The sequence below is a fragment of the Gopherus flavomarginatus genome, chromosome 3 (assembly GCF_025201925.1).
Source record: "Gopherus flavomarginatus isolate rGopFla2 chromosome 3, rGopFla2.mat.asm, whole genome shotgun sequence".
Taxonomy (NCBI): Eukaryota; Metazoa; Chordata; order Testudines; family Testudinidae; genus Gopherus; species Gopherus flavomarginatus.
Window position 1 is genome coordinate 101,997,934 of NC_066619.1, and position 72,089 is coordinate 102,070,022.

The window sequence follows — 72,089 nt, forward strand, 5'->3', positions numbered from 1 at the left end:
GTTAAAGTTATTTGTCTAAAATCATACAGTGAGTCAGTAGAAGAACTGGGAATATAATCCAGGTCTCTCAGATGCTGGGAATCTGCTCTCATCTTTATATTATGCTGCATCCTAGAGCAATGGGTTATCTCTGGTGCTGGTCATTACAACTTAATGCATATAAAGGTGCCATTAAAGTTAATACCTGTAAACTACACTGCTTTGTTCCTTTCTCACATCCTGGTAAATGCAAGAATAGATTTCTTCTGTAAAATTAGAAACCCATGCATTTTTTGTGTCTGGCCACAGATGAGCACTCTCACCATAAGTTTTGGGGTGCCCATGGAAGCAGATCCTCTGCGTGAGCCAAAAGGGAGTTGAGCTAAGGTCATGACAGGTAGCAGCTGTTTTTTGCATATCTAGAAAAAATATCTCTGTAACTAGAATTCACAGACCTGGATGTTAAGTATTTGATACAGAATGGCTGAGTGACCTTAAACAAGCCACTTCCTCCATCTGCCAAAATCTACCCTTGTGTAAAATGGCGATAATATTTTAGAGTGCTTGTCCAATTCCATGTAATCTGATGTTTTATAATAACAACATTTATTATGCCTTGTACGGAATGTTGCTTCCTAACTCGCTGAAGCCTGTATTGGGTCCTTAATCCTGTTTTTAGTGGCTGAAATATCCTTCCTCATCCACCCAAAAGCACCATTCAGTATAAGGCGAATGTGTCAGGCAAGATCTAACTTCAGAGTTTACATTTTCAGGAGTTAATTTCAAAAATATAGTAATATGGAAGCTTCTACAGGCTCCAGTCAAGATCAGGCCCTTATTGTGCTCAGCACTGTACATCGCAGATAAAGACACTGTCCTTGCCCCCAAAGAGTTTCCAGTATAAATAGACAAGACAGGGAAATGAATTTTATTAACAGGGAACTAAGGTAGAGAGATTAAGTGACTTGTGCAAGGTCACACAGAAAGCCACTGGCAAAGACAGGAACTGAATCCAGATCTTCTGCAGTCTATGCTCATAATAAGACCATCCTGCATCTCTACTGTTAATGCTAATTTGATTCCTTATGGCTATGTCTACACTTATAGTGGCATATAGAGTACTGGCACACACGTTGCTTCACACTGCAGTGAAAGTCAGGCTGTGTCACTGTGGTGAATAGCTACATGCCTCAGTGAATGGCTTCAGCAGTGAGGAGGCAGCAGGGAAAGCCTCTGGCAGTTGGGGGCAACAGGGAAAGGGTCTGGCAGCAGGGAGGCAGTGGGACACTACACTTCAAATAACAGCCGCATAGACATGGGAAGCACTGGTTGGGCATGGAGAGAGCCACGTTGGGTATATCCACTGGGGGTTTATGCATGTGGGGCACTCTACTAGCTTAAGCCATCTCCCTCTTTTACTCTGCTACTTATACCCATGTTAGCTGGGTGTTCAGTGTTGGTTCTCTACATACCATCAGAAGCATAGACAAAGCCCAGGGGTTTGTCTGCACAGCAATGAAGGTCCAGGGTTAGTAGAACTCAAGGTTTGTTGACCTAGGGCTTGAACATCTACACTTTGTAACCCCGGGATAGGAACTGTTGAACCCTGGGTCCCAATTTAGGGCTCCAGCATCTACATTGTATTATGCAGGCCTGAGTCCAACCACCCTTCTGAAGTGGTGCACCTTCCCTGTAAACATTATTTTACATGCTGAGCCACCAGTGGTGCATAGTGACCTGGTCAGCTAGGATGGTGACCTGCTGGCTCAGGAGGCCAGCAGGGAATCAGTTGGAACCAGCAGCAGGTGCTGAATGAGGAAAATGAAGTAACTCTGCTGATGAAACTGATCCTAAAGGAGGCGTTGCTGCAGAAGCAGCTGTAGCACATCCTGGGGCTGTACTTCAAGCCTCTTTTTGATGCCCAGTCCCCTTCCCAGAGGCGGCAGCGGCAGCAGAAATGGAAGAGGGAGAAACTTCCCTCAAGCCTAGAAAGTTCCTGGATCCATTTCTGTATTTATTAATATAGGATTGGGAGGAATTTCTGCTCTGTGAACCACTGTAAAAGATATTACAAGCCCCGGGTAGCCATCCATATCCAGATTGCATGCCACCTCTTTGGAATCCCACTCTCCCCCTACCCATGTGGAATTCAAAATGGAGAGAGAGGCAAACAGTAACAATAGCAAGAATATTTACTGGGAAGGTGCACATTTTTGCTAGCACATTCCATTTTTAAAATAAGAACTTTACATTACCTTCCCTGTATATACGCTGCTTGGTACCAGCCCAGCTGTGAAACAACCCCCCTAAAAAGACTAAGCTGTACCAAGATGTGGGGGAAGAGGTTCAAATGTAGTCCAGTTTCAAATGTTGTCCATTTCTGTTAAATGTAGGTAGCGTGACCAGATGTTCAATTTTATAGGGACAGTCTCGATTTTTGGGTCTTTCTCTTATATAGGCTCCTATTACCCCCCACCCCCGTTCCAATTTTTCATATTTGCTGTCTGGTCACCCTAAATGTAGGCTACCCATTCCATGGGTGACAAAAATCACCAGTCTGTGCTTGTGGCCCTGCTCCAGAAGAGCACCAGTGTGTGCAAGGGTATGTCTATACTACGGGATTATTCCAATTTTACATAAACCGGTTTTGTAAAACAGATTGTATAAAGTCGAGTGCACACGGCCACACTAAGCACATTAATTCGGCGGTGTGCGTCCATGGTCCGAGGCTAGCGTCGATTTCTGGAGCGTTGCACTGTGGATAGCCATTCCGTAGCTATCCCATAGTTCCCGCAGTCTCTCCCGCTCCTTGGAATTCTGCGTTGAGATCCCAGTGCCTGATGGGGCAAAAATCATTGTCGCGGGTGGTTCTGGGTAAATGTCATCAGTCATTCCTTCCTCCATGAAAGCAACGGCAGACAATCATTTCATGCCTTTTTCCCTGGATTGCACTGGCAGACGCCATAGCACGGCAGCCATGGAGCCTGTACAGCTTTTTTTTTTTTACTGTCACCGTACGTGTACTGGATGCCACTGACAGAGACAATACTGCAGCGTTACACAGCAGCATTCATTTGCCTTTGCATGACAGCAGAGACAGTTATCAGTCATTCTGTACCGTCTGCTGCGCCATTTGAGATGACGGTTATCTGTCGTTCTGTACCGTCTGCTGCTGTCATGGGTGCTCCTGGCTGAGGTCGGCCGGGTGCGCAAAGACAAAAATGGGAATGATTCCCTGAGTCAATCCCTCCTTTATGATATCTAAAAATAGAGTCAGTCCTGCCTAGAATATGGGGCAAGTGTACTAGAGAACCGGTGTATCAGAGAACCAGAGAGCACAGCTGCTCTGTGTCAGATCCCGCAGAAATGATGAGCTACATGCCATTCACGGGGGGTGCCCCTGCAACAACCCCACCCATTGCTTCCCTCCTCCCCCAACCTTCCTGGGCTACTGTGGCAGTATCCCCTCCATTTGTATGATGAAGTAATAAAGAATGCAGGAATAAGAAACACTGACTTGTTAGTGAGATAAAATGAGGAGGAGGCAGCCTCCAACTACTATTAGTCCAGGCAGGACATTAAGCGGTGTGGGGGAGAGGAGCCCAGCATCCCACTGCTATGATAGTCCAGGCAGTACAGAATCTTTTCTTTACACATGAAAGGGAGGGGGCTGATGGAGCTCAGCCCCCAGTTGTTATGATGAAGATGGTTACCAGCCGTTCTGTATCATCTACTGGGAATGACCGGGAGTCATTCCTATTTTTACCCAGGCGCCCCTGGCTGGCCTCACCTGAGGCCAGCCAGGAGCACTCAGCAGATAGCAAGCATATTGTACCGTCTGCCACCGGGGAGGGAAGAGGAGCGGATACTGCTCTTTACTGCCGCAGCATCGCGTCTACCAGCAGCATTCAGTACACATAGGGTGACATTAAAAAAAGTCCAAGAAACAATTTTTTTCCCTTTTCTTTCACGTGGGGGGGAAGGGGGTACATTGATGAGCTGTACCCTGAACCATGCCGGACAATGTGTTTGACCCTACAGGCATTGGGAGCTCAGCCAAGAAGGCGAATGCTTTTCGGAGACTGCTTTTCGGAGACTGCTGGGGACAGTGGGATAGCTGGAGTCCTCAGTACCCCCTCCCTCCCTCCATGAGGGTCCATTTGATTCTTTGGCTTTCCGTTATGCCTGTCACGCAGCACTGTGCTGTGGACTCTGTATCATAGCCTGGAGATTTTTTTAAAATGCTTTGGCATTTCGTCTTCTGTAACGGAGCTCTGATAGAACAGATTTGTCTCCTCATACAGCGATCAGATCTAGTATCTCCCGCACGGTCCATGCTGGAGCTCTTTTTGGATTTGGGACTGCATCGCCACCCATGCTGATCAGAGCTCCACGCTGGGCAAACAGGAAACGAAATTCAAAAGTTCACTGGGCTTTTCCTATCTACCTGGCCAGTGCATCCGAGTTCAGATTGCTTTCCAGAGTGGTCACAGTGGTACACTCTCAGATACCGCCCAGAGGCCAATACCGTCGATTTGCGGCCACACTAACCCTAATCTGATATGGTAATACCGATTTCAGCGCTACTCCTCTTGTTGGGGAAGAGTACAGAAACTGATTTAAAGAGCCCTTTATATCGATATAAAGGGCCTCATTGTGTGGACAGGTACAGTATTAAATCGGTTTAACGCTGCTAAAATCGGTTAAATGTGTAGTGTAGACCAGGCCTAAGGAGCAGCTGTGGCTATATCAAGTGTACCGAGCAGCATCAGCCAGTTCGAGTCTGCCATGTCTGGGTCCTTCTCCTGCTTCATCATTCTCTCTGTTAGACACCTTTGGTGGGTCGAAAAATACTGCCAAACTGCCCACCAGCATCTCATGAAAGCTCAGCCTGCATCCAGAAACAGAAGTGAAAGCCTAAGTAAGAGAAGTTTTTGAAATGGCAATTCCTCCATGTTCCTGGCTCCAGTTGCTGGGAGAATGCAGACCAAAATGAATGCTTGGCAGGATGTGTTGGCAGGCAATTCAAACTTCCTGTAATATGTGTTGTGAATAGTCAAGTTTTCCCACAGTGCACCATGTACCAATGGCTAGAGTGGCCACAGTTTGGCAGGGTGTTAGAAATCTGGGATACAGACTCGCATTTGTGTACTGCAGTGTGGACACAGGAGCCCTGTGTTCTGGCCCAGGTTAAAAAATTCTTAAACAAGGGTTGGAAATCAGTGTAGATATTCAAACCCTGGGTTCTCAAACCCAGAGACCACTGAATCGAGTTCTACTAACCCTGGGCTAGGTGGGACATACTCTAAGTATATTTGACATTTGGATCAGCACTGAGATCTTTCTGGACTGAGTTGATAACTGCTTTACAGGGGTCATGTAGGACTGATGTATAATTTTATATTATATCAAAATATATTTAACTTTTGGATTTCTTCTTTATTAGTAAACTAGATGGTGACACTTGAAATTAAACTAATTTGCATAGTGATAGTTTGCCTATTATTAATTTATTTATTTAGTTTGTATCTTTATTTCACAAAATTCACAATGGTTGACTGCACACCACAGACAGTTTTACAATGAAAGGCGGTTGCTTGTCTATTTCTTGCATTCTGTTAAATATTTCTTATTCCTTCAGACTACACCACAAGGACCATTTGACTGTCCCCTCTGGCTTCTGCATCTTGCTTCCAGCGTGAACAGACAGGTAATAACCATTCAGCAGGGCCATTACCTCTTCTAAAGACTATTATCAAAATGGTCATTATACATAATGGAGATTATTACAGGCAGCTTGAGAGATTTTTTTTAGATACATCTCTACAGTAAGAGGTGGCCCTCTTTAGCCTTACACATCAGTGGGGATAATACCAGGGCACAAAATACATGGCAAATGTTGCTTTTTATCCAAACTTTCTCAGCTTTTAATGAATTTGAAGTATTGGTTTGTGAATTTAAATAATATTTATCCAACAACTGTGAATTTTAACTATTGATAAATATACTGTAAGCCAAGTGTAACATTTAAAAAATATAAAGTTAAAACTCAAGTATAACCCTATACAGTGTCCATGAATTCTCCATTAGGTTTTGTGTGTTATAATGAGCTGTGAGGGTGTGAGTTAAAAAACATTTCCAGTACAGCAGATTTCCAGGCAATTGTAAGCGTTATGTGAGAGTTCAAGATTAAGGGAATGATTTTTAAAGGGTCTCTTACTGACTTTCAATTTTGCAGGTGCAAATTTGCTGTAACTTGGTCTGCATTTGTCTTTTGTTATATGCCATTGCATTGTCTGGATAATATTGATATGGGAACATTCAGGTACAAGAATAATTTACATGGTCAAAAAGGGTATTATAAGTGGTGATGAATGAATAGGAACTTGACAAAGCACAATATAAGTGCATTTCTATTAGACTTTGTATCTGAACTTAACACCAGAAAGTTACACTTTAAAGCAATAGATGAAAAAGAACCTCCTTAAAAGAAAACAAATAGACCCTCCTGCACTCTTTCTAATACAGTTGGTGGGGGTGGGAGGCATCTTATACAATTGTCCATGGCTTAATCACAGTGTCAGGACATGGCAAAGGGGTATTTTCAAGGCTGAGGAACAATGGTTCAGTACCTAGCAGCTATAGTCCTTCTTACACATTCTTTCTTTCTTTGTATTATTGGCCAAGTTAGAGGGCAGATATAGGAGAGGTTGGGTTGGGGATATTATTATTCATATCGTCTCAACAAGGAGAGATCATCCATATTTGTACATTTTCCCTGAAATTTCCTGTGAGGGACTTCAAGAAAAGCTTGGATCCAATGTGGCAGAGCTTTTGTTGACTACATCCCTCCCGCTTGGAGGTTCTCTTGTCATATTACACTAACCTTGAGTTTGTATGCATTTCAAAATGAGTGTCCCCTAATCAGAGCTGTGAGGACATGGGATCATTATTATTATTACCCTGTTTTTGTCCATTCTTGATGCAGCTGGGTTACATTGCCATTCTGCTTGAAGGATGCTCGTCCCCCTCCCCTTGACAATGTTCATATTTTCATTGGGGTACATACACTCTCTAAAAAAACCTCTGCTTCTAATATCTTCACTCATCTTGCATAGGTAAGTAAAGACTTCATAGCTAAGTCTTTTATTTTCTCTCTCTGGCATGTATCTCATTAACCCCCCTGCTTCCATTTTGCAGCAGACATTTTTAACTGCTCATATACATTGTATTTCTCATCACTTGGCTCTTGCTAAAGTGATGCTTGTTTCTCCCAGTCACACAGTTCCTTTCCAACTATACCTAACGGGGAAAGCAGGGACCTCTGTAATGTGTGTAGAAAGAAGAATAAAATAAGGAACTTGAGCAACAACAGCCATAGCCCAAAAAGTGATCAGAAGAGAACTTATATCCTGAAATAGTATTTTACAGAAAATTACTTCACTGTTGAAGATTTGATTTGTTTTTGTTTTTTTAAATCCCATTATATCTCTCTAAACCCTGATCCTTTGGGGGCAATTTCCCCCAATATCATGGGTGAGGTAATATCTTTTATTGGGCCAGCATCTGTTGGTGAAAAAAACAAGCTTTCAAGCTCTATGGAGCTCTTCTCCAGGCCAAGAAGAGCTCTGTGGAGCTCAAAAGTTTGTCTCTTTCACCAATAGATGTTGGTCCAGTAAAAGATATTACCTCACCCACCTTGTCTCTCTCTTATGACCTGGGACCAACATGGCTACGACAACACTGCAAACAATATTATATATGGACAGCTATGAGTGTTTGAAAGTAGGGGAACATAACCTTTAGTTGCTGATTATAATAAATGTGAGAATAAAGATGGATGAAGAGTACCCTCCAACTATAGCGACATCTATGCTGCCTCATGAATTGTGTGTCAGAGCAAGGTTCTAAAATATCCTCCTCCTTCCCTTTTATTCATTCCACTCTCTTTTCCCGCTCCACGGTCCTGTGGAGATCAAGCAGTGACTGTCACAGTGAATCCAGTCTGTATGGCCTCAGGGATGTAAGGGCTCAGGAGCACAAGTCTTTTCCTGTATTTAAATCTCACAGGTCATGGTAATGGACAATCTGTTACCCGGGATTTTTGATGTTAATAAGTTACTGTGGGGATTGGCAGCAATTGGCCAAAAGAGCTATCAGACTCAAAAAATTCACTGACAATAAGATATGAAGGTGAACGTCATCAAAAAACATTTCCACTCTGGGGATGGCTGTGGTAAATCATCTGAATTGTGATTCTTCAAAGAAGATTACTGTATGTACCATGAATAATGCTTCAATCAAATATTGATTTGGGTGTGGGAGGAGGGATTTTTTTCCCTCCAGGCTACGTACATGCCAAAAATCATAGATTTGTAATTAGGGCCCCAAGTAATAGCTGAGAAGTACCCTGTAAATGTGGGGGTTAAAGGTGGCACAAAGCTCACTTGTGCACTCCCCTAGCCCTGAGGCTGCTTACTGAGCTGGAGAAACTAGAACTGAGGCAATGCAAATGGGGGCTTGATGTCCCCTTTGCAGCCTGTAGGGTTCCTCTAACTTATGCTGGCTTCTAACGATTGCTGGGGCTGAAACTACCACCAGTCAAGTGTAGCAGCATCCTTTCCTCACATCCTGTACATCAGCAGCAGGAGTTGATGACTCAGGCCTCCATGCCAATTCTATGTCATGGCAGGATCCCCCAACACTGATGTGATCCTGCCATGGCTAGACCCACTGACTTTATGGCCAGAATACTCTAGTGCAGGCGTAGGCAAACTTTTTGGTGCGAGGGCCACATCTGCGTATGGAAATTGTATGGGACATGAATGCTCATGAAATTGGGGGTTGGGTTGTGGGAGGAGGTGAGGGTTCCAGCTGTGGGTGCTGGTTCTGGGGTGGGGCTGGGGATGTGGGATGCAGGACGGTGATCCAGGCTGAGACCGAGGAGTTCGGAGGGTGGGAGGAGGATCAGGGCTGGGGCAGGGAGTTGGGGTGTGGGAGCAGGTCAGGGGTGCAGGCTCCAGGCGGTGCTTACCTCAAGCAGCTCCCAGAAGCAGCAGCATGTCCCTTCTCCAGCTCCTATGTGGAGGCACAGCCAGGAAGCTCTACGCACTGCTCTGTCCACAGTCACTGTTCCTGCAGCTCCCATTGGCCATGGTTCACAGACAATGGGAGCTGCAGGGGCAGCCCTTGGGGTGAGGGCAGAGTGCAGAGCCCCTGGCTGACCCTATGCATAGGAGCTGGAGAGGGGACATGCTACTGCTTCCAGGAGCTGTGTGGAGTGGGAAAAGCCCCCGACCCCACTCCTCAGCTGGAGCGGGGAAAGCCCTGGACTCTGCTTCTCAGTGGGAGCTTGAGGGCCAGATTAAAACATCTCAAGGGCCAGATGCGGACCCTGGGCTGTAGTTTACTCATCCCTGCTCTAGTGGTTTCGTCAAAGGGCTGACCAAACCCACGATCTAGCCTTTAACTTAGCCAAAGGTTTTTGGGATGGGGGGCAGGAGGAGAAGAGAGTACAGTGGAAGCTGCATCTTAACATAAATAGGAGTAATAGATTTTTAATCAACAGGTCTGTTTGAGTCTGAGGGGGTAAGATATTTAATGTAACTAGATGGACAGCCAAGCCTGGTAGAGCCTGTTTATCCTTTAGACAATGGTGCAGAAGCTGTAAACCCGCAGCAGCTGGTGTGTTAGTTTGCTGGTTTACAGCATCCTTTGGCTCTGAGGGGAAAAAAGGAGAGAGAGGGAGAGCGAGAGAGAACCTGCCAGCTATTTGTGAAGTAAATGTTCCCATTTCTTTTAAAATACAATAGCGAGGGTAATTTTGTCACATGCATCTGTTGCTATCACCTCTCACTTTGTGCTGAAGTGCTCACCAGAGCATTTACAGAAGTGATTCTTCCTCCCACCCCTGACATCTGCCACTGAAAATGCTGCATTATTCATCAGCGTGCTAATGGCAGGTGATGAGATCTTTTCACGCTACATCCCTCTCAGTAGGTGTTTATTACTCTGTTCACCAGCAGCCCTGCTATTACTGTGGGACCAGAAGAACTCTACATACTCGCTTGACAGGTAATGGGAAACGTGCTCTGCTCACTTGGCTCACAAGTGCAGATGAAGGTTATTACTAGGGCAGCTGCAATATCACGGGTGCAAAGATGACGGTCACTTTAAGAGAACGGCTTAATTTTGGAAATCCATACAAATCATATCAGCACCATGATAATCCATCTTCTTTACCTTCTATCATTTCAGCAGTCATGCTGTAATAATTTTCTCCCGCTTCACCTGTGGTCCCTATGAATAACAGAGTGGGGAGAGAGGGGAAAGCTGAAGAAGAAGATGAGTTTGGCTTAGTGTCTGATGATCACAATGGTGAGGAATTTATCTCTGTCTAGTAAGCAGGATAATGGTGTGTGTGTGTGTGTGTGTGTGTGTTGACGTGCGCACAGAGAGGAGGGGAGAGCCTGGCAACGAGGGATGAGTGCTCTTGTTCAATTAAAAAAACCAGCTTGACAAGCAAGCCAGTGTTTCTAATGATCTGTCTGAAGCCTTGTGACAAAAATTACGGAACACAAACATGCCAGAGCACAGAAGCAATTGAAGAAGGGGAAATTACTGTTACTCCAGAGAACTCAGTTCACTAACAAACTTCCCTTAGGTTGCTTTTTCTTCCAGGTTTGATGCATACACACACGACACAGTACTCAGGAACCAAAACGAGGAAAAGGCAGACATTTTTTGTAGGCGAAAGACAAAATGTCCCACTGTCGTATAAGCACAGAATGCTTCATGCTTCAGTATGCCCCCTAGAAAACAGAAGGCAACCAGGCTTTGAAGAAATAACTAGTGTCCATTTATTCGAGAGAAGTGCTGGGTTGCTTGGGTCATGCAATCTCATCCCCCCACCTCCCCGACACACACACTAGAGCTGGTCTTACAAATAATACTAGTTGCAGTTTTTGCTTTATTTTCACTTATGGTGGCCACTCACAGAGCCCCAGAATTCCAGCCATTCTGGTATTTCTGGGAATGGTGTTGGCCTGCCCCCAGCTGTGTGAACTCCATTGTGCATGTGAGGTCACATTGAAGAGATGGCATATTCTTCAAAATGGCATTCCCCATCTGATGCTGGACAAAACAACCTCCGGTTTTGTCTCAGTATCAGATAAGGAACAAACCTCAGAAATCAGGCCTGTCCAGCTTACACCCAGCTAATGGTTTGCCTATTTTTACTGCATAATTATTTGCAACTATTTTTTTTTCCTGCTACTCTTACAGCTGTATAAAAAGTCTTGAAATTAACAAGGACACCTAACATTTCTATTTCAGCCTGTTGTGGTTTCTTTTACCATTAGAGTATTTGGCCCTCTTTTGCCCCAGTGATAGCTGCAGGTCCTTCTGTGGCATAGAGGATAGTGAAAATTCTCACTTTTTTTGGTGTCAGTGGGAAATCAATTCAGTGATGTTTTTCATTTTCCCACAGGTGTTATCAAGCTTGTTTATTATCTCATTTTTTAACTTCTGTAACAGGGATTGGCAACCTTTGGCGACCTCCTCCACTCAGGTCAACTGGGTCAAGAGCTCTGTCCTGATGGTCGGGGATGGGTGGCTGGCAAGCTCCCTCCCACCCATGCTTTGGTGGAGTGCGGGTCCACTGCTCTATCTTGGCATTTATCTTTCCACCACGCATTGTTCTCCACCGGAGAACTGGCAGGATTTAGAGGCCAGGGTGGGTGAGCGGTTGCGGAGATGGACAGGAATGCTCTGGTGCCTTTCCGTGCGGGAGAAGGCAATGGTGCTTAATCAGCTAGTCCTGTCCATGCTCTGGCATGGGATCAACACCCTGAGCCTGGACCAGGGGATCCTGGCCTGGCTCCAGAGGTTGGCTCTGGAGTTCTGGCCAGGACTGCACTGAGTCTCTGCAGGAGTTCTGAGTCTTCCTCTGGAGGAGGGAGGACAGGGCCTGGTTAGACACTGTGAAAGTGGCTATCTTTCACAATCTGGGAGTGTCCCCAGACAGATATTGCCATCGATTTTCCAGTGAGAACATTTTCCTCCCGGATAATTCTAGCTTCACTTTGCTTTTCAGGTTATCGATGCACCACATTTCCTAAGTCTCTTTGAAGTGTATCCCTGTGATACCCACCCACGGTCACTGAATACTTCCAGAAATACCAGATTTGCTATCTCCAAGGGGAAATAACAATACACCAGCTTGTTTGATTCAACAGAGGATCAGCTCCTGTATAACACCACTACACTGAAATACATTTATAGTGAAAACAATCATGTTTAATATCAAAGGTTAAGATTTAAGAGAGAGAGTAAGGATAATGGAAACAGGTTACGTATAAAACAAAATCCATACACAATTTATAGAAACTAACCTTAACTTGTAACAAGGTAACTGTCTAAAAACAGTCTTATCTCCCCTAAATGTCCTGTACAGTTCTTTCAGCCAAGACTGGTTGGGATCTCAGTTTCATGAGTACAATTATACTGCCTGCTTACCTCCTACATGCAGTTTAAAGATATTTTCTTTTGCCTTATCCCTCAAAATCCATTGTGTGTCCCTGGAGTCAGAATGACTCCCTGGAGTTTATTCCCTAGTGTGCTGATTTCATTTGAGGTCACATTCTCATGTTGACTTTGTATGCAAATAGGGCTTCCATTGTGTTGGCTGACCATGCTTAATTTACATGTGAACTGAAGCAGAGAGGTAAATCATAGAATATCAGGGTTGGAAGGGACCTCAGGAGGTCATCTAGTCCAACCTCCTGCTCAAAGCAGAATCAATCCCCAGACAGATTTTTGCCTCAGATCCCTAAATGGCCCCCTCAAGGACTGAACTCACAACTCTGGGTTTAGCAGGCCAATGCTCAATGCATCCTTTGTCTCACAGAACCTGATTGTCAACCCTGCCTTGGTTCTGACTTTTAGGAACATATTTTCAGGGTGCATAGGTGTGTGTGTGTGTATACACATATCATCTGACACGGCATTTGTACTTACATTTCCTGATACTAATGACCAGTGTGATTTTGGCTTTCATTTAAGACTTACATGATATCCTTTATGGATAAACTCTAGGAAAGAAGTGTGCTACGTGTAGTGAGTTTGTTACAGCTACAGAACACCAATGTTATATATGCCATCATGTGCCAGCAATGCCCCTCTGCTGTGTACATTGGCCAAACTGGACAGTCCCTATGTAAAAGGATAAATGGACACAAGTCAGATATTAGGAATGGGAATACACAAAAACCTGTAGGAGAACACTTCAACCTTCGTGGCCACACAATAGCAGATTTTAAGGTAGCCATCCTACATCAAAAAAACTTCAGGACCAGACTTCAAAGAGAAACTGCTGAGCTTCAGTTCATTTGCAAATTTGACACCATCAGCTCAGGATTAAACAAAGACTGTGAATGGCTAGCCAACTACAAAAGCAGTTTCTCCTCTCTTGGTGTTCACACCTCAACTGCTAGAAGGGGGCCTCATCCTCCCTAATTGAACTCATCTCGTTATCTCCAGACTAATTCTGGCCTGCATATTTATACCTGCCTCTGGAAATTTCCATTACATGCATCTGATGAAGTGAGTATTCACCCACGAAAGCTCATGCTCCAATACATCTGTTAGTCTATAAGGTGCCACAGAATTCTTTGTTGCTTTTTACAGATCCAGACTAACATGGCTACCCCTCTGATCATTACAGAACAGTGAATCCTTTTCCAGTTGACTTTTTGATGGGTTCTTAGGGTCACATGCCATGGTCCAGCTGGGTGGCAAACAGTATTCATTTCAGAGGTCTCAGGGTATTCCGAGATGTTTGTTTGGGAAACCTTACTCAACTCCCAAATCCTCCAATATGATGACCCAGTGCATGTCACCTGTGTATATGGAGACATTTACTCCTATTCTACCACAGTTACTAAGCACACTCTTTTAAGAAAGAAGCAGCACACAACACAGCACTGATGTACATTGTGGAAGTTTAAAAATTCTTCCCCAGTCATCATCTGTCTCATGATAGGTGGAGGCCATGTTTACATGATGAAGTTTGGTTGGCATAGCTGTGTCAGCTAGTGGTGTGAAAAAAACACACACACTAGCTGACATAGGTACATATGCAACCCCCTCTCCTCAGTGTAGATGTAGTGTAGAGCCAAAGTGCTTCCGTTGGCAAAGCTAATGTCATTAGCAGAGCTGGGATTTACTATGCCAACAGAAACTCCTTCTGTTGGTATAAGCTGTATCTACGAGGGGGCCGTTCTGGTATAGCTATGCTGGCAAGCATGTGTAGCATAGACAGGGCTTGAATAAGGATTGTTATCCCCCAGTTCTCCAATGACACACCATGAAACTCTCAAGAAGACTGTGGCATCAATCCTGGGATACTTCTGAGGAAAAACTGGTTGGAATTTTTTCATAAAAATGCATTTTTGAATAAAAATGCCATTTTCATCAAAATTGACATGTTTAGAAAAACACGTCTATTTCAACAACATTTTGAAATGAAATAATGAAGCATTTTCATAATGCTGAAATGTCCCATTTTAGCATTTTCAGAATGGAACATTTTGATTTTGGTTTTGAAATGTCTTTTGAAATCAAAATTAATTTTTTTTTAATAATTTTTTTGAAAGTTTTAGAAAGTCAAAGTTGGAGTGCAATGTTTTGATTTCATTGAAAGAAAACATTTCAATAATCCTGAAACAATTGTGTTTTCCGCATTTCATTTCATGGGAAATTCTATTTCATTTTTTTCCCATTCCAAAATGGAAAATCTGGTTCCTGCTCAGCTCTATTTCTGAGTAGCTTTGACACCTTTATGAACCTCCAAATTCTGGAAGTGGCCAGGGACCAGCTCAGACCTTGTTGTATGTTATAGCAGCCTCCATCTTATGGTTGGATGCCTATGACTCAAGGGGACATCCTGGTAGCTCAGGATTGCTGGGTCATACAGACCCCCTGTCCACACTGCTTTGACCTTTCCTTCAGCTATGCTTCCTGAAGTGGGGTGGATAAGTGGGGGCAGAAGTGTTGTAGGATTGCACTACCCAGGGATTTCCTCATGTTTGTATAGCTACTTTACAACACCAGAGCACCATAAAGCAGCTATAATGGGGCTAAGGATCTGGTTTTGTATCTCTGCTTTTGTGTCTAGCTACCACCAGTATCTTTTGCACTTTATATGAGGAGGACTTAAGCCAAAATATAACACATTTTCCAAAACATGGGACCTACTGACATTTGCAACGGAAGGAGGTTTTGGTGGGAATTGATCCATTACAGAGGAAAGACTCCACTGTAGCAGGCTCAAAACATGCCTACACTTGGTGCAGATTTTGCATATCTGCATTAAGTAAATTGCAACAACTGTTGCACCCAGCACATTGTTATCCTGCGATCAAGTTAATGTTGTGTCTAGTAGCTTTGTGGCCATACAGCACAGTGCTGTTTCACAGCAAGCACTCAGCCTTCTGGTCAGATGTTCCAGGGTGTTTGCTTCCACTGCTCTGCTGCTTGCTTTCTGGAATTTTATTATGCTCTTTATTTTCAGATTTGTACCTGAAAGCAGTGGAATTCTGGGGTTTCTAGTCAACTAGACTAATTCCCATGATTCCTCTTGTTTCACCCCATCATCCTTACTGTTTCCAGCACCACTTTTAAAGCAAGCAGCATGGAGGAAGCATGGGAGAGCATTGCAATCCTCACAGCCATGAATCTAAACAGACTGATGGTGTAATACCTAAAGTAGTGCAATGCTGTAACTTGAGTGATAAGGGCACCTGAGGAGGAGAAGGAGGAGGAAGCTGAAAACAATCAGACACTTCTCCTATATCTTTTGCTGGAGTAGATTCACTTTGTGGAGAGCCAGTTCTGACCATGGCAAATTATTTGAGATACTCTCTTGGAGCTCTGAACAGAGCTCACTCACCCTAGAACTGCAGAATGTCCCAGTAGTATGAAAGCTCCCCTCAGTGTGGAGAAGCACATGGTTATAGCTCCCTGGAAGCTCACTACCTCCAGTTGTTGATCAGTTTGATGTTGGTAGAATTATCATTGGGGCTGTTGTAATGGAGGTCTGCACCACTATCCAGAAAGAGCTGTCCCTCTGGGGTCATAGACTATGCAATGTGCAGATGGCTACCTATGGCTTTGCATGGTTGAGGTTTCCTAGTTGTATAAGGGCTATTGATGGGACACACATGCACAATATTTGTCCTCCATACCAGGCATCACAGTTAATCAACAGAAATGGGTATTTCTCCATGGTGCTGCCACGCCTAGTTGATCACCAATATTTATATGGAGTGATCTATAAAGTCTGAGCAGGTTTTCAGTATATCTGGATTAATTTGGTCAAAATTTTGTAACAGGTTAGGTGCTGAAAAAGTTGATAACAATGTAGAGGACAGATCCAAAAGAACAGTTAGCCTATCTAGTCAATAGTCTGGGGACTTATTTTATTGTAATGTGATTTAAATATAGAATTTTCATTTTGAACAATATGACATATTCCTTACTATGTCTGAGGAATAAATAGTCTTATGAAGGGACTCTTCTAGAATGTGTGTTGTGTTCCATTTCATAAACTTTTGGTGTGGTTTTCACAGGGTAGTTTTAGTGAATTTTTCTGGAGGAAATAACTTTTTTGGGAGGTAGGGGAAAATGGCAATAATGCTGGTGGCATTGCTCTAGAAGAAAGACTGCAGCCTTCTCTGTGGCATTGATTAATACACTGTCACATTCACCTTTCTCTGCCTCCCTTAAGAGGATGGAGATACATTGTTTCAGAGAGTTGTAGTCAGACAATTCCCCTAAGAAATGACAGTCAATGACAATTATTCTTAGATTAAACAAAAGAAGTAGTTATTGACGGTTTATAGAAGAAAAACAGAATATTTTCTCATAAGATGTTAGATGTTAAACACCTGATACAGAGACAATGCAATATCCTTGCACTTAGGTTACGATATTTTTATCCCAAAGTTCAAAACCATTGACCTTGCTCCTCATATGATAGAAATTGCTTGGTCTGTTAACACCCAAACCTGTCTCTCTCCACTCAACATGTCATAAGGTATGTACACACTGCAATTGAAGGTGTGAGTGCAGCTCATGTAAGCACACTCATGCTAGTTTTAAGCTAGCAAGTGCAGTTAAAAATAGTGGTGAAGATATGATAGCACAGCCACTGGCATGGGCTAGGAACATGAGTATGTACCAGAATTCCAGATAGGCTTGTGTCACGGAGTCACCGGGCGATGCTCTGGAACTACTCCCCACCAAGCCAGTCAGGACTTTGGGGAGCCTCCTCTCCCTTGGAGCAGACTTGTTCAGGACAAGAAGCTCACAAGCCTTCACCTCCTGGGTCTCTCCTTGGAGCATTCAGCATCCTCTGCCCCTCCGTGCGCTTCCCACAGCGAGCCCGCCCCAGCGGGGTCCTGGGGAAGCCACAGGGTCCTGCACCCCCACTTTGCAATCAGACATGACTCAGCCAGCCAGTAAAACAGAGGTTTATTCGATGACAGGAACAGGGTCTAAAACAGAGCTTGTAGATACAGCGAACCAGACCCCTCAGCCGGGTCCATTCTAGGGGGCAGTGAGCCAGACCCCCCCACGTCTGCTCTTCACTCCTCAACCCCAGCCAGCTCCAGACCAACCCCCCCCAGCCCCTCCTCTCTCCTCATCCCCTTTCCTGGGCCAGGAGGTCACCTCATCTTTGTCTCCAACACCTTCAGTTGGCACCTTTGCAGAGGAGGGGCCCAGTCCATCAGTTGCTAGGAGACAGAGTGTCAGGCATTTAGGTGCACTGGTCCTTTGCTCTGCCAGATACTTAAGAACTGCTATGGGGACACTGAGGCACCAAAACAGTATTCAGAGAAAACATTAAGAACATTCCTAGTTCATCACAGCTTGACCAGCCCATAGTGAAGTTTGTACTGCCATATCTGCACTGCTATTTTTAGCTGCAGAAGCTAGATGAAAATTAGTGAAGGTATGTCTTATATGAACTGCAATAACACCTCTGATTTCAGGGTAGACAGACCCATCGTTACATAAGGCAGTGACATGGTTCCTGAGAGAACTAAAAATATGTACTGTGACAGACCCAGGCCAGTGGGATTCTGGAGTCTGGTAGAGGGCAAATATACTGGTCACTGGCTGAGTAGTTTTCTGTTCCCTGAGTGACCAGAGCAGGGGCTGCACTAGAGTAATCAGGAATCTGCTAGAACCAATTAAGGCAGATTGGCTGCAGGTGTTCTAATCAGCCTATCAAGGCAGGCTAATCAGGGCACCTGGGTTTAAATAGGAGCTCACTCCAGTCAGGGGAGGAGGAGCTAGAGGAGACGAAGTGTGTGTGAGGAGCTGGGAGCAAGAGGCACAAGGAGCTGAGAGTGAGGGGGTGTGCTGCTGGAGGACTAAGGAGTACAGGCGTTATCAGACACCAGGAGGAAGGTCCTGTGGTGAGGATAAAGAAGGTGTTTAGAGGAGGCCATGGGGAAGTAGCCCAGGGAGTTGTAGCTGTCATGCAGTTGTTACAAGAGGCACTATAGACAGCTGCAATCCACAGGGCCCTGGGCTGGAACCTGGAGTAGAGGGCAGGCCTGGGTTCCCCCCAAACCTCCCAACTCCTGATCAGACACAGGAGGAGTTGATCCAGACTGTGGGGAAGATCACTGAGGTGAGCAAATCTGCTAATAAGCGCAGGACCCACCAAGGTAGAGGAGGAACTTTGTCACAGTAGCTATATACTCATATATAACTTGTATTTTTTTCCCACACAGAGTATACAGTTACTCACTGCATCCTACCTTTTCAGGATCTAAAACAGAATTATGTACAAGCCCTGCTGCATATGTTCTCATGTAAGTGACTATTAAAAATGGTTTTACCTGTAGTGGTGGTAATAAAATAATCCCTCCCTGAGCCAACCCAACATTCTCAGCACAATAAGCAAGTCAGAATAAGTCTAATCAACACTGTGTTTAAAACCTCTTTGGCAGCTGGTGGTCTGGTTAGATTAGTGCCCCCCACTTTGCAAACACCAATTCTGGGGAACCTGTTAGTAACAATAGGAATTTTTTCCTAAATTTTCCCAAGGTATAAACAAGGACCCTGAGAGCAAGAACAGGGGAAGGGCACTAGACATTCCACAATGGACGGGGAGGGGTGAGAGAAGGGCCATGGATTCAGCCCTCCTTCTATATTGGCTGGCAGACTACAAGCAGCCCCAAAGCAGTCCCACTATATTTACAAAAGTTGATAGAAGTGGTCTTTTTCAGTGCTGCTCCCAGGCATTCTACTTCACTCTGTGCTCTACAAGCAGAATGCATCCCATGGAAAAGAACATCCTCCCTCTATGGCTCAGAGCTCGGATAGAACTCAAATGTTAGGTGACTTTACTTCCACTGAATTCAATGGGAATTGTATCGAGCCATTGTGATGTACTGCAGACAAGTATCCACCAGAGTAAAATAAGACCATTTCTGTGAACTTAAAAAAATACTTCTTGCCGTGACACTTGTTATATTATTCATCGAGTTATGACTATGTGGTCAAAGTCATAGCCATTATTAACAACAGCAATAAACGAATTAGAAACAGTACAATTTAAAAAAAAAAATTAGGATCAGACTCTGCTACCATTACACTGCATAATACTCTACTCCTAATGGAATCCCTTACTTTCTCCATAGGAAGTAATAAAACTACTGAAGGAGAAAGATTTGACTCAATGTGAAAAAAGGTGTCAAAATCTAGACTTACTTTTTAGTTTGGGTTCCATTTGAAAGAGCTGGTTGTTGCTTTTTAACCATCATAACTAATTACTGCAATTTGTGAAAACATTCCCCTTTCCTTTCCAAATATGGGTGATAAACCTTTTTCTCTGGCAGAAGGATGAATGTGATTTAAAATAAAATAAAATAAAAAGTAAATATTATTTCCTAATGCAAACTTCCCTATCCCTTATCATTTTACATCTTTCAGATGGAGTTTGTTTTTGAACCAGTAGCTCAGTGATTCTCATCCTTGTCCATAATGCAACTCCTTTATCTACTTGGGGCCTTAGCAGGATGCCTCTCCCATCTAACCAGGACCTCACTCCTATTTGCAATAATATGAAGGCCAGTCAGTTTGTGATCCCTGTGGGGGACAGCTTTTCTATTTCATTTGTTTATAAGGAGTGTTTTCCATTGAGATATCCAATTTACTCATCAGAATAATAGAATAGGTTCATTATTTCTGTAAATTTAAAGTAGCGTTTTGATGGAGTCTGATTCTCCACACATCCCAAGTTCATTTTTTGCTCATTTGAGGCCTAATTCATGAAAGTTCTGTTTAGCTCATGTAGGGTGAGATAATCAAAAGCATTCAACTGGAATTTTGCCTTTGACTTTAATGAGAGCAGAGTTAAGGCCAGTGCTGAACACTTTTTTGTAAATCCCATTCATAGGACCTGAGACAGCAAAAACTTTTGCATGAGGTTAATGGATTTCAATAGAACTGCTCATAATGCACAAAGCTAAGATGAGGGTATGTCTTTGCAGGACTGGTAGCATAATGTACAAGTCACCCATTACCCAAACTGATTTTTCTCAGGAGGCTGCCAGGATTTGTGTGCCCTTCTATGTTTCTGAAAATATTGTAGACTCTGGTCCCTAACAAAAATATTTTCCTCATATGTTAAAAATGTGTTCTTCAACTTTTGTGATGACAGCTACCTTATATCTAGCACTTTGATATAGGAACAGTGAAAAATGGGATGGTTTTGCATTATTTTCCTCTTTTTGGCCATATTTTTTTTTCTTTGAGTAAAAGCTCTGGAGGAGCAGGCTTAAAGTGGCTGTCAAGCAGATTTTTCCCAAAGTAAAAGGTGCTGACAGACAAAAGTACTCTGGCATGAAAAATTTATAACCAAATATTCCACAACAGAAAAGGGGCAAAACCACCTCACATACTAAATGCCGAATCTCAAGCATATTTGCTCCAGTGCTGATTCAATGGCAAAATAACTTTCAAAATGTTTTATGGCCCAAAACAGCTATAAAGTAGCTATACTTGTCATTTTAGTAGACTAAAATCAGAAGTATACTAATATTCAGTGGGAAGACAGCAATATATTATCTTGTCAAGCAGGAGATCTGAGTTTGCAGTAATACATTGTCAGTTAGAGATAAAAGCTTAAGGAAAGTGCATTTAATTACATTAATAATAATAATAATAAGAATCTATAAAACTAGTTTTATTATTTAAAATATTATCTGGCAATGACCAGTAAGCATATACTAAGTGAATGCCATCATTTCAATATATCACATAGCTCTTATTTACATAGAGGTTTTTTTTTTTTCATACTAGAAACCTTATTTAAAAAATAGTCAATTAAAAAAATCAATTAAGGTAGCATCAGGTACTCAATTTGTCTGTGGATTTCTTGCTAATTTTTCTGTGTTTTTCCCCTTCAATAATATTTTCCTAATTTTTGGCTCTGATTCCACAAAGCATTTAAGAAAGGATAAATTTTTAAATTTGACTTCAATGAGATTCAAGCACATGCTTAAGTACTTTTCTGAAACATGGCTGAACTTGAGCACATATGTAAAGTAAGGAATGTGCTTAAGTGTGTGCTGAATCAGGACCTTTAAAAAGAGTCTCACAGGCAGCAGGGACACTAACTATGGCTTTGATTCTGTAAAGAGCTGTACAAATTTACTTCATTGAGACCGTGTGTGTGTGTGTGTGTGTGTGTGTGTGTGTAAGGATTGAGACTAGCTGTATAGGACCAGAATTTCCATTTCACAGGAAAATATGTGATTTTAAAATTTGTTTTTGTTCCAAATTAGAAAGAAAACAAAACTCTGAAATTTTCCAAAATATAATTTTTAAAAAAATTGTTTCAGGTCAAAAAAAATGTTCAATTTCAATTTTGACTTTTACTTTTTAAAATATTTTACAATATAAAATAAATTTTGAAATGAAACCTCTCTAATTTCTTTCAGTATTTTATCCTCAGTTGTTACTTATAAAGATGAGAGAAAGATGATTTTTAAATTGACATTGTCCCTTTAAACAACACTAACTATTAAATACTAACTGCTGAATGTGATACTGAATTTTAGCCAAGAAGCAGCAACCTTACTTTAGATTTCTAGTGGCTTCTTTAATATGAAAGGGCACACTGAAACTTTCTAAAACTGCTCGATTTGTTTCTTGCTTCTACTTCACTTGTCCAAAGTGAGAATTATCCCAAAATAAGATGCATTCATTTTCAACTACTGGTTTTCACATTAAATAATAAATGACTCTCATTATTACTTATTCGGCAGCAGTACTCAAAATGTGCTAGATTCTGGGCAGACATGTAGTAGATCCAGTCCCTTTCCAAAAGAATTTAAAATCCAAATGACAAATAAGAAAAGGGAGAAGAAAAGGTTACTAACATGCAAGCAGAATGTATATGTGTCTGTCTGACCTATAGACATGTTCATAAATACACATATTATTCCTACTACCTATCACTTATTAGCTAACTAATGTCTTCTAGATATCTCAAATGCGAGAAGACATTGGCTTTGCTGATCAGCCCAGGATGGGCATTTCATACTCAGAGGTGGCATGGAAAAAAGCACAGAGATGGCTGTAGAAAAAGAAGACAATGTCTTGAGGCTGGCATCACTGACTGAGTTATCAGGGTGCGGATGCAATAAATGTTTGTTTTATAGAACACTTAATATGTTGTTCATACAGGTAACTGGATTCACATTATGTCTATGTTCTAGGAAACAAATCACCTTTCTGATCTTCCCAGTTTGAAGGCCCAACAGTGTCAAGAGTTCCCCAGAAAAAATTACTGTGGTTACAGTGAAACAGGGAATAGGATAAGGTGCCTTTATGTGCAAACATCTCTTATTGATTTAAAAATCCAGCCTGGCAAAATACAGAGTAGATATTTAAAATGTGCATAGTGCATGAAATTACCTCACATTACGGGTAATGTATGCCTTGTAGCAAATTATGTCACTTACGCTTACACTAATTAAGTGTTGATGTGTGAGCACTAAGTTGCAATGATGTTGTTAACTAATGTACATAAATATTCCTTTTAAACTGTAATTGCACTTTGCCATAACTTGAAAGGAGGCATGCTCAATTTGGAAGTACTGCATATAGTTCTATATCTTAAGACAGGGATTACAAACTTAAGTCTGCCAGAAAACACAACACTTGAGTCTCATATTTTAAGTAAAAGGGAGAAAAATTCCTTTTGTCATGGATGTTATAATTTACAATCCTGTCAAGAACATTTAAATATTCCCCAAATTACAAGGACAGCAGTGACATGCAGGGTGAACCAGTTCAACCCATAGGGACTGAATTTCCAAAACCTGAAGGATGCAATGTGACCTAATCAACAGTTTATCCCCAGTAGACATTAACGGCACTGCATTTCTGTCAAAAGAACAGAGCTGATCAGGGGAAAATTTGTTGTGTTCCACCCATTTGCTGAACTCAAGATTTATGATGGCCTCAAGTTAATGTGATTATATTTTTAACATTAGACCTCCAATCCCTGTTTTTTCCCCTGAAACTGAGGCTGAAGTAGAATCAGAAGGGTATGTGTCATCCAAAATTGCCTTTCCAACCAATGCAACTACATTGCTTTGAAGCCTGGAGTCTGCTATTGAATGCACTGAGTACTGCAGTCCTATGAGACACATTAGTCTAATTTTGAGCTTGATAATAACCACCTTCTGAAAATGGTCAGGTTATGTGCTAAAAATATTCCTCTTTGTGCTAAGAACAAAAGAGGTACCAGTGCCCTTTATGGCACATAGAACAAAGTTTATTGACTCCACGCTAAGAGGAAAACGAGCAGAGAAAATAACGTTCTTATAATTATAAGCAGCACCATCTGGGGTAACAACTGCTATTCAATAAACTTCAATTACATCTACAAACGCAATCCCGCCTAGGAAGGAAACAGGAAGTTTTTATGTTAAATGGGGGGGAACTACTTTAAATCTAGTCCCTATCCTCAGTAGAAGGATGGGTTCAGTTTGCTTCAATTCAGGAAAGCATTTCTGTTCAGAATAGCAACTAACAACATACTTAACTTTAGCACTTGCTTAATGCTAAGCATCTGTTTAACTGCTATCCTGAACAGAGAGAGACTAAAACACATGCAAAAGAGCTTCCTTGAATCGGGGCCTATATTGTTTGTAGTTATAATGCATGGCAAGGCAAACAGAAAAATTGCTCCTTGCATTTGGAGCTTGTTGATCCAAATGATATTGACTAGAATTGGATTGGAAACTTTTTGACTAAAGAGTTTTTCATGGAAATGTGCCATTTTATCAACACTGAAACATTCAACATAAATATTCAGATTTCTACTAAAGTTTCAATGGGACATTTTCTCAGGTCCAGGGTGGACTATTCCTTCAGAATAGTTATGTAAAAACCAAATGACCCTTTTATTAAAATATTTTCAGGTAAACAATGGTGCCTTTAAAGGATACAGTCTGAGGTGAATAAGAAGACTGAGCAACTCTGACAGCCGTAGAAACCGAAGCAATCTGACATAGTGCTACAGGTAACTCTATGTGCCTTGTATAAGATGAATGTTAAGTATTAATCTGGATACCATGTGCACAGTTACCAATCTAACCCAATTTTACTGCTAGAATTTCTGCTGCTGTTGGTACTGTAGCCAGTAACACTTGCTGTCCTGCTAAAAGATTACTCAAAGGAAAAATTAAAATATCTTGGCTACTACCAGATGAGTGATGTGTAAATTGCAAAATACTCAGCACTAAAAAGAAAAGAAAACATTAACAAGAACCTTTTCAACCTCAATCAAATTTCAGTTCAGCTTTTGAGTTTTGGTAAAGATTAGGGTCAGAATTTATTTATTATTTATTATTTATTTATTTATTATTTATTATTTATTTATTTATTTATTAAACGGGCTCACTTACATTTTGTATTTCACTGATTGTGACACACAAAGTTTAAGTCTTATCCCATGGCAGTATTAAAGTAGAAAACAGTGTGTTTTATTCCATTACTGCAGTGTCTTTGGATGCCCAGGTGTGGCTCATGGGAACTGAGTAGTTTTTGAGCACTTCAGTAGCACTCACTGTGTTCTGTGTTGTAGAAACCAGCCAGAGTGGCACAGTATATAGGTAACTAGACCTTATATGTTGCATATTTTGGACCCTACTGTGTCTTTGTGGTTACTTCATATTGTTATTGTTTTGTAAAGGGCAAAAATTGGTGCGGAGTCCCACTCCACAGACCAGCAGCAGTGCTGTGAAATCTTGCCCTGCCTAGGAGCCATGATTGGTGGGGGAAAGAACAAACATCAGCTAGCATCTCCACCCTCAGAGACCTCTGGTTGGCTAGAGAGACAGCAGGAAATCCTGCCAGTTCTACTGTGATTGAAGAGGAGAATATGTGTTCTCTGACAGAGCAGTGCAGCCTCTACTGTGGCAGTGACTCAGCAGGCAGAGAATCTGAACTGCAGGCTGGGAGAACAAGCCCAGAGAACAGCTTGAGTGTGTAGCTCCGTGAGCCTGTGTTATATGCAAGAATTTGCCAGAGCCCACAGGGAAGGAAACCCCTGATGAGTGACTGAGAGACTGATGTAGAGGGGCAGTGGGACTGTCTGATGATAAAGGCGAGTTGCTGCTAAAGCTGAGTGTTACCGATGAAGATGTTGGAGTGATGATTTCTGGGTCAATTCCTACCTTTCAAAGGAGGTAGGAGATCTCCACCCCAAGACAAGGTGTGGTAGTTTGAGGGGTGCCTCACCAGAACTGGTGACAAGGATGGGATCCTAATTCAAGATAGAGTGAAATAGAGGGAGATTGTAGAGATCTAGCGGAAGAAAAATTAAAGGCAACTGTAGCCTTCATCCACTGGGACTATGAGTAAAAAGGAAGTAAGAAGGAAAAAATGGGGAAAATGGACTTTTCTGAACTCAGTAGAAGACTGGCCTGCCTATATTAAGGGACTGCCACAATATAAAATAGTTGATGATAGTCTAATTGAAAAAGATGGTGTGTAGGGAGTGTAATACTTATGCTGCCTAAGGTTGTAGAAAATCGGCAAAATCACCTACCTCCAAAGCCATTGGTGATCTCAGGTAGTTTTTATTTCTGTAAAAGGATTCAAAAAGAAAATTAAACAATTTCTGTTGTAGGGCTGAACTAAGGTAATTAACAGAGCGTTGCTAGTTTGCAAAGAGCTTAAATGATGCCTTAAAGCACCAGTTAGTACGTGTTATACAAAATGAAGCAATCCCCAAACAGCTATTGACTGAGGTTGATTTGATCCTAAAATGTGCACTAGAAATTGTCTAGACAGCTACTGGATGAGCTGCGACAATATCGTAAAATGTGTGCAACAGAAAAACTGAGGGTCCGCAGAAGGTACAACATAAACAGCACTCAGACTGTGCTTTCATTGTTGCAACAGTTTCATAGTGCAATTAATTGTTGGTTCAAAGACAATGCCTGTTGAAACCCACGAGATTGGATCATATATAGAAAGTGTGCAGGTCAATGCAAAAGGTATAACAGCCACGTAATGGAGCAATACAGAGGATTTCAGGTTCATCAGCTTCCAGGTGACATTATGGAGTTCACTGAAAATGTTATAGCATCTTTCCAACTGTTTAGTTTAGAAGACAATAAATGGGTGTTGTTTGGATTTCTTTACAAGTTTAAGGTGTCAGCCTTAAAATGGGAGCTTGATACAGGATGTGCTGTTTCTTTACTTTCACAGGGGACTATTTTTTAAAAAGTGATGTTGCAGAAAACCTCAGTACTACTAAAATATATATACTGGGGAAATCCTCATGCCCCTGGGTGTTGTTACAGTGGAAGTAATGTAACTGCAAAGAGCATATGCTAAACCTCTATGTTATGAAGTAAGGGGTCATGAATTGTTTAGTGAAGATTGACTGAGAGATTCAGCTGGACCGAGAGAGAATAAAACACCTGCACATTTACCAAAAGATTTTGAACCCTGTCCCCAAACAAAAAAATAGCTGAACTTTTGCACAAGGTAGCTGATGTCTTTCAGGATGAAGTCAGAACTTCAAAACATATGAAAGCAAAAATTGTTCTTGAAGAGAGAGCGAGTCCTAAATGTTGCAAATGCTTGTCCAGCATCTTCTGTGATACAGCCAAAGTTAGAGGCAGAAGTTTCAAACTTAGGCTATGCTTGAGGCCACACCACCACAAAATGGCCAGTTATTGCCTTTGATTCTTGTCTAGCATAACAACAGAGTTACATCAGCTAAATGAGCACAGTACATGGAATAGATGGAAAAGGTGTTGGTCCACACATTGTCCCAAGGCTTTTGTGAGGCCAAGAAGCTTATAGCATTTAAAAGGGTCCTTACATACTACAGTGCATTTTTGCCGTTCAAGTTAGCTTGTGACACTTCCCCATATGGAATAGGAGCTGAGACTTCATATGTGATAGAAGATTATACCAACAGGCCTTTGCTTCTAGGTCTCTTACCTCTGCAGAATGTAATTATGCTTAAAGTGATGGACAAGGTTTCAGTTTAGTCTGAGGAATTTTATTTAAAAAATTTAACCAATATCTGCAATGGAAACTATTTAGTCTGGTTACAGACCATCAAACTCCAGTTTTTAACCCAATGAAAGGAGTGCCAGTAATTGCTGCAGCACAGTCAGGGCCCACCCACAGCATTTTGGCACCTGAGGTGGGGAGCTCAAATGACACCCCACCCATCCCCCTCTCTTGGGCCAAAACTTTGAAAGGTCTCAATTCTGCCTTCTTCCTGTTCTACTCTTCTCATGGTACTGCTCTGCTTCTTACCGCAATAAAGGAGAACTAACAACTTAAAATGCCTTGTTCAAAAATTTTAAGTAACACTTAACTTTCAAATGCCTGAACAGCATATGTAACTTTTCTTTTCTTCATAGTAAACACTGGCATTTTTATCTGTTTGAATAATCAAAGTGGTGCTTTCCGTGCCTTCTTGGCTGCAAAGATTTGAACTGCTTCCTGCTGAAGGTCCACAGTCTGGGCCAGCTCATGCTCTATTGAAATGGTTGCAAGGCCGACCAGTGTTTCCTGTGTCATTGTGGAGCATAAATGTGTTTTTTATTAATTTCAGCTTGGAGAAGCTGCATTCTCCATTAGCAACTGTTACAGGAAGTGTTAGAAATATGCGCAGAGCAACAAAAGCATTTGGAAAGAGAGTGGTCATCTTCTTTGTGCACATATATTCCAGAACAGCCTTTAGTGTTGATCCTGCTGAAATATATCTCGAAAGGGCTTTCAGTTCATCACTTAAATCACTCACATCAATATCGTGCATGTCATCATGTGTCAACAGTGTCTCTAATGCCTTGTATTGCTGGTGTAAGTCTTCTTCAGGTATAGTGAGGAATTTTGGAATATCATACAACATCCCAAATATACTGCTGTGTTCCTTGAGCTGCATGAAATGTTCTTCAACTGACTGTATTGCACAATCTAGCACCTAGTTAGAGAATTCAACTTTGAATTGTTGTTTGGGGTCTCTTATGGGATTATCCCATGCCTCATAATCAAAATGTGTTCTTCTTTGGTGACTCTTGTATCCTTGAATGGGCGGAAAAATAGTTTTAGTGTGAAGTTTCCCTGCCAACTTGTTTGCACTCTCCAGAACATTTTGAAACCCCTTATCTGATTGGTAAGATTATAGGTATGACTTTGCTTTGTCCAGTTGTTCCGTTGCTCCTGATATATCAAGGTTAACACGTTGAAGTCTCTTCAAATGGTATATCATGCCACAACACTAAGCCACCCAGAAATTTAAAGTTATATATGTTTCTGGTGATTCCATTTCCCTCTGCCACTGTTCTCCCATGAACAGTTCCTGTCATAGCATTATCAACTATGGCGTCATCTATCTTCTCAATTTGGTGTTTGATAGGCTTTATCGCCTCCACTCGACTTTCCCATTGTGTGGCACTCAATGGTTTCAGTGTCAGAGAGGATATTCCCAGATGTTGCTTCAAAATTTGCCATCAATGAGTTGATGCAGAGAAAAATACATAGATGCTTTGAATTACATTAAAAAAATTTAGCAGCCTCACTAGAAGCTGATGCTGCATCACTGACCACCAAGTTCAATGAATGAGAACTGCATGGGACAAAAAAAGCTGAAGGGTTTAACTCTCGGATCTGTGCCTGCACTCCTCTGTTCTTTCCTCTCATGTTGCACCATTATTGTAGCCCTGACTTCTCATGTCAGCTATCGCAATTCCCGTATCTTCCAGCTTTTTAAGAAGCACATTTGTCATACCAGCTCATGTAGGATCATCAATGTCAATAAATTCTAGAAAATGCTCTCTGACAGTCACCATTGCAGGTACATTTTCACTAGGTTCTGTTGTTGTTACAAAACACACCATTAAAGTCATTTGTTCCATATGGCTGATATCAGGTGTGCAGTCCAGAATAACAGAGTAATATCTTGCTGACTTCACATCTGCCACAATCTTCTGTTTGACTTTTGTTGCCAATAACTGTGTAATCTCATTTTGAATTGTTTTTCCAAGGTAGTGGTGTGTGTACATTTCTTGGGTGGTGACTCTTCTTAGATGCTCCTGGAGTACAGAATCAAACATAGTCATCAGCTCCACAATTTTAAGGAAGTCTCCATTGTTCGGCACATACAGCTGATGTGAAGTGCCACACAGTGCTAGGATTTGGGTAGCAAGCATTCTCACAATGGCAATGAGCCTTTAGAGAACATTTTGCCAGTAAAGAGACTCTGATGCAATCTTCGGTTGATGCTGATCATCTATGGTGGCCTTTAACCTTTGTCTCATCTCAAGTTCTTTCCACCTATGTAATGCTCTCTGGTGATTTGCTGCCTTCTCATGGCATGCCAGATTTTTCCAGTCCATTGTTCCTGTAGAACCCAATGTGGCTACAACATTAGACTGGAAGAGTTTGCAACAAAAACAGTATGCAGCATTCTGGGTTTTTGAGAACATAAGCCATGGTCTCTCTACTTTGTCACCATTGGGGATTTCATGCCAGTAATGTGTTGAATGGAAACTTCTATTTTCATTGTCTTTGGGGAACATGAAGTTTTTTCACTTGCTGTGGCCCATGCAGTACAAGGAAGTCCCTCAGGCTACTGCTCAAGTGGGTCGACAGTCCAGGATCATCTAGACTTAAGGAACTAAACTCAGCAGCAGCTGTTTCTTGTGCCTCCACCACACTCTTCTCTGATCTACACTTTTCTTCAGGAATGTGCATGTTTACATCCATTTGAGATGGAGATATGGATGCTGCAGTAGCTGCCAGGTCACCTGCACTCTGACTAACTGGAAGATCAGGCATCTCCTCACCACTCACATCCTCACTGGGGCTGGAAGGGTCACCGTGAACATTTGTGTCTATGTATCTCAGGAGCGCTCCTTCCTGTTTAGATAGAAAAGCTTCCTTTGCTTTCTTTCTTTTTCTGAATGCTGCCCCAGAGGGGCATTTTCTTCTTTCACTTATGACTACTGTTCTGTGCCAGCTATAGTGGCTCTCAACACTCAGCTCCTACTACTTCACTTGACTGCCCTTTCTCCTCAAATGGGTTCAGGGAAGCAGCAGGAAACAGGAAGCTCTCTGAGAAGCTGGTGTTAATCAGTCCAGGCTCCTCGGGGTGCTAGAGAGGTACATAAGAGGCTCTGCCTCCTCTCTCTCCCTGCAGCTCCTGCTGCTTTCTGTTATTCCCTCTCACCTATTCTCCTGCCTGCCTGTTATGTCTCTTGTGCCCTCCTTCCTACAGCACAGCACTCCACCATCTCTGTGCATCTAGAGCAGAGAGAATACATATGCACTAGCAGCAGACATAATTTTCTACATTCTGGGTCCTAGTGGCACCCCCCTACAGTCTGGTATCTGAGGCGGCCACCTCAGTTTGCCTCATGGTAAGGCCAGCCCTGAGCACAATTTCAGATAGGCAATATTCTTGGGTACTTACTGTTATGATACTGAATTCAAAAGCACCAATTGACATGAGAATGCAGATTGCTTGGCATGCTTCCCATTGGAAGCAACAGAAAAGGACAGTGATGTGAAACCAAAGACACATGCTTAGATATGCTTCTCTGCCTCCTCGTGAGTGGTCAACTACCCAGCTGTAGCAAATCCATATTGAATAAACTGGACCTTTATGGTACATGTGTATTTGATTGGAGTAGATGCTGTTTCTGAATGGCCTGAAGTATTCTGTATAAATTCAACTAATTCAGTGCAGACAGTAGTTATAACTATTGTTCACAAGTCCTTGTGACAATGGAACTCAGTGTACATCCCAAAAAGATGTGTTCAATTGTTTGCCAAAAGAAATGGTATCAAACATGTCACATCAGCATCTTATCTTCCTGCCACAAATGGATTAGTGGAAAGATTTATCCAGATATTCAAACAAGGAATCTGTGCTATGGCTTCAGATAAAGGTAGCCTACAACACAAAATTACAAGTTTTTGATTGGCTCATAGGAATGCAATACTCACAACTACAAATAAAACACGTGTGATGTTGCTTTTAGGACATAATTTAAGGTCTTGCTGGGGCTTGCTAAAGCCCAATCTCCAAATGAACCTTCTTAGGAAATGGCCAAAAATAGTCATGCCCAGCAGTGCATCATCAGAGAAAGTCTTAGTTCATGGAATCTTTTGAGTGACTACAACACAAGTTGGTCCTCTGTCTTATTGGATAGAAGTGGCACCAAACATGTCATGGAAAAGACATGATAGCCTGTACTGAGCACAAATCCCTCTGCATGTTCTACAGCAGGGATGCCTGTTGAAACTACTCACAATACCGCCACAGACAGTGATGTGTAACTGTACCAGTGAGCCTCATGTCCTTGTCTCTACTACAAGTGACCCTAACACCACAGAGCAGGAAGATGTTCCTGATACAGCTACATCAGCAAGTGCAGTCACTGTTCCAGATAAGGCTGTGAGACTTTATCCAGAAAAATCATAATCCACCTCCCAGACTTAATTTGGAACATGCTGTTTATTTAATGATAGCAATACATTTCTAATTTTATGTCCTTTTACATTAAAGATGTGTAGTGTATAGGAATTGGGTAGCATACTCTTAAGTGGTTTGTGTGCCCTCACTGTGTTCCTGTGTCACCAGATCCCTGCAAGAGCAGCAGTGAACATAGATAGCAATGGCTTGCATGTGGTATACAATTAGTAAGCACACTAATTTAGATCCCTGTGTGCCCATGTGTGGTTCCTTTATATTCCATATTTTGTGTAAAGAGCAAAAGACACAAAAACAGCCTTCTGCTGTATTTGTTTTTGTATCTGTTTCCCCTGCATGATGGTTTAGTCCAGGGGTAGGCAACCTATGGCACACGTGCCGAAGGCGGCATGTGAGCTGCTTTTCTGTGGCACTCACACTGCCCAGGTCCTGACCACTAGTCCAGGGGGCTCTGCATTTTAATTTATTTTTAAATGAAGCTTCTTAAACATTTTAAAAACCTTTATTTACTTTACATATAACAATAGTTTAGTTATATATTATAGACTTATAGAAAGAGATCTTCTAAAAACGTTAATGTATGACTGGCACGCAAAATCTTAAATTAGAGTGAATAAATGAAGACTCAGCACAGCACTTCTGAAAGGTTGCCGACTCCTGGTTTAGTCTAAAAGGAATGCTTTACCTTTTAATTCAGGCAGCTCTACTCTTTATTTCCTTACCCCCTCCCAGTATTTACATACATACTTAGGTACCTAATAATGAAAGAATTGAAATTCATCTTGCCCCAGCACTATTGGGGCAAAGTATTAGAAAGGCCTCCACAAAGCTCAGCAGTACCCAAGATAGAGTCTTACTTTCTAGGTATAGATTGGTCATCATTACTAGCATTTACCTGCACCTGCTTGCACAATAGGAACTGAAATACTCTAGTAATTTTCTATGACTGCACTGTTATCTCAGAGGGTGCATGTTGATTCTGAATAGTGAAACAGGTTTCATGGTTGAGATTGTAACTGAGATGTGTTATAGAGGTTACAAAACATTAAAGTAACATAATTAAAATGACAAAACCTCTTGCTCAAAATCCAAAGAAACAGCAACTGAAAAAACTCATAATTGCAGAAAAGCACAATCACGGGCACTGAGAAAGCTGTAAACTGATTTCACATTTTTGGAAGAAAATTTACTCATCTGAAAACAAGTGTTAGAAACCTCATCCCCCAAAGGATTTTTTTGGGGGAATGATAGACCAGTAAATGTAAGTGCTCAGAATGAAAGTTTATTTTCAGTTATAACTATATGTTGCTTTCGCAATTCTGTAAGCTATACTATCGTTCCTCCTATCCAGATTTTACCATATATGGAATTGGTTTGGTGGTTCCATCTAAAAAAATATTCTTGTTTTTTCTTCCTCTTTGATCCAATGATTGGGTACAGTAAACTAATCAGTGCTATCGCAACCTGACTATATTGCTACTGGGTTCTTGTTGCAATGAACTGAATATCATTTTGTGATTTGTGTTTTCTCTTCCGTATGTGACACCTCTGCTTTCTCTTCTGAGCTAGTGTATAATAACACTTTCTTTTCAACTTGTCATGTTAGATTAAAACAGGATGACAATGATAATACTCCTGCACGCAAATGTTAAAGTTGCATGCTGTGCTGCATACCACTAACTTCTTTATTCTTTCTCACTCTTTTTTCCTTCTTAGTCCTTCCCTCTCCTTCCTCAGAAAAGTCCTAGTTGAGTTTTTTTCTGGGGGGATCATGGGGACAGAACCATTGAAGTCAATGTTCCAATGCTGATTTAAACCATATGTCCTTGCTATTTTATCATCAGGAAAAATACGGTACCTGAAAACACTCAGCTATTTCTAAATATGGAAAAACTTGGAAAACTATCCTGAAAATTTAACAGCCCAGGCACAAAATCTAGTTGCCCACTTCTTATAATGGGGGGCAATCAAAAGCAATTACATGCCCTGGGCTGGTAGGCAAGCAGAATTTAATCACTTGAGCCCCAAACCAAAGCTCGTATCTAAACTGTTTGAAGTTTTGAGTGGGTAGAGAATAGAGGAGTGAGCCCTTCCAAGGTAAGGTGGATATTAGGTTATACACTGATTACCTGCCCACTGGCTGAGCCCATGGCTGAGATCCTGGCCCATTGCAATCAGTGGCAAAACTCCCCTTTGCTTCGAAGGGTCCAGGATTTCACTGCATTTTTCTTGGCATTTTTATGTTTGGAATAGCAATACAGATGGTCGGTCAGTTGTGATACTGTTGGTTTGGAAATATCTCCTAGCCTGCAAGATTAATGCATTGCATCCAGTGGCCACATTAACAGCCATCAACTGGTGCCTCCTGTTCTTATGTTCCTTCCCCATATTTTCCTTGTTAAGAAGTTTAGTGATCAGCTCTTTAGTTCACACTTAAGAGGATCTCTCTTCATGACTTCTCTCTTTCTTTTGTTGCAGTGTTTGTTGCCTTCTTTTCCTGGAATTATCCATTCTGATATTCTGCCTTACTGCTGTTATCCATCACTCTTTTTTGAAGTATGGTAATGCTCAGCTGACAAACAAATTGGTTTAGGGATGGAATCTTTCCTGTTTCTTCTTAGATCAAAGGTTGGTTGGTTGGTTGGTTGGTTGGTTTGTTCTATTTGAAGTTTGAGAAAAATACTTTCATACTTTTTTGAGTTTCAAACTTGACTGCCTTTTATTTACTATTCCAGAAAGGTCAGCCCTTACTTGCATTGAGTAAGCACCACAAGGAGAAAGTCTTAAGTGCCATCACAGTATTTTTTACTACATGTAAAGCTTTAGCACTCTTATAGACTAAAAAGAGCAAATACAACCAGGAAAAAAGCTTGGTTTTGTGTGAAGTATTCATGTTCTTTTCTTACTTTTTAAACTTTTGTAACATTCTGCCATTGGCAATCCATGTGGTGACTTCTGTTATTGAAGTCCAGGTTTTGTTTTTTTTTCTTTAACTGTCTCAAGAATTGACCACGTGGAAAGATAACACTTGAAGGAACTTTTTTGCTCTTCAACTTGTTGGATTGGAAGCAGTTGAGATATAGGGCATAAAATACCTGTTTGAAGAAATATAATAGTTCTCTCAAACATTCTACTTGTGGAGTAAAATGGATGCTATGTTGGCAGAACTACTTACTCTATTCTTCACTGAACAACTGGAAGCCATATTTCTACCTCTTTCATCCCTTTAATCTTTGCAAGATCTACTGAAAGTAACAGCACTGATAATTCCTCTCAGTCTTCTCCCCTGCCACTTCAGTGTAGGTACACTCCTAAGTTCATATGCAGACTTTATCTGAGGAGGATCAAATACCTGTAGCTTTGCTTTTCAAGTAGTTTAAATTGTCAGGAAGAAAGACAAAACCAGGTTTTACCAATGTTGACTGAAGCCCCAAGTCAGTTTCTGGTGAAAAGTGAAATAATTTATCATGATGATTTATTTCAATCTGAAATGTTGAAGTGGAGTAAAATATTTTAAAATAAATTAATCAATTAAGCTTAATACTTGGGGAATTTCAATGAAAAGTGAAGTATGCGGTTGGCAGCACAAGATGAAACTAAAGGCTGTTAACCTCAGTTCTTCATTCATCTGGAAATGGCCGACTCTTGGACTTAGCGTAAGTAACTGAAATTTCAATTGAGAAGTTACTTTAATTATTACCCTTTTAAATGTATAGTGACAACTAGAAACCAAAGATATGATTCTGTGAGGAGATTTTTACCTTCCAGAAGGCACTCAGGCTAAAGCTTTAATTCCCTAAAAATTACTCAGCTTGTGGCAGCATATTTATCATTCCTTTAAATGGAAGGAACTAAGGGTCTGATTTAATGAGTTTTTCCATTGACTCCAATGGACTTTGTACCAGGTCGCAAATCTTGATGCTCTAATCTTTAAAAGGGCCTGGTCAAACTCACTAAAGTCACTGGAGCAGGTGGTGGAATTGAAAGTAGGGAACAGGAGAGAACCTCATTGTCAGTGGAAGGAAGGAGTAAAGAGAGATTACAATAAAACTATTTTATGACAACTGTGCAATTATTGTGCATCCAAGAGTGTAACTCAATTCAAAAGAGCAATGTGTGTGGCCTTCTACTGTGTACAAATGGGCCAACAAGGGGCTCTTATGGACACCTATTTTGGAAGTCTCAAGGTCATTCTTCTTCAGTAGAACAGAATACCATCCACTTTGTCTGGTTTGAAGTTAAAAGGATAATGTCAACTTGCAATCTAAGCCATTTAAAATTGAGTTGAAATTAGTTTCAGCCAGTACACTTGCCTCTCAATCATCTTGCCACTTTTTATAATGTTGTATTCATATTTTTCCATTTTTTAAAATGCTTTTCTCTCCTCTGTTGCTATTTCACAGACCCACACAAGCAACAGGTGAAACTGACTAACTGTACAGGGGAATGGTGAAACTGACTATACATGAAATGCTCTCCAGTGCACAAAGTAAATAAAGAGGAAAAACATTTGTCTCTACTATGTTTTACCTATAGTGATCATTGGTATTTGTAACAATACCTTAAAATTCTTTAAACAAAGTGAACTGTTTAAGTTGATGATGTCTCTTTCATGAGTGTAACTCAAGTCAGAAGAGACACAGGGCATAGACAAAGACACAAGGTCTGGACAAATAGAAAAAGATATTGGAGAAGCTTAAACTTTAAAAATGTAGGACAGTTCCCTAGAGAACAGAAAAATAACTAATTCAACACCCCAATTATTTTTAAAAAGCATCTAAAGACATAGCAGGAAATTAGACCAGTCAGTTTGACATCAATTCTTTAAGGCTCAAAAACATTTTTAAAGGGTCAAATATGAATAAGTTTAAAAAGCACAGCTTGATAACAGACAATTAGTGTCCCATCAGGATGGGGATATGATGCTTAAGTAATTTGTCTGTGCATATGTGTGAGTATTTTAAAGATATAACTATGAGAATCAATGGGGGTGCAATAAACAAGATGAAGCAGGATACAGCTATTTGACAAAATCTCTCTTTGATTTAATATCTAAGGCATGAAGCCCTTAGGAGAGGGGAATTGAGAATTGGTTAAAATTAGGCAGAAGAACAATAATCTTATCTACTTTCCTCATTGGGCTAGCTCCATTTCACAGAGATGAGTAGGACCAGAGAGCTTTGGAAAACACTTCTGATTGCTTTAGAAGCTTCTCATGATCTTCTGTGGCAGATCTGCCTCTGAGTCTCAGAAGTGTTAAAAACAGAGTAGTAGGAAAATGGTGTCTTTTGTTTCCAGGGAATGAGAAAAATATCCTTCTACAGTCAAAACCAGTTTATCTAAAATGTTTCAGTGGCATCAAAACCATTGAGATTAATGTGAGGGTTTGGTGGGGGCTTGGAAGATTGCCTGAATGGCAAGCAGAAGTAGCAGGCAAGTGAACAGAAAAATGAGATCTGGATCTGAGAGTTTCCAGGTTATTTAGTGTTTGATGTTCAAGGTCCATGTAAGCCATATGCCCAGAGTTTTAATTGGCACTGCTGAGTGGAACAATTTCAGTGTAGTGTGAGGCCCACAGTGGGAAACACTAAACATGAGACAGTGATATGACAGATATTAAATTCATTTGGCTTAGGTGATGAAGAAAAAGATTTCCTACTTTTCAGGTGCTTCTTGGTTATTAAATGACATAGCATACAGTAGGAATATGAGGGACTAGTAACGTCAGCAGATGATAAACTCCCCGGGGAGGCGTCAAGACACATCGAGATCCAAATTTTAAATATGCCAAAGTTTGAGAATGTTTGAGATGAGGATCTTGGTGCATTCATTATATAAATAGAGTCTATAATGCAAAATTAGAATATGGGCTCAGGATTTTCAACCTCAACCAAGTCTGATGGAAGGTTCAAATCTGACTCTAATATTTAGGAGAGCATATGGAACCTTTTGTGGTGAAAGATGCTATACATCAGTAAATGTAGGCTGCTGTTGTTAGCCAGTGCAGCATATGACATGAACCTTATTAAATCATATCACATTGTAATGCAGTACAATGAATATTAAAAATAATCCAAAATATTTACAGCCAGTACCTTATTTAATAACCTGGCCCTGACACTTATTTGTAAAGAAGAGAAGTTAAATGCAGGCAAAATGTGAGTTCTCTGTGACACATAGGCAAATGCAAATACCGACATGTGCCTGCTGCATTTTAACATCATGGCATTTTTTGCGCACAAGCAGTTCAAGTAGATATTTCTGTCCCTGGGTGGCCTCCTCTGGCAGATATACCATTTTGCTACCAATGTCACAGAAGATGCTGTTTGGTTATGACATTTACTGTAAACGGTTCCAGATTGAAGGCATAATTCTGTAGCACCGAACCCTTATTGAGTTCAGTGGGAATTGTGTGTGCAAAGTGGCAGTGGAATCACACACTTACATATATTGCAAATAGAGTTGTATACCTTGATAAATGAAGTGTGTGTGGGGGGGAAGGGCAGAGGGGGATAGCTCCCTTTCATGGACACCCAGCCAACAAGTTAACTAATAAATTCCTCTTAGTGGCTGTTCTCTAATTGCTTTACCTGTAAAGGGTTAAAAAAGTCCAGGTAAAAGGAAGACAGTGGGCACCTGACCAAAAGAGCCAATGAGAAGGGGGGGAAAAGCTTTTCCTTTTGTGTGCTGCTGTTGTCCTTCAGGGAGGAGGGGAACAGGGAGCAGTTATGCTCTGAGAAGCTGAAGGCCAGATATGAAAACCATCAGATCAGATCTACAACTACTTATTTAACAAACCAGATATCTAAGCAAATCAGGAATGTTTAGAAAGATGCGATTAGGTTTAGTTTATTTGTTATTGGCTTGTGGACTCTATGCTAACCCCAAATGCTTTTGTTTTGCTTGTAACCTTTAAGCTAGACCTCAGGAAGGTTATTCTTGATGTTTAATTTTTGTACATGGGATTTTAAATCTAGTAAAAGCCTAAGATCCAGATGTATTTTCTTTCTTTTTAGTTTTTAATAAAATTTACCTTTTTTAAGAACAGGATTGGATTTTTGGTGTCCTAAGTGGTTTGTGAACGTGTTTAATTAGCTGGGGCAACAGCTAATTTCCTGTTTTCTTTTTCAGCTCTTCCTCAGAGGGGGCAGTGAAAGGGTTTGAGGGTACCCCACAGGAAAGAATTCCCAAGTGCACCTTCCTGGGTCTCAAGGGTTTTTTTTGCACTTGGGTGATGGCAGCTTCTACCCATCCAAGTTTAGAAAGAAACTGTGATCTTGGGAATTTAATACTTGCCCAGAGTGGCCAGTATTACTTTTTAGAGTCCTTGTGGGCCCCCACCTTCTGCAATCGAAGTGCCAGAGTGGGGAATCAGCCCTGACAATACCAAAGGCAAGTAAGAGGAGTGGCACAAGCAAGCCCCACCTATCAAAGGGGTCCACTGAATTTTTGGTCCAATTGCCAATACTAATTCTTTCATTAGCATCTCTCTGAAGTATGTATTCTGACATTATGGATGTTCTCTTACTACAGTACAGTATGTGAGATTGAACTGAGTTCTGGAAGTTTTCCTGTTTCTTTTATTTAAGAATGAATGATTTATTGTCCTGACCCTGCTGGTCAGATCAACAGCAATCTCTGACTGAATGAACAACTGTCTGTAGTTCTCCACGCAGTGGGGGAAAAAAAAGAATGCTTAAAGGCTGAAGGTAACCAGGATGGTAGAGTAGTTTAAATAGGACACTGAACCAAAATCCCTGATCCAGACCCATGTTCATATCTGAATTTACAGCTTGAAACTTTCTCTATAATGTTCCAAATCCAAATACAAAATCTGAAGACTAAATTCTGAGCAATGTTGATTTGTAACAATTTTCTAAGATTAAGAGTGTTTAGAAGTGGGATTTTTGCTGTGCCAGAAGCTCATAATCAGATCTCATTCAGGTGTTCAGGACTGTTTGGGTTCATCCTTGAAATTTATTCTTCCCACTCACCCAAAATTATTTCTGTTATGATAGTTCAAGTTCTGTACAGAAAGTTTCATTAAACTTTTTTATTTCAATGATTGGTTTGGCCTCCTAGTTCTATATCTGTATTTCCTATGGTGGAGATGCGGGTTTGATTCCTTTCCTACCCCCTCAGCTTCCATCTGTGTTTTGCTCCCTGGTTAGCAGGGGTTAACAGTGCTGCAGAGGCTCTGAGTTCAACTCATGGGAGTTGGAGGAAAGAATGCGTCTTGTTGTTTGAACTGTGATTAATTTAATCACTTATTGAACCACAGTCAAGACCCTTAAGTCCCATCTAGTCCTGCTGGTTTGGAGAGGGAGTGACTGATGTGGCAGCTGGAGAATGGTCACTCAAACTGCAGGAAAACCGAGGACTATGGCCAAAAGACAAAAGAATTTAGAAAATTAACCAACCATGGATTGTCAGTTTTCACTTATGTGCATGGACTGAAATGTGTGTGTGTGCGCACGCTAAGACTCAGATTTGTATCTGTCACAAAAAAGATAAACCATCTGACAACAGTTTAGTCACTGGCTATTTCCAAGCCAGATTCTTCACCATGTTGGCCTGTAGGGGACCCCGGAAGACATTGTTACGGTCTAGCTAGGGCCTGCGCTTTCTCAAGGGGAGGTTATTAGCGGACAGAAGTTGCTAGCAGCTGCTGCTTCTAACCGGTTAGAACTGCCCTGTGTGGGAAGCCCCGGTGTTTTGGGGAACTGCAGAAAGTCCCTGGCCCGAGGCCAGGGGAGGCGGCCATTGCTGTTGAAAAGTCCCCCATTGCATATGTAGAGGCTGCTTTGCATGATGTTAGCATGATGCTATAATTGCTATGGGCTGGAGCTTGCGTGTTGGACTTCGCACCTAACCGAGCTGTTCGGACGTTGAACTCCCCAAGCCAGTGGCAGCAACGCGTGGAGTCGCCGTTGCGGCTGTGTCAGTTGACCTTCATTAAAGCCAATTAACTCACCTGTGTGTGGGCCTCGTCCTTGCAGAGCATCCAGGTATGTAACATGGCCCTTGTACAGTAATTTACACCAGTGCCAAGTGGGTGTGCAATGCTAACACCAGTATCAGTGAGCAGGCTTGTGGCTTCACACTGGATTTCACAATAAGTTGTCATTCTTTTTATACTGAACTGATTTTCTGAGTTCTTCTAGGGTTAATTTACCACATATATGCCTTATTTGCCTCACAGTTACAAAGGGGCCTAATTTTGTCGTATTTACACATAAGCGCAGCACTTGCATGTGTGACGTACCACTCAGGAAGTCAGATTTTTGACTGCATCCAGTTTATGGTGGGCACAGCACAAAGAGGAGGCTGTTAGGGAATCATTTGCAGCTCCTAGATTCTCTGCCTCAGTCTCAGCATAGTTTAAAGCAGCCTCAGGACTGCTCTAAACTGCACCATCTAGCTGTGGTCCTCTAGGATCATATGCCAGCTGGGAATTGTCAGGGCACTTCATTCACTGGCCATTCCACCCCCTGCCTTCCCTCCCCATGCCTGAATGCCTCCTGCACTGGGGACTGCAGGGAGGGAAGTGTAGGAGTCAGTTGTGTGTGTAGGTTTGGCACAACTGGGCCTTTAGTGTTTATTGCCAGAATTGTTGACTGTAGTTCTAGACCAAGAAGCTTCTGATAGATGTGATGTCAAGCAGTTGGTGCTGAATTCTTAAATTAGAAACAAAGATCCCTGCAGAATTTCAGCCTGACCTAAAAGCTTGAGAGGGACCATATGGCTGCCTTCCATGACTGAGGTTGCTGTCTTCGGATTCAGTTGACTATTCAGATTTGAGTAACCTAATTAAATCTGCCCACTTCTCCACACAGATAATTATCAGTCTTTCTATTACTCATGTTACTGCACAACATCCCCTCTTGATGACTTTATTCATTTCAGACAGTACAGCAGGAGCCAGATGGCAAACCGATGCCGTGTGATATGCAGTATTTCTAGCACTTTATGCTTAGGGTTCACCTTGCTCCTGTGCATTAGGGTGATAGGGATGATTGCCTTGGTTAGCTCTAATAAGCTTTGGAGCTGTGGAAGCTATAGTGTGTCATTGCTTTGGAGGAGCAGTTTAAAGGCTATGAACATTGTTCCTATCTCTATAAAAAGGGTTTTTAGACTCTCAGACTTGTCGGGAAAATAACATTTTATGTCCTATATCAGCTTTCAATTTAAATAAATATACTAAGTGTTCTTTGGGTTAGACTGCAATTTACTTAAAGTTATCTCCAGGTTTAATAATACACCCCACTTTTTTTTTCTTTATGAACCAGTTGAGCACAAATAAGCAGTATTCAGTGGTTGCTAATGTTAGCAACTTCAGTTTAAAAATCAACAATGGCCACTAGAAGGTGTATTTTGCATTTGTCTTTAATGTACTTTGCAGCCAAACAAAATGGGGGTGGGATGGGACGAGGACGATCTGTTTTCTTTCTGAAATTGTAAATTACATGAAAAAAAAAGAAATCGAAACATGAATAGACAAAGACTTTGTTTATTTATTGCCAGGAGAGACCTATTAGGGATTCAGCTCTGTGTTTCCATGGCATCCTGGTGACAAACAGAAAACACTGGCTAATGCATTCAGTTAGACAGAGATTTTAAAATCTAATGCTCAGTCTAAATATACATCACATTTACCCCCTATTTATTTATCTGTTGTATATACTGCAGTGATGAGGGAAACAAGCTGACTATGCCAAGGCTGTAATACATTTATTAACCTATCTACTACAAATGTTCAGTCCTTATGGTAAATATATCTAAGCAAAATTTTTGGGTCTTCTCTCACATACTTGTTTCTTTTCTTTCTATGATCTGTTTTGATAGTCATTCCTGGCCATACGTATCTCCATCACAGAGGGGCCTAAACCAAAATCAGGAATCCATACCTGGATCCCAGCTGGTCACATTTCCTTAATGGCCTGAGCAGAAACTCAGAAGCTGAAAACTCCTGGAAGTTGAGGAGTTAAATTTCAAATATAAACAGTAAAGCTCTGGCCATCTCTAGCTACTACTTTACCTGCCCCCCCACAAAACCCCAACAAAACAAGCCCCCCCCAATAAAACTACTTCAGATTAAGAACAATTATATATGTACATCTTAGGGCTGGTCTACACTAGGGGAGGGGATCGATCTAAGATACGCAACTTCAGCTACATGAATAACATAGCTGAAGTCGAAGTATCTTAGATTGAGTTACTTACCGTCCTCATGGCACGGGATCAACATCTGCGGCTCCCCTGTCAACTCCGCTACCGCCGTTCGTGTGGGTGGAGTTCCAGAGTCGACAGGAGCGCATTCGGGGATCGATATACCGCGTCTAGATGAGATGTGATATATGGATCCCCGAGAAATCGATTGCTACCCGCCGATACAGCCGGTAGTGAAGACGTACCCTTAGAACTGAAACTTTAGGAATCCAGTACAGCTGGCATCACTTTTCCACCACCAGATTTGTACCTATTTGTGTGAGGTATTTGGTCAGCTTTTTGGCAATGCTGCAGAATGCAGGGAGAGTTTGCCAGAGCACAGCCACAGAGTTCCTGCGTTCCTGGAGGATGCTTGACCCTCACTCTGCCCCAGGCCCTGCCCCCGCACCACCCCTTCCCTCAAGCCCTCCCCCACCTCTTCACACCCCATTCCGGCCCCTACTTCGAGCGTGCCCCGCCCTCACTCCTCCCCCCTCAGCACCTCCTGCATGCCACTGAACAGCTGATCTGTGGTGGTTGGAAGGGTCTGGGAGGGAGGGGGAGGTGCTGCTTGGCAGGGCCGCCGGCAGGCAGGAAGTGCTGGGGGTGAAGGGGAGGAGCTGATCAATGCTGTTCTATCAGCACTTCTTATTTTAAGCACAAACTTTGCTTATTTAATCTTCCCACTATGTTGTGGAAAAGTTGGGGGAAAAATTAACTTGTTACCATTTTGGATATGACTACTTTGAGCTTGTTAGAAAGAAAACTTCTTAGTACCATGTGAAAAACAAATTGGTGGCTGAGAGGGGCAACACTGAAGCTGTTCTTTCAGTCTGACTCTTCCTTGTGAAATCAATCCATTTTGGACATGCAGTGGAAGAGAGATAGGAAAATGGCTAAGCTTCCACGTGTTCTCCTCAGTGGTGTGAAGAGGGACCAAAAAATAGAGCTAGCTAGTCACAGTGATGTATCAGTAGTCTAGATTACCTAAAATATATTATTATTTAGTGCTTATAGGTTATTTCTGTTGAATGTGTTAGGAGAAGAGGGTGTGGGCTGAGAATGGAATTGTAATTTTTCAGCATTTTTATTATGGGTGAGATTTTCAAAGCGGTCTAAGGGATCTTCTCTGAAAATCTTAACCTCTTTCTTTAGTGCTAACAATATGATTCTTATACAAAAATAAGGACAGTCCTGGCCTGAGAAATGTTACAGTGTAAAAGATATACCAGGAGAAGGAATGATATGCTATGTGTGAAACCCTATGGCAAGGGTGACTAGATTTTATTTTTTTAATTACAAATGCACTCCTTGTGGACTCACAGCAGAAGTGTTTGAATTTATCTACTAGAATCAGAGCTACCTACATTCATAGGTATCATTCTTGAACTGACAGGACTCAGCCCTGTTGGGCTCTGGCATAATCTAACACTGGATCATGTGTGCTGTCATATGCAACCTAGACAACCCTATTGAAGTCAGCTCCACCTATGCAAATTGTCTTAATGCCAGGTGAAAGTTTCACATAAAAATATCACCAGGGTGATGCTGTTTATGGAAGTCAGTGGTATTTAAAATTGATGGCAGAAATTGGTCCTCCATTTCTAAACCCAAGAGTTGCCAAAGGCAGCCTAGAGGAGAAGGCAGGAGCTAGAGTTAAGCCAACAGAAGTGGCAGAATCTTAAAAACCAGAATAGTAGAATCATGGGGCTATAGGGTTAGAAAGGACAACAAGGGACATTTAGTCTGACTCCTGGCTAAGATGCAGGATTTGTTGTGTCTAAAGCATCCAAGACAGATGGCTATCCAGCCTTGTTCTGAAAACCGCGAATGAAGGAGATTCCACAACTTCCCTAAGCAGTTTGTTCTTTTGTCTTACTGTTGTCACAGGAAGTTTTTCCTGAGGTTTCAGGTAGTTTGAATCTGTTGCCTTGTGTCCTGCCCTCTGTGGCAAGAGAACAATTTTTCTCCATCTTTCTTATGGTAGCCTTTCAAGCGTTTGAAGATTGCTGTCATGTCCCCTCTTAATCTCCTCTTTTTCCAAACTAAACATATCCAGTTCCTTCAACCTTTGCTCCTATGGCTTACATTCCATCCCTTTGGTCATTTTTGTCATTCACTTCTGGATTCTTTCCAGTTTCTCTACATCCTTTCTATACATTGTTGACCAAAGTTGGACACAGTACTCCAGCTGAAGCCTAATCACACCCAATAGAGTGGGATGATTACCCCCCCGATGACTTGCATGCTATGCCTCTGTTAATCCAATCCAAAGTTGCATTTGATTTTTTGCAACAGCATCACATTGATTTATGTTAAGGTTGTGATCCATCATGACTCCCAGATCCTTCTAAGCCAATGGCTCTCAAACTTTTTTACTGGTGACCCCTTTCACATAGCAAACCTCTGAGTGCGACCCCCTTTATAAGTTAAGAACACTTTTTTAAAAATATATTTAATACCATTATAAATGCTGGCGGCAAAGCGGGGTTTGGGGTGGAGGCTGATAGCTCCTGACTCCCTATGTAATAATCTCATGACCCCCTGAGGGGTCCTGACCCCCAGTTTGAGAACCCCTGTTCTAAGCAGTGCTGCTGCCAACCCAGTTATCCCCCATTCTATGTTTGTGCATTTGTTTTTTCTTCCCTAAGTGTAGCGCCTTACATTTTGTCTTTGTTGAATTTCATTTTGTTGTCAATACTCCAGTTCTTCAATTTATCAAGATCCCTTTGAATTTTAGTTCTATCCTCCGAAGCATTGGCAACCCCTCCACCCCTAGCTTTGTGTCATTTATAAATTTGATCTGTGTACTCTCTATTAATGACTTGGATGTAGGAATAAATATGTTAAATAACCCAGGACCCAGAACAGATCCCTGTGGAACTCCAGTTGAGACCTTCTTCCAATCAGACATCATTCCATTAATAGTCACTCTTTGTTTGCTGTTGTTTAACCAATTATGTATCCACTTAATGGTACGTCTACCAAACCTGCATTTCTCCAGCTTATGAGAATGTCATTTGGGACTGTGTCAAAAGCCTTGCTAAAGTCCAAGTATATTATGTCCGCCGCGTTCTCGTATTCTTCAAACAAGTTACCTTGTCAAAGAAAGAAATTAAGCTGGTTTGGCATGATTTGTTTTTGGTAAATCCATGCTTGCTGCTTGGATTTACCTTCATTCTGTTTGCAAATTGAATGTTTTATACCTTGCTCTAGTAGCTCCCCAGGTATTGAGTTCAAGCTGACTAGTCTATAGTTCCCCAGCCCCTCTTCCTCCTCCCCCGCCTTTTAAAGATGGGCACTATGTTAGCCCTTCTCCAGTCTTCCAGGACCTCTCCTGTCCAGTTTGCAAATATTATCGCCAGTGGCTTTGATAATTCCTTCAGTACCCTGGTTGGAAGATCATCAGGGCCTGATGACTTGAATTCATCCAAATTAGTCAGAAGATACGACACATTCTTCACCTATCCCGATCTGCATCTCTTCCCCTTTATTGTCTATGATAACTTCACTAGTCATCCAGTCACATATTATTTTTTGTGTGAAGACTGAAGCAAATAGGCATTGAGCAGCTCTGCCTTTTTATCATCTTCCGTTACCAGCTCACTTTCTCCATTGAGCAGCAGGTCTACACCTTCCCTGGTCTTTCTGTTTGTCTGACATCTGTAGAACCCCTTCTTGTCTTAAACACTTCTTGCCAGTTGTCTTGGCTTTCCTGACTTAGTCCCTACACTCTCTTACTATTCCCATTATGCATTCTTCGTGGTATACACCACCTTCCATGTCTTGGTTTTTAGATAGGTGAAAATCTCCTTGTGCAGCCACATCGATATCCTATAAAAAGAACAGGAGTACTATGGCTCTTCTGACTTTTTCCTCTGTATTGGAATAGCTTGATGACGAGCCTCTAATTGTATTACAGCTTTTAGGAACTGCCAGCCTCCCTGCCCCCTGATTCCTCTTCTTCCTAATCGATCTCTCCATGGACCTTGTTTCTGAGTTGGCTGAAAGCTGCCTTTTTGAAGTCTAGTGTCCTAGTTTTGCTGTCCTCCATGTCCTCCTTTCCATGGGAATCTTGAATTATATCAGATCATGATCACTTATTCCAAGCTGCCAACCACCTTCATGGAGGATTCTCTGCACCTTGAGGTCTTTAAACCACAATTTGAGGACTTCAGTAACTCAGACATAGGTTAGGGGTTTGTTACAGGAGTGGGTGGGTGAGATTCTGTGGCCTGCATTGTGCAGGAGGTCAGACTAGATGACCATAATGGTCCCTTCTGACCTTAAGTCTATGAATCTATGTTGGCCAGTGGCAGATTAGGCCTTTGTTGGGCTCTGGGCCAGAGCAAGTGGGGGCCTCTCCCCCCCCTTCCACCTGCATTTCCCCCCATTCCTCTGGCACTCCTGCCGGAGAAATGGCATTGGGGTGTGGGGGCTTGCTCCACTCGCCTGATGCTCCTGCTAGGGAGCAGGGTCAGAACGCAGGGGCTTCCCATGGTCCACCTGCCCGGTACTCCTGCTGGGGAGTGGGGTCAGGGCACAGGGCTGCCCATTTTTCCAGGAGCCCCCAAATGGCTGGTGCCCCTGGGCACAGGCCCTGTTGGCCCAGTGGCTAATCCGCCACTGACGTTGGCAACTGATTTATCTCAGGGGAACAGATGTAGATGCATCAACATTTCCTTCAGGCTATGTGAAATCTACTACCTACTGGATTGTTGAAAGAAAGAGTACCCACAGAGGACTATACAGGACTTTTCCCGTTCCCAAGTCCACACAGTAGGTTTAGGAATAAAAACCTATAAGAGATTAGCCTGAGCTAAATACTACCATTACTTGTAAAGATATAGAAATAAAAACAGTTATTCATTTTTTAGATTTTTAAAGTATGCCCTTCCATATGACTCAAAGCACATGTACAGGGTCGGTGCAAGGAAGTTTCACGCCCTAGGTGAAACTTCTACCTTGTGCCCCCCCAGTCCTGCAGCAGCTTCCTGCCCCCCTCCGTGGCAGCTCCCTGGCCCGGGGAGCCATGCGGTACCTCCCCACCCCAACTCACCTCTGCTCCGCGTCCTCCCTGAGCACGCTGTCCCCGCTCTAATTCTCCTCCCAGGCTTGCGGCGCCAAACAGCTGATTGGCGCCGCAAGCCTGGGAGGTGGGAAAAGTGAAGCAGCGATTGCGCGGTGGAACCCCCGGCTGCCGGCGGCGCGCTGACCCAGGGGAACCTCTGGGCTGCTGGTGGCAGCTCAGATTCCCGCTCCCTCCCAGTGCAGAGGCTGCTGAAACGGCTTTAAAAATTTTTTGGGGGGTGCCGCTTTTTGGCGCCGCCAAATCTTGGTGCCCTAGGCAACCGCCTAGTTTGCCTAAATGGTAGCACCGGCCCTGCACACGTACCTATATAGGTGGCCTGATTTTCATCCAACAGCTTGCACTGAAGTTCTAACTTAAAGCATCATTATTAATGTGTTAGCCCTGGTCTTTATTGCTAATAATTTTTAACCACTTACATTTTTCTTGAGCAGGAAATTTTACATCTAAAATAAAAAAATGTTATTTATTTAAAATATCCTAACTGTGGAATTCAAGATTTAAAAGATTCAGAAATAAAATCAGGATTTCAACATATCACATCATATAAACATAATATTTTGCCATGTTAGTGTGTGTTTTTTGTGTGACTTGATCATCATATGGAATTGTCAACAAGGGGACACACTTTGTCTACCACTCAGCATGGCATATATTTTTAATGTTCATACTCTGTACATTTTTATTAACAGAATGTTTTTCATTGGCTTTTAGTGGGAGAGAGAAATTAAACATTAGCAACATTTACCAGTTTAAATCAAATAAAATACTTAGATTGGCTAGTTTTCAAGTTATGAATAATGCATATTATGCATTAACAATATTTTAACACTGAATTATTATTAAACAAGAAAGTTTTTTTGTCTTGTTTTTATAAATTTTCCAAGATATTCTCTCACTCTTCGTTACAAAATGTAAACTTAAAGTTTACTTCCCAAATCAAATATCAAAGCAAACCCCAAATATGCCATACATGAATTGAGGAGTACATAAAATTATCTGATCTGTTAATGTTTGTTTGCGGCTCCTATTTACTTCAGAGAGTTGCATGTTCATATTCAAGCATAGGATTAGACCTTTACACTATTTTAGGGTTGTCTACATGGGACATCAAGGAAAATTAATCCAGATTAACTAACTGTGTGAATTTGTGATGGATTAATTCAACTGCATTATACCTCTGGGTGAACACCCTCATTCAGAATTAAAGTGGCCTCAATTTGGTTACCTCAATTCACTTTGAAATTGAATTAAATTAGCCAAATTAAGTCAACCTTAATTCTAAACAGCATCCACAAGGCTATTTAATACACTTTAACTATCCACTCCAAATTCACACCTTTAGATAATTCAGAGAAATTTTCCTGGATTCTCCATGTAGACAAGCCCTTAATGCATTTAGTTATCACTTGAACTTTAATTTTAAAAAAAATGCCAAACAGATCTGCCATAAATTTTATAAATATATATTTCTTCCCATGATGGCAATTGTTAGGTATAGTCTGAATTCATTTCACTATGTTACTATAGAGAGTATAACTGAAGTCAAAACATACCATTATGCTAGCATTGTTCTAGCTGTGTGATTTTTTATTTGCTTTCGTTTCTTTGACTGTTAAATCATATTGGGCTGGATCCTGTAAGGACGTTATATTCTGAACTCTATATTTGATCTTAGTTATACGGCCTCGATTACGATGATATCTGAGCACAACAGAATCTTGAATGTATTTACACCTCACCCCTTTGAGTGGGTGAATGTACTATTAGCCCCTTTTTACATATTGGAAACTGAGACCTAGGCCTGGTCTACATTGCGTGTTTCAACTGAATTTAGCAGCGTTAAACCGATTTAATGCTGCACTCATCCACACAATGAGGCCCTTTATATCCAAATAAAGGGCTTTTTAAACCGGTTCCTGTACTCCTCCCCAACGAGAGGAGTAGCGCTGAAATCGGTATTGCCATGTTGGATTAGGGTTAGTGTGGTTGCAAATCAACGGTATTGGCCTCCGGGCTGTATCCCACAGTGCGCCATTGTGACCGCTCTGGAAAGCAATCTGAACTCGGACGCACTGGCCAGGTAGACAGGAAAAGCCCCGCGAACTTTTGAATTTCATTTCCTGTTTGTCCAGCATGGAGCTTTGATCAGCACGGGTGGCGATGCAGTCCCAAATCCAAAAAGAGCTCCAGCATGGACCATACGGGAGATACTTGATCTGATCGCTGTGTGAGGAGACAAATCTGTTGTATCAGAGCTCCGTTACAGAAGACAAAATAACAAAGCATTTGAAAAAATCTCCAGACTATGATAGAGAGAGGCCACAGCAGGGACTCAGCACAGTGCTGCGTGACATGCGTAATGGAAAGCCAAAGAATCAAATGGACGCTCATGGAGGGAGGAAGGGGGGACTGAGGACTCCAGCTATCCCACAATTCCTGAACTCTCCGAAAAGCATTTGCATTCTTGGCTGAGCTCCCAATGGCTGAAGGGTCAAAAACATTGTCGCCAGTAGTTCAGGGAATATGTCGTCAATTTACTCCTCCTTCCCCCATCAAAGAAAAGGGAAAAAAATCTTTTCTCACCACTTTTCAATGTCACAGTATGTCTACTGCATGCTGCTGGTAGACGGGGTGCTGCAGCGCTAAACAGCAGCATCCTCTCCCCTCCCTTCCCTGGTGGCAGACGGTACAGGACAAAATGACTGATAGCCGTCCTCATCATCATCCGTGAGTGCTCCTGGGTAAAAATGGGAATGACTCCCTGTCATTCCTGGCAGATGGTACAAAATGCTGGGTAACTGTCCTCATCATAGCAGTTGGAGCCTGAGCTCCATCAGCCCCCGCCCCCCTTTCATGTCTAAAAAAAAAGATTCTGTTCCTCTCCCACCCCCCTCTTTAATTACCTGCCTGGACTATCATAGCAGCTGGAAGCTGCCTCCCCCTCACTTTATCTCTCTAAAAAGTCAGTCTTCCTTATTCCTGCATTCTTTATTACTTCATCACACAAATGGGGAGACATTGCCATGGTAGCCCAGGAGGGGTGTGGGGGGAGGGAAGCAAGGGGTAGGGTTGTTGAAGGGGCACCTTCAACAACCCTAGAATGGCATGCAGCTCATCATTTCTGCGGGATCTCTGGGGTTCTGACATGGAGCGGCTGTGCTCTTGGGCTCTCTAGTAGACTTGCCCCATATTCTAGGCAGGACCGACTCTATTTTTAGACAAAACATAAAGAAGGGAATGACCCGGGGAGTCATTCCTATTTTTGTCCATGCGCCCCTGGCCAACCTCAGCGAGGCCAGCCAGGAGCACCCATGACAGCAGCAGACGGTACAAAATGCTTGATAACCGTCATCACATCGCCAAATTACAATGGCAATAGGGATGGTAACCATCTCTGCTACCATGCAAAGGCAAATGAATGCTGCTGTGTAGCAGTGCAGTACTGCCTCTGTCAGAAGCATCCAGTACACATACGGTGACAGTGACAAAAGGCAAAATGGGCTCCATGGTTGCCATGCTATGGTGTCTGCCAGGGCAATCCAGGGAAAAAGGACGCGAAATGATTGTCTGCCGTTGCTTTCATGGAGGAAGGATTGAGTGACGACATTTACCCAGAATCAGCTGCGACACTGTTTTTGCACCATCATGCATTGGGGTCTCAACCCAGAATTGCAATGGGTGGGGGAGACTGCGGGAACTACAGGATAGCTACCCACAGTGCAAAGCTCTGGAAATCGACGCTAGCCTCGGACCATGGATGCACACCGCCGAATTATTGTGCTTTGTGTGGCCGCGTGCACTCGACTTTATACAATCTGTTTTACAAAACCGGTTTATGTAAAATCGGAATAATCCTGTAGGGTAGACATACCCCTAGAACGACTATGGCCCTGATGTTTAAAGGTATATAGGTATTGCTCAGTAGGGTATTGCAATGCCTTACTGACATAGGAGCTTAACTGTCATTTTCAAAAGTGACGTAGGCAATGAGAAGCCTACATTTCAGTGAAACTTAGGCCCCAAACGTTAGTTTCACAAAAGGACTTAGACCCCTAACTGCCATTTTAGGCTCTTAAATCCCCAAATCAGGCCCCACTGGGATTCACAAAACCCCCAGTAAGCTGCCGCCAAGCACTGGAGGTGCCTCAACTTGCTCGGCTCCTATATTTTTTGAAATAAAGTTCCCTTGGTGCCTATATTTCTGCTTCTGTGCATGTGCATTGCATCCTCACTTCAGGCATCCAGATGTCTAAGTCTGAGAGTGATGCGTGAACTTGGGAACATAGCATCCCCCTTGCCTAACTCACCTGTGGAGCCTGATTCCATAAATGGGCTCAGACTCCCCTACCAGACTGGGCCCCCAGGCAAGGTGGGGATAATTAATGTTGTTTTAAGTAAATAAAATATAGGATGGATTCAGGAATTATTTGTAATGATTTCACCATTTTCCTGTATGTAGGTTACTTTTCATTGAGGTTTTAAGAGACACACTGAACTAACTGGTTTGGCTTTTATAAACTTATTAAAAGATTAAGCAGGTCGTTATAAAACAAATGAGTTCAAGCAAAATTCGTCACTAGCTAATTTAACTTAGTTTTCCTAATCTAATTTACAATGATATTATGCAATAGTCAGATCAAGGTTGCAGCTGAAATATCAGTAAGTCAATGGGTTCTATTTATCTGGCTTGCCAATTACTACAATAAGTAATTAAATACAATTATAAATGAACAAGTCAAGGAAAATGATTCTCTTAATATCAGGAAGGTTAAGGGGAGAAGCAGTTCCCTTTGATTTAAACTAGTTAGTTAAGAGTCTGCTAGGGCTACTCTTTGCCTTAGTGTTAAGGAAGTATACTTCTTAAATTGATTAACTTTCTTGTTGGGATGTTTTCTCCCATTAAGTTTCACTGTTCACAAAAATCACATCATCCTTTTATTTATCTAGTCTATTTCACCTCCCTACTTCAGCATGATGCCTGTATCTTTCTGCCAGTCTTGCATAGATACAAACTGACAGTCCCACACTTACCAGCGTCAGAATGACACTGATTTAACTCACAGATCTCTTACAGTTTAGATAACACATACACACACTGGCTCTCTCTCACACAGGAATGGGTGTTAGTCATTTGCGGATCCTCGGTTGATCTGGAGAAGGATTTTCACACCTTCTTTTCAAAGTCTTTAGCTCATGTGGCATTAAGTTGATGTTTACTGGTAGTTCTATAATAGGAGGAACATGAAGCTTTTCTGTGTGGAGAGGAGTCTGGTCTTTTCTCTCAGTTGTAGAATTCAGTCTTAGATGATGGTCAGAGTCTTTTATCTCTCCTACGCTGGACTGTCAGTCTAAGGAAGTGAGCAGGAAACAACTTCAGGTGTTGTTCCACGTGCTTAGGATCTTTTATAGGGATGAGTGATTCTTACTCCACCTCAGTGAGCCAATGGCTTAGCATCTTGATTTTGAAGTCACACAGAAAATTCCAGGTTTGTGTGTGGCTCTTGCAACAATCCATTGTTAACTGCAAACAGATATTTCTTGGATACAGGATATAAGAGGGTGCCATGTGGTAAGGAACTGGTAGGCAAACTTCTGCTTAGGCCCATGACCGAAAATGTTTTAATTGTTTACATGTAATTTAATGGCTACTCAGCCTTGCATGTACACTCATTCCCACACATCTTCATGAAAATGTGTTAATTGTGACATTTGGAAAGTACATTTTAGAGGTGTGGGCAGAATCCAGGGCACACGAATGACCTTACCTTAATAATCTTTTGCCTACAAGCCAGAAATCTACTTCAAATATCTGTTAGTAATACTAACTCTCATTAAACATTTTATTTACATAAAGTACTCCTGGGGGAATTCTGTGCCGAAAAAATTAACTTTGCACACAGTATTTTAAAATTCTGCATATTTTATTTGTCAAAATAACACAATATTATCATGTCAGTTTCAATTATTTTGGTAATTTATTTCAAAATACCTGTCAGTAAGTATGTCTGTAAAAATATAGACCCCCTCCCACCCCCCCCCCCCCCCAAAAATCTAGGAAATCTTTTTTTGACAAATAGATTCCTTACTAGGCATATCAATATGGAACTTTGAGTAATTCATTTAAACTACGATATAGGAAACATATTTCCTGCACCCCTCAGAAGCAGTGCAAAGGTTTGAGGGAGTCAGGAGTAATGAAGGAGCAGAGGGAGAGGGAAGAAGCCAGGGAATGAACCTGGATATTTTTGTATGAACTTGCTTTCAGCAGTGCAATCTGATAGGTGAGTTATGTGCCCACTTACTGGATTGAATCCCTCAGGCAAATTAGGTGGAGGAACAATTACCTTTCCCCAGTTCCTGCATCTGCTCTTCCCCCTTGATCTCCAGCTGTACTCCTGGGAGAAGCAGAGACTTGCCCAGGAACTGCAATCTAGCACAGTGGATGTGGTCAAGCACTTCTATGAGGTATCATACTTGTTATCCAGCATGAAACTACAGCTACCATTTGGTACTCAACAATTATAAAAAAAATTGGATCCTGGCTACTATGAAGTGTTCCTGGTCATTGAATAGATACACAGGAGGCATCCATGTTCTGTGATAATGTCTTGGCCTAAAATGTATCCATGTAATGTCAGTCTAGGCATTTTCTTCAACAGCTATTAGCTATGTGTCAGGAGCAGATGGTTGCTCCAGTTCATGGAGTCTCCAAAAAAGGAAAAGCAACTACTAATGTTCCCATTTTAGACAGGGGCAATGGGAAATGGCAAACACTTGGCACTGAGTTCCTGGCAGACTTGTTTTTGTTAGCTGGCAAACTGATTACCAATGTGCATGTCCCAAAATGTGCCCGTGGCTCCCGTTTTAAGTTTTTTAAACCTGGCTGGCAAATTATATGAACTATTTTTACATGTACTTTACCAAAGCATGGGATAATAGTCTTTCACTTGTTGATTGCAGTTTTGACTCCAGCATAGGTCAGAAGTAACCAAAAATTGTTCCTGAGGCCATGTCTACACTTACAGTTTTGCAGCGCTGGTAGTTACAGCTGTGTTAGTACAGCTGCATAGGGCCAGCGCTGCAGAGTGGCCACACTTACAGCAACCAGCGCTGCAGTGTGGCCACATTTACAGCACTTGCAGCGCTGTTGGGAGTGGTGCATGTGGGCAGCTATCCCACAGAGCACCTCGTCCCATTTTGGCGCTGTGGCTTGTGGGAAGGGGAAGGAAGTGTGAGTGTCTTTCCACTTCCTGTTCCAAACGCCCCGTGTTTGCTTTGCTACACATGCCGAGCAGTTTGGCAGCATTGTGATTCTACAGCGCTTTTTCTGCGATTTTTGTTATAAATGGAGCCTGAGCAGCTGACGACCTTATTGACCTTATCACGCATGGCAGTGGAGCTATTCCTTCAGCTGCAAAGTGAGAGTGACAGTGACAGTGAGGAGTCAGACGATGATATTGAATCGCCTCACTGTGAAGACAGTAAATTGCTTGTGGCAGTAACAGACGTGCTCAGCTCCGTTGGACCGGCGCGTTTGGGCTCGGGAAACCAGCACTCAGTGGTGGGATCAAATCGTCCTGCAATCCTGGGATGAGGGGCATGGCTGCAGAAATTCGGATGAGAAAAGCCACTTTCATGGCACTGTGTGCTGAGCTCGCCCTTACCCTGCGGCGCAGGGACACGAGATGAGAGCTGCCCTGCCAGTGGAGAAGCGGGTGGCTATTGCAAATCTGGAAGTGGCAACTCCAGACTGCTTCAGATCGGTGGCGAAACCAGTTTGGAGTGGGAAAAGTCTACAGTTGGAATGGTGCTGATGCGAGTTTGCACAGCCATTAACGCACACTGCTAAGAAGAACCGTGACTCTTGGGAACGTGAAGGGACTATTGTGGATGGCTTTGCAGAAATGGGGCCTAACGTGGAGGGGCAATAGATGGGATGCATATCCTATTCTGTCACCACCCCAACTGGCATCGGAGACGTTAATCGCAAGGGCTATTCTCCATGGTTCTGCAAGCGCTTGTGGATCACCGGGGAGTTTCACTGACATTTACTCAGGATGGCCTGGAAAGGTGCACGATGCACGCATCTCTAGGAACAGTCCCTGTTCAGAAGGCTGAGGCCAGGACTTTTTTCCCAGACCGCAAGATCACAGTAGGGGACGTCGAAATGCCCACTGATCCTTGGAGACCCCACGTACCCCTTTAATGCCCTGGCTTATGAAACCATATACAGGGAAGCTTGACAGGAGCAAGGACCGGTTCAACTACAGGCTGAGTCGGTGCAGAATGACTGTGGAGTGTGCTTTTGGCCATATGAAAGCCCGCTGGCGCTGTCTTTATGGGAAGCTAGATTTGGTGGAAAGCAGCATCACCTGTTATCCGCGTGCGGTACCCTCCATAATATTTGTGAAGGGAAGGGTGAAAAGATTCAGTGAGGAATGGCCTCCGAGGTTCGACGCCTAGAGGATGAGTTTGCTCAGCCCAGAGAGCAGGTCTAATAGGGAGGCCCAGGAAAGGGCTTCAAGGATTAGGGATGCTTTAAGGGAGCAATTGATGCTGAGAGCCAACAGTAATGTTTGATGCATTTGATGTGCTTTGCTTACCTTGGTGTATAATATTTACCATTCCAGCAATAATATAACGTAGTGAAAAAGAAAAAAAAACCTTTATCAAAATACAGACATAACAGGCAAGGGGGTTGGGTGTGGTGGACTGTACATTCACAGGTTTGAATATGTCCTATTTGATCACTATTCAATGTCTGCTGCACTTCAGGATTACTATGCTGCGAATAATGGGGGTGGAGTGAACAGGGTAAGAATTATAGTTATCAGGGGCTGGTAGGTGATGTACAGGTGTTGGGGGCAGCTGGGGATAATAAGAACTGGCTGCTGGAGAAAGTGTTTTGTGGAAATACTGGGAACAAGGAAGAGGGCTTTGGGAGGGCTGTGAGTTACAACGGTACATATTTGTCTGCATGGCTACAAGAGACTCGAAAGGACTCAGTTTGGCGAGCCAGGAGGCTTATCATCTGCTGTGTGTTTTTTTTGGCAGACAATCCTTTCTCCTGCTTTCTGTTGCCTCCATTCATGTACACTCTGTCTCCATCATAAAACTTCTCTCTCCATTCCTGTGTCTTCCTACTTTCTCTGTTGTAGTGGCTCATAACAGATTTGATCAATTCTCTTTGATTTTCTAGGATTCCGTTCTCAAGTTCTGCAACCTATGAGGCCGGTGATCGGCTGCAGTAGTCAAGGTCACTAGAAAAAAGAGAGAGATAGAACCATGTAATACTCAGAGGCTACATTGTTTATTATCACACATTGAAGGACTTTTTTAGACTTTTGGTAGCATCCTTCTCACATACCTCACATAAACACAGAGAGGGCAGGGAAGCTAAGTCATGGCGAGCAATGGGTGGTGAGTGGTTTTGCCCCGATTTCCCTTGGGAGTGGAATTGACAATGGGTCACTGGGGTTTATCAGCAATGGGTACAGGAGGTAGCTGGTGTCCTGAAGAGGGGACAGTAGTGAACAGGAAGTGGTTTTCTGAGTGCTTTGGGGGGGGGGGTTGTTCTTGGTCCGCGTTCACGCCCGTCTGCTGGTGAGGGGGGGGAAGCACCGCGGTGCTGGATGCCTGCTTGGAGGGGGGGTTTGGGAACACGGAGTGCACCGCGGTGCTGGATGCCTGCTTGGGAGGGGGGGTGCATAACACCGGGAGAACACCGCGGTGCTGGATGCCTGATGGAGGGGGTGCAAACACCGGAGCACACGCACGGATGCTTACGTGCTGGGAGGGAGGGGTGGGAACACCGAGCGCACCGCGGGGCTGGATGCCTGCTTGGAGGGGGGTGGGGAAACAGGAGCACACCGCGGTGCTGGATGCCTGCTTGTGGGGGGTGCATAACACCGGAGCACACCACCGTGGATGCTATGTGCTGGGAGGGGGGGGGGGAACACCGGAGCGCACCGTGGTGCTGGATGCCTGCTTGGAGGGGGGGTGGGGAACACAGGAGTGCACCGCGGTGCTGGATGCCTGCTTGGAGGGGGGTGCATAACACCGGAGCACACCGCGTGGATGCTTACGTGCGGGAGGGGGGGAGAGGAAACACCGGAGCACACCGCGTGGCTGCACGTGCTGGGAGGGGGGGGTTAACAACAGAGCGCCATGGGTGGGGAAACGCGAACCTGGCGCCTCTGCACATCAAGTATCCTAAATTCTCAACAGGGTTTCCTACTGCCAGACATATCACTGCTGCGTGTTACCTGGAAGAGAGGGAGGGTCTTCTACAGGAATGTGGATACCGCCTGGCCCCTATGCAGATTTGCCTGTGTGCAGCCATGGTCCCCCCACCCCTCGCTGCACAGTGGATCGGACGAGTTAGCCTGACCGGGACAGGGACCACGGTGGCTCTCCGATCAACTTGAGAAGCAAATTGCAAACGCTCTTGCTGCAACTTTTCAAGAGATTACCGAGGCAGATACAGAGAGTGATATAGAGCAAATCAATGGGCTATTCCAAGTAGACATGCATGCAGGCAGCCATAACCAAAACCCTCCTCTCCCAAAACATAAAAATCTACTTACCCCGAGCACGATCCTCAGTTTCTTCCTCACCATCAACTTCCAGCTGCTGCGACAGGCTAGCCTCCTCCTGGCTTGAGAAGAGCTCCTGGCTGCATGTGTACTGGGACTCCGGGGTGTCTCCCTCCATGCCAGTAGCCTCACTGTCGCTGTCCTCTACAACCTCCCCCACTTCTCCCTGCTCTGAACTCTCCATCGTGCTCCTAGGATTGGCAGTGGGGTCACACCCAAGTATGGCATCCAGCTCCTGGTAAAAACGGCAGGTCGTGGGGGCAGCTCCTGAGCGGTGATTTCCCTCACGAGCTTTGCAGTAAGCACTCCTCAGCTCTTTAATTTTGACCCTGCACTGCAACGCGTCCCGTTCATGGCCCCTTCTCATCAAGGACTGCGATATCTGCCCATAGGTATCATAATTTCTCCTTCTGGAGCGCAGCTGTGCTTGCACAGCCTCCTCTCCCCAAACACTTATGAGGTCCTGCAGCTCTGCATTGGTCCATGCTGGGGCTCGTTTGGTGCGTGGAGGCATGGTCGCTGAGTGATTGATTGATTAATTGCACTCCACACCTTGCTGAGCAAACAGGAAGGGGATTTTTAAAATTCCCGGGGCATTTAAAGGAGGGGTCAGGTGAGCCCAGGGCAGTGGAGTTTGCATGATTACCAGAGAGGCTTCTAAGGTATGCTGGGATACCTGCTTATGCCACGGAGGTCAATAAAAATGCTGGTGGGTGTCTACACTTGCTGACCAGCGCTGGATCACCAGCGCTGGATCCTCTACACCCGAGGCTCGACCGGGTGTACAGTCAACGCTGCAACCAGGGAGTTGCAGCGCTGGCCGTGCTGTGCAAGTGTGTACACCACCTAAGTTGCAGCGCTGTAACCCCCTCACCAGCGCTGCAACTCTGTAGTGTAGACAAGGCCTGATAGCTGCAGGTCTTTCCAGGAGACACATTATAAAAGCCACTGTGGTATTTGGTACTAATTAGCACCCGGGCTAGTTATTTCCTCGGAGAAGGCAAAGACTGTAGGGGCATAGAGACTAAACTGAAGCCTCTCAGGAGAGGGTTCCAGGGCAATATGGGGGAGCTTGCACAGTTGCTGCCTATGCAACACACATTCTGTGGATGAATAGAGGACTTCAGTTTCCAGTACTGTCAATTGACACCTTTCGATTGCTCTGCAAATGTCATTTATTTTAAAATCTTTGTTTTGTTCTTAGTTTATCTAAAATACAAAATTAATGTGAAAGGGAGAAATATTTTATAAACGGATTTAAAGAAAATAAAAGCAATTCATGTTGCTGCCTAGCAATGGCATGCCTTAAGATTGCTTCTCTAATACTTTTCTTTGTTGTCTGATATGAAGTGTAGTGTAGTAGAATTTAATTTTAATGTCACCATGAAATGCAGTGTGCAGCACATGAAATGTTAATGTAATGCATAAATGTGCAATTCAAAAAACAAGGTTATGTAAACAAACAAGTATTGAATCAGTGAAATACTCCACAGTTTGCAAGTGCCATTAGGCATAAAATAATGGATTATTTTACCCATTCAAACTTTGATTGTTTTTCTCTCTGTAAGGAGGCGCCCTGGCTCCCCGCCGCGCCTGAGAGGGACGAGCCAGAGCAGGTGCCTCAGTGGGCGGAGTCAGCACTGCCTGTCCCCGCCCCCCCCGGAAGTCAAGGGGCGGGACAGGAAGTATAAAAGCCCGGCCCCAGCGCTCAGTTGGGAGCAGGCTGCCGGAGAGGACAGACACTGGTGCCCGGGCTCCCGCCGGGCCCAGCCTGCCCTGCGCCCACTACCCAGAGGAGCGCTGGCCGGACCTGCCCCGCGCCCAATATCCAGAGGAGCGTTGTCCGGTCCTGCCCCGCGCCCACTACCCAGAGGAGCGCTGGCTGGACTTGCCTCAGACCCGGTACCCGGAGGAACATCGGCCTGACCTGCCGTGTGCCCGATACCCCGAGGAGTGGCCTGAGCTTCCCCACGACCGGTACCCGGAGGAGCCCATGGTCTGGGACCCCCCCAGACGATGCCGGCAAGGACCAGGTACCCAGAGAGGGGGAGGTTGGAAGTGGCCTGGGGATAGCCGACCCTGGTTTGGCTCCTGAAGAGCCCGAACCCATGTCAGTGTGTTGCGGCCAGGATCCCCACTGACCGCAGTGGGTCTTGACCGCTGCTAGGGCCCCGGGCTGGAACGCAGTGGAGTGGGAGGGCCTGCGTTCCCCCTGCCACCCGTAACCGGGTGGCAGACTCCCCCTCTTCCCGCCTATTGCCACTGCTCTGCCCTGATCCAGAGGGCCAGAGCTAACTAGACTTGTGTTTGGTGCCCTGCCTGAACCAAGGGCTGGGCCCCTTTGACTTTGCCACTGCTCTGCCCTGATCCAGAGGGCCAGAGCTAACTAGACTTGTGTTTGGTGCCCTGCCCGAACCAAGGGCTGGGCCCCTTTGACTTTGCCACTGCTCTGCCCTGATCCAGAGGGCCAGAGCTAACTAGACTTGTGTTTGGTGCCCCGCCCGAACCAAGGGCTGGGCCCACTTTGACTTTGCCACTGCTCTGTCCTGATCCAGAGGGCCAGAGCCAACTAGAACTTTTACTGCCCTGCCCTGCCAAGGGCCTGGGCTGATACTGTGTTTGCTCAGCCCTGTTAGAGGCCTGAGCTTGAACTGCTACAGCCCCGCCCTGCCCAAGGGCTGGGGCTTATTTACTTTGAGAGCCCTGACCCCGGCTAGAGGGCCGGGGCTCTACCTTGTTTGCAGACCCTGTACCCCCCTCAACACCTGCGGAGGGGCTAAGCCTACCCGAACTGTGGCGTGCTAGGAGGCGCCCTGGCTCCCTGCCGCGCCTGAGAGGGACGAGCCCCGACACGACTGGCTTACACTCTCCTCATATATTTCTTTCTAACCAATAATCAAAGTGGATAGCCAGCTTATGAAGAAACTGAAACACTGATCTGTGAACGTTCATTAGGCGAATCACAGTATTATACCAATTAATACATACTGGGCCAGATTTGCAGCAGATGTAAATCAGCATACTGCCATTGAAATCGATAAAGCTACATCAAGTGGTATCGGCTGAGAATCAGGCCTGCTGTTAGTAGCATAAGTGTCTTCTCAGTAAGAATACCAGAAGTACTCAGCTCTTTTATTGCTCATAAATAAATCTATGTAACATATGGACTGTGACCCAAAGAACCCCTGCATTCACACCCTGCACATTATTATAATAACCTTTCAACAAAATATGCCTTGTGTAGTATCATCTGAAAATTATTAACTCACTGGTCAATAATATTATGGTGAAATGTATATAGCAATATTATATGTAAAGTTATGAATTCCCCCGTATGATGTTATTAACACATGTTCAAAACCAAACAGCCATGCCTAGGCAAAAGTTGTTAAACAGGTCTATCCTGAACAAAGGAATGTGTATTTTCCTCAATTTATATACAGTATGAGTAGGATCATCAAGACAACAGGAGGAGGAGATGGCAGGGATCAGAACAATTTGCATTTCAGCAAACACGTGTGTGTGTGTGTGTGTGTGTGTGTCAAGGAAGAGCATGGAGCTTCCTTCACTAGTAGACTCCATGTCACCTTCCTCAGTGCGTGAATAAACTTTATCTTGAGGAATAACCTTCAGGAGAATCCACTTCAAAGTTTCAAGGGACTCTAAGAGAAAGGGGCAGAGAAACCCATGTTATCTTTTTTGCCTGAGAAGACAAAAACACCAGCCCCTTTGGGACCAAGCAGAGGATCAGTCACCATTTTGCTGGAAGACTGTGGGTGAGAAAATCTGTCTTTGCTTTGAACCAAAACTTGCTAGACTAAAGAACGAGGAGTACTTGTGGCACCTCCTCATTCTTTTTGCTAATACAGGCTAACACGGCTACCACTCTGAAACCTGTCACCTTGCTAGATTAAGTTATAGACTTTTAGACGTGTTTCCCCCCCACTTTTATTTGCTGGTAACTATTTCTAATTTAACCTCTTATAGCTGAATTAACTTAAAATCCTATTTTTTTTTATAATCGATTTACTATTAATCTAAACCAACACTACTGTGTTTGTACTAAAGTGGGTGTCATCTCCAGGTAATGTGGCAAACTGGTGTGTGTTGTCTCCTTAAAGGAACAAGCAAACTATATTATTTTTCTGAATTGTCCAGGACAGGGCTGGATTTTCAGAGCACAATACTTTCTAAGAGACAAGGTGGATGAGGTAGTTCTTTTATTGGACCATCTTCTGTTGGTGGAGGTCTACAGAAGCTCGACCTGAAGAAGAGCTCTGTGAAGCTTGAAAGCTTATCCCTTCCATCAACAGAAGTTGGTCCGATAAAAGATATCGCCTCACTCATCTTGTCTGTCTTATATTGTGGGACCAACATGGCTACAACAACACTGCAAACAATCTTATTTTTAACTCCTTGGCAAGCATAGAGCCCAGAGCTTCTAGCGTTAAAACTTGATGGTCTTTTTTGAGGGGGGTGATGAATGAATGACTTTGGCTTAGGGTACTTGGCCAAGAGACAAGGGAATTTTCAACAGCAAAAGTAACATTTTCTGCTAAATTATTTAGCCTAGTTTTGACTTGTGGGTCTTATTGGTTGAGAAACATGCCAGGTCCTTTAACTTTAACACTTTACTATTACATGTTATCAGGAAAGAAAGTGTCATATTTTCTACATAAAGTTCAGAATCATTAGAAACTAGTTTGGACACAGTGTCATGGAAGCTCATAAAGGGTCTTCCGTGCTCCTAATATTGGATTTTCAGGTTCTGTACAGACTCCTCCGTGAAAGCTGTTAGCTAAAGTTTTATATACCGATGCTGATTCCATGTTTAGTACAAAGCATTTATCCTGAAATGAAACATGTCTCTTTAAAAATGTAGCTGCATTACCTCCTCACTTAATATGTGTTTTATTGCATGATATTGGTTCATATCAGACATCTAACAGCTCAGGTATCTTGTAGAAGTGGATAACAATATCACTGTCTGCACATCAAGTTCCTAGGGGCTTTGAAATCATGCTAACATTTTCTTTTCTGAGGGAGAAATGGTCTGACCTTGTGAACTATGAGAATCTAAATGGACAAGTGCTTTCACTTATTACAGGTTTGCCAAATTTACAGGGAGCCCATGTGTCTGTGGTGCGTGCAGGAGAATGACCCTGATGCAACTGGAGGAAAAATTACCTCAGCCGCAGTAAACCATATAGCAATTATTAAGCTGTTTGCCAAATGAGTTCTCTCAAATGCTGTTAGCTCAAGACTATCTCAGGCTATGTCGTCTGATATAATATTGCTAGTTCTCTATTTTCCCTTTTTATCCTTGAAGAGAGATTGTTCACAAGGATTACTTTATTTTATTGTCCAGAAATATCAGCTATGATTAATACCCTGCCTTAGATAGTACATCATATTTTCCCTGTGGGGCACTGAGTGCAATGTCCTTTCTTGCACCTTTCTGTCCTGAGAAGCAAGTTCACCCATATTATGTTTACAGAAGGACATATTTTCCAGTGTCTACTATCTGCACATATTATCAGATTGGACTGCAGTGGCTAGGGCTTGAGATAAATCCTGCTCAAGCAAGCCATATCCGGGTGACTGAAAGCCAGGTTTGTAGAAACTGTAGTGAGCTGCAGTCCAAGATGATGCAATCAAAAATAAAATATAAACCAAAAAATCAAGATGTGAGACCATAAACTGAAAAGAGATAGCAGACTCTTGCTAAATAAGAATCAAAGAAGTACCTTGTGCTTACTGAATGAAGTGCAAACATGCCATAGTATTTGCTGTCAGCAGAGAAGTAGGGTACCCTCCCCTTAAAGCTGAATGTAAATCCGAGTTAACCCTCACACACAAACTGATCATCTTCTCTTATAAGAGGAAGAGGACAACTCAGTACCTAATTAATCTAAGAGCCACTTCCTCTGTCATTGTCCTGATAACATTTAACAGCTTCTCTCCTTCCATTGCATGATTGAACATTTATAAACATGAACAGAACCTGAAGAAATCATTCACATTTTGATTCTGTCAGGGAGGTGGTAAGGAGAGGACTTTAAGGAGAGGAAAAGGTAAGCAGGCCTGGGGGATTGTAAGATATTGTGAAATTTTCCTTGTCCTATTTTGCACAAAAAAGCATTATATTGGCTGCATCTGAGGACCCCAGGTTCAAAAATAGCCATTTACCTGTCTGACTAACGGAGAAGGAAATATAGAAGCCAGGAATGTTGACTACCTAGAGACTTTACATTCAATTCACTCGTGTCATAGTCACACAGAACAAGTGATTGTTTGCATGTATGTGAGCAGCCCTAAGTGCAACAATTGTAGCTAGATCCTTGTCTGGCTCACTTAATTACCTAAGTACCAGTAACCCACACACCTCCTGGGTGCGGTGTTCTGTCCCATCTAGTGGCACCAAAATCACTTAGAGAGAACGAGTCTGCTCTACAGCCTTTGCTAACAGCTAGTTGTCTTTTAGCTCATGCAGTAGAGGCTTAGGCACTAAGCTTCAGAGATTACTGGTTCGATCCCTCCTGTCGACAACCAGGGTCTGTCAGTGTTACACCAGGGCTCAGGTGAGAGGATTGGGGAGTTGTTTTGTTTCCTCCAGCCCATATATGAAATAGTGTGTGTTGTATATCATGAACATGGAGTGACACCACTGGTCTCTCTTTAAATGGCATCTTGTCATTTGCTAACCACTCCGCAAGTCACTATTGCATGTATGTGCTCAGTGCGTCTGACAATGCATGCATTTACTTTTTCTTGTCTGTCTCACTCAATTGATTGCTTTATACTAGGGTTCTAGCCAGGGAGAAGGGTATGTGAGGAGGTGCTGTGATAGGTGTTACATTCAGCAATATTTCCCATAGCTACTATTTACCACAATCACTCCCACTCTCAAACAGAAGCTGTTCTCTGTCCTGCCAGAGGGTACTCCTCTGATCACAGGAACATATGTGGGAAACTATGAAGAGGTAGTTCTCTTATGCAATTGTCCCCAGGAGCTGATGCTCCACCCCAAATTTGACCATCTTGCTGTGTGTCTTGGCCTAGGACATGAAAAAGATCTCCAGACCTGGGATCTTCCTATGGCTTGACCAGACCCTACACTTCTTCAGCTCTTGCCTTCCTCTCTCCTCACTGTCATTCATTCATTGCTTGAGGAGACCCGTGATTTTAAAAATACTCTGCTAGTCTTCCATTACTTTTTAACACACTCACTACAAAATGCAGAAAGCGACCATTCCTAGGGGCTGGGAATGAATAAATCTATCTTGGCACATGTATAATTGTGTTTACATGAATTGTTTGCACAAACATTTGGGGACAAACAAACACAGTTGCACAAGTGTTCATGGGAAAGTGAACAAGAAAATCGGCAAATAGCTGGACTGAATTCTGGTATGGATTTTGCTTATGTGTTTGCAAATTATTGTTTACTCTATTTACTTAGCTCTACTCCTAACTGTCTCTTTCTCCCACTCTCAACTTCAAACTTCTTATATGCTACTCTCTATGTCTGGAACAGCTTTATACTTTTTGTCTGTCAAGCACTCTCCCTCCCTCCCTCCCTCCCTTCATATCCGTCCTAAAACCCAGTTCTTTTTATGAAGCCTACAACCATATATTAATCTCCTCACCCACAGTACCTCCATGGCTTCTTGGGGAGGAACTCTTATCCCATGCATCATATTTATCTGAGTTAAACTGTAAGCTCTTTGGTGCCTTCCTTTTTTACATGTTTTGAAGTGCTTTGTATACTTCTGAAAAAACAGAAGTGCCACCCACTCTGCATGTGAACTGTGCTTGGTACTGAAATTTGTCCATGATTTGTACTGCAGGGGGCCCATATGTGGCCTAGTATAAAACTGTATAAATTATATGTTGTAAAATTAGCTTTTCAAAAACCCTGGGATATAGTCTGTCCTCAGATACACACTGCAGCTTCTATTCCTATTGAAACTGATGAGAACTGTATTCAGGACTTGGTGTATTTTCAAATAATGCAAAAAGCAAGATTATGAAAAGTTGGAGGTTGTCCTGCCCCTCTACACCCCACTCCTTCCCACTAACCTGAGACCTGCCTAAAGCATCCAGACATCTAATAAATATGCATATGCATATCGGTACCAGAGGATACTCAACATGCATAATGTGCCTGTGCTGGCACTAGCCAGAGTAGAAAATATTTCACCTTACAGATACACTGTGCAGTCTGCAATGCAAGTAAATGGGAAGTCCCAATGTGCTGGTAAACTTACAGAGAGTACTCTGGGATGTGGGCTGCCAAACTGGCTCACCTTTCATCTTAAATAATAGAGAGGAAAGAGCAGCAAAGAGAATTGGGAAAGGAAATAAGATTAGAAAGGGAGGTGAGAAATCTTGCAAAACTGAATTTTGTTTGCAAGAATGGGCAAAGTTTGGGTCAGCTCCTATTTGTCCCTATCTGGCTTGCCCATTTTCACTGAAATATACAAATGAGTATATAAGCCACAAAAGCTTGACCTTGTGATTGCAAACAGATAATTAGCAAATTGTCCAAACACATACCTTTGCTTCATAACATAAAAATTTATATGTAATGTAGTTGCCAATTGAAAAATCTTAAAATTGAATATCTCATTTTTATTTTGTTTCAAATGCCAAGGCAATAGTGATCATATTATAGCTTACTATAGCTTGTTTGCAAACCTTCCTTTTGAAAGGAAAGCCTTTTCATCTTAAATTGCTTAACTTCACATTTTCAATAACACCTACTTAACTTTCAAATTAACCAAACCTATTTTTTTAAATGCCTGAAATAAATAAAACCCAACCCAAGCAAACAAAAAACCAATTTGCTCCTCAGCTGAGACATTGTTTGCCCAGTTGCAGCCTGGAGTGAATTTTTACAGCTGAGATATAAACTGCTGAAAATCAAGCTTTTTAATGGAAATGCTGACAGGCCTTTAACTGTAGCAGTGCTTTTGAGTGCTGCTAAAATATAAATAACAACAGAGAGCTCTTTAATTCTTGTAAATCATATATGCTCCTCTCTCCTCCTGATATTAAGGAGTGGAGCAGCTGCGGTGATATGATTAAGGTATATAGCTCAATATGCTCCACAAAATTGTGGGTTCAATTTCTGAGCAAAGCCATTGGGAAAAGGTCTCTTAATGGCTCAATTACCTCTGTCCATTCAGCAGTGAAATGGTTAATTGCCTGGCACAAAATGGGAATAAAACTGAGGTTGTCCCTGGAGCCCTGGGCTTCTATAACCCCTTGACTCAGTGCGCAGACATAAACTCTAATCCAAAGCCCACTGGGTTTAATGGAAAGAGGCTCACTGATTTCACTGGGCTTTGGATCAGGATTGCGATCCTGGGATGCAGACGTTGTAGCATGCTCCCCACATATGGAGCCTGTTCAACTGCCAATGTAGAAGGTGGCCCCATTCTCTTTCTCCCTCCTGCCCAGCTCCTTTGAGAATGGTAGTGAGGAGCAGTTGCTGTGCTTATAAGAACACAGGGATTACAGTTGTGCTTCCCCCTTTCTCCCTCATCCCCTACAGCCCACACTCTCATCTACTGTGCGGCAGTGCAATGCAGAGGTTTAATGACATAATTGCGTACGTTCTGTCTTTTGTCATTTAAAAGCGCATTTTTGCAGGTAGGAAACATTTTCTGACTGATCCTGCAAATCCCAAATAGTGCAAGTGTTTATCTTGACAGACTTGTTTCCTTTAGTTTAGAAGATTATGAAGTTCTTTCTGTGAAATATAAAATAAACCTACTTGTATTGACTTCACAAAACTTCATTCTTACCACTTTTCTTTATGTCTCACGTTGCTATAATATATGCAAAACGCTTAGCTCCTCAAAACAGCTTTACAGGTCATTTTCCTCCCATAAAAGCCAAATCAGCAGCAAAAGCACTTCATGGTTTAAATGCAGTGACAGAAGAAGTCTGACTGTAGAAATATGTACTTTATAGTAACTTCCACAAGCCCAAAGGCTCAGGATTTTCACATGAGCAGAGATTATAGCTTTTGAAATCTCATTTTTTTTAAACAGCTACTCAGTGTAAATATGGACAAGAGATGTCTATTGGCTCGGCACTATCAAGTGCCCTTGACCTAATGACATTATTGATTTTCCACCATTGTCTTTATTTGTATTGGTCTATGAGGACAAAGTAGTATTAGCTGCCTCCCTCAGCTATTAATTATGATCTGTATGATAAGCACTAAGGAAGCCCTTGAAAGAAGAACAGCAGCCTAATAAATGTGCACATACATAAATGTAGCAGAGTATAGAAATACTCTCTGCAAAAGGTGAATACATGCGCATGCATCCATACAGTGTATAAAAAAGACTTAAAATAAATACACAGCACAGGTACTTTATCTCTTTGTGTTTATGTATGTAGGGAGTAAGTCTCATTTACACTAAGGCCTCTTCTCATCATTCTGGCAGTATGAAGGGGCTTTAAAGTGAATGTATACTTTATACGTAATGGTGTACAGGAGCCTTAGTCTAAATGAGAGTCAGGATTTTATGGTGTAATTCAGTATGTAAATTGGAGCCATAAGCTATACAAATAGAGCCTCATTCTTTTCTCAAATTGGCTACACTGAGAACAGGATTCGGTCCATCATGGATCTGTGATTACATCTAGTAAATCTGGGAACCATAAGAGAAAAATGTGAATGTTTTGTGACATTATCAGAACTCTGATATGTGTAACTTTGATGGGAAAATCCTCAAGCTGGAATTAATTGCATAGCTCTGTTGAAGTCAATGGAGCTTGGACTATTTAAGCAGCTGAGACTCTGTCCCATAGCATTATTTTAGGGAGAATGAAGAGGCTTGGGGAAATAAGTCTTATCCTAAAATGTCAATTTTTTTTTTTAGAATCAAGCTCAAACTGAACTCATGTGAAGGTTCCAAAATATTCAGATACTTTCTTTCACTGTGCGTTCTCTCTGGGACTGGCAATCCTGAAATAGAGTGAAAAATGCTATCCTAATTATTCCCTGCTCATCTGGGCCCAGAAATGGAAGTACCAGAATCTTAAGGAAGCCTTTCTCACAAGATTCCAGCTGATTTTGCAGACTAAAATAGGTGTGATGTTCAAATGAGCACTCTAAAACTGCTGGATGTATAACTGAACTCTGAACTTAGCTCCACTCCTGCAACTCTTCCGTACAGAACCACCTGATTTAGAGCTGCTCATCACCTGAAAATCTGGCCAGCAGTCCTTTCTAATGCGTGCAGTCACATTTATGACAGACAGATTCTGAATCACACAGCAGTGTAAATCAGATATGCGACTTTCACAAAATACTAAGGTGTCAGATGTGGGCTTTGATTTAGGCCCATCTCTACTAAACAGTTATGTTTTTTATTTGTATTCTGTAATCCTATTAGTTAAAAGCTTGAAAAAGAAAGGAAAGTAGTTGACCTCAGAGGATTGGTAATGTCCTCTGGAGCATAGCATGCTATAATGGGTGTCAAAACGTGAAATATAGCCATATTGATGGACATACAGCTATAGGAGAAATTTTAATTTGCTTGCTGGCAGTAGGATATTGCTATATGTACTGTTAGTAAAACAAAAAGTAAGATTATTAGCACTACCATAGCACAGATAGCTCAGTCAGAGAGCATATCAGCATGAATGTTGCTAATATAGCCTTGTAGAATGGATATTTTCCATGACTTTCTATTATCTACCGATAGGTAAAACCTTATTTATTTACCCACATTTGTTGAGGGGGGAGTTAGGGAGGTGGAATAGGTTGAATTAGAGCATCTTAGCAAGTTGGAAAGGTGTGAGTGTTGTTCATGATTAAACTGGAATTGTTTGTGAGTTTTGTTTTGTTTGTTTTAAATGAATGAATTGTGATGCACCTATTGCTTGGAATACACAAACTGTGAAAAATGACTTTTAATGAGACTTAATCTGCTCAGAGCCAAATTTATAAAGTGCCTAAAAAAAGAGATGGGCACTAGTGGGATTTGGAAAAACTCTTGAAAAGTTTGGGTGCCTAATCGTTATTGAAAGTCAATAGGAGTTAGATGCCTAAGTCACCTAGGCACACTGGTAAATCTGCTGGGCACCTATTTGCATGTTTAGGCAGCTAAATATCTTCACAAATCTGGCCCTAAGTGCTTAAGTAAATGTTGTAAATAGGACATAAGCTCCTCAGTCATTAGGTGCATTTGAAACTTTAAACTTGGGTTTGAAAACATTTTTAGTTCTATAAGTATCTTTTGCCGTATTCTTTTGCACATGCATTCTCTTGACTAAATGTATGTCCAAACAGGTTGGAAATTTAAGCATTAGCTCTATTGAGTAATTAATAGTAGTGCATAGACTTCTATTTGCAATACTTATCTGTATGAGCATACTGCCAGCATGCATTTACTTATTGTGTTCATGCTGTGTCCTCTATAAGTGATCGGTTTTAGTTTAGATTTCTTCCCAGGTTCTTCATTAGTATGCCATATAATATTGTGGCCATAGATCACTCTGCTTCTTTATCTATTACAGTTAATATTCAAATTTTCAAATCTTTCATCTTTATGCAGAAATCTTTTCTGCCTTCAGCATATCAATAAAAATGGGGTGCATGGGCCTCTCTTGAGGCTTCATTTATTATAGTTTTATATTTCCAGGTCTACTTGCTTGTTTGAAATGACATGATTTCCGGGTGTCTGGAGCCGTTGAGTTGCCCACATGCTCAGGGTTTAGCTGATCGCCGTATTTGGGGTCAGGAAGGAATTTTAGCCCCCCAGGCAGATTGGCAGAAGCCTGGGGGTTTTCACCTTCCTCTGCTGTGTGGACCATGAGTCACTTGCTGAAGATTCTCTGCATCTTGAAATCTTTAAACATGATTTGAGGACTTCAATGGCTCAGACACAGGTTTGATACAGGAGTGCGTAGGTGAGATCTGTCGGCCTGCATATGCAGGAGGTCAGACTAGATGATCATAATGGCCCTCTGACCTTAAAGTCTATGAGTCTTTGATTCAACAAAAAGGATTGATTTAATTAACTATCGTATTTATGTCTGTAAGCAGTATTTTTATACTGTCTTGCTCACCTAAAAAAGGAATTTCCATTCCAGGGCATTTTGTCAGTAGAAATCTTTCCCCCAAACTTAT

The 72,089-nt window shown here is 42.5% G+C and overlaps 1 protein-coding gene across 1 annotated transcript; it reads right to left on the minus strand.

Annotated features, from left to right (window-relative positions):
* Positions 1-4,728: 4,728 nt before the first annotated feature.
* On the minus strand, positions 4,729-59,708 carry LOC127047311 (zinc finger and SCAN domain-containing protein 20-like). The gene is made up of 3 exons (XM_050945434.1): positions 58,925-59,708; positions 57,562-57,598; positions 4,729-4,870 (listed from the first exon to the last, which is right to left on the minus strand). The coding sequence occupies exons 1-3, from the start codon at positions 59,445-59,447 to the stop codon at positions 4,729-4,731; spliced, it is 702 nt and encodes a 233-aa protein (XP_050801391.1). The 5' UTR covers positions 59,448-59,708.
* Between the last annotated feature and the right edge of the window lie 12,381 nt (positions 59,709-72,089).

Excerpts from the sequence above, each read along its gene's own strand:
- LOC127047311 (XM_050945434.1), bottom strand. The coding sequence starts at position 59,447 with ATGCCTCCACGCACCAAACGAGCCCCAGCATGGACCAATGCAGAGCTG. Across the intron at positions 57,599-58,924 it reads AACTGAGGATCGTGCTCGGG|TGACCTTGACTACTGCAGCC; the intron begins GTAAGTAGATTT and ends TCTTTTTTCTAG. Across the intron at positions 4,871-57,561 it reads GCCGATCACCGGCCTCATAG|GCTGAGCTTTCATGAGATGC; the intron begins GTTGCAGAACTT and ends TTCTGGATGCAG.